Raw genomic sequence first — 70,850 nt, 5'->3', positions numbered from 1 at the left:
GCCCCCGACTCACCCTGCCTCCACTGCGGTGCGCCCTGGGCCTCCCTTTTGGCTAAATTTCCAGTATCCAGACCTTCCCCCTTTCCCGGCCGTAACTCACACCACTTCCAGATATTGCCTTAAGTCAGATTAATTCAGACAACCTTTACTGAGCACCTACTGTGTGCCAGGCGCTGGGCTAGATTGGGCTGGGAATTGGAGGTTCCACAGATGACAGGGATGCGTTAGACACAGGTCATTTCACCCATTTACTCAACATTTATTCAGCACCTTCTGTGTACCAGACCTCATGCTAGACTCTGGGGTCACAGGAAGGAAAAGCAGCATTTCAGGAAGCTCACAGGGTGTGGGGACACTCCTGAGTGAACTCAGAGATGGTAAATCCAGGACCAAGGCAAGTTCGGGGCCGGGGTGGGGGTGGGGGGCAAATGGGAGCAACCCAGGCCAGGGGCTGGCAGCCTCTCCTTGAGGCAACCCCTGAGCTGAGTCTCAAAGGAAAAGTAGGAGTTACTCAGGTGACTGTCAGTGTGGGGGAGGTGGGGGTGAGCATTCCAGGCTGGGAGAGAGTGAGAATTGAGGCTCAGAGCAGAGGTGAGGGGAGAGGGGGTTTGAACCAACTGTGGCCTTTTAAAAATACCATTTTGACAGCTCTGTGGAAAGTGGGTTAGAAGATGTCCAGACCCTGAGAGACCCAGAGGCCATGGTCAGAAGCTTGGGTTTTATCCTGAGGAAGAGGAAGCTATGGTATTGGGGAGGACCCTGGTCTCGCTCTGCTCTCAGGAGACCCCTCTGGGGCATTGTGTATGGTGATCTGGGGGCTAGGGCACTGGGAGGAGACCAGCTAGGAAGCTGTTACAAGAAGCTGAGAGAGGAGGGGCATGCGTGGCAGTAGGGATGGAGAAGAGGAGATGATTTAGGAGATCATTTAGGAGAACATGGGAGACTTGGAGATTTGTTGGACTTGGAGAGGGAGTGGATGTCCGGGATGTCTCTGCATATAGCTTGGGAGACTAGGTAGATAGTTGTGCCACACACTGAGTTAGAAGAACAGGTCTGAGATGAAGATGAGGAGTCTAATTTGGGACAGGTGGTGAGATCCTGAAGCCAGTAAGACAGTAGAGTATATGATCTATGCCTGGGCTTGAGAGGGTTTTTTTTTTTTTTTTTTTTTTTTGAATCATCACTAGGGGGATGAAATTAATCAGAAAGACTGTGTAGTACAGTTCAGGGGCATTACGTGCATTCACGTTGTTATACAACCATCACCACCATCCATCTCCAGAACTCTCTTCATCTTGCAAAACTGAAATTCTGTACCCATTAAACAATAACTCTCCATCCCCCTCTCCCTAGCCCCTGGCAACTAGTGCCATCCTACTTTTTGTCTCTATGAGTTTACTTTAGCTCCCTCATGTAAGTGGAACCATACTGTCCTACCAATCAATTTCCTGAAAACTGTGATGCCAAGGGATAGCCAAAATCAAAAGTGCACTGAGCCTGAGAAAATAAAATGGGTTTCTTATCTTAGGTCCGTGGAATCCTCTGCTACATCCAGGATGGGAGAGGTATATTTGAACTTAGGTGTGTTAGGAGGCAGTGAACTCACTTTGAAAGGCTGGAATAGGACTACTTAATATCTAATTGATCCTGGATCTCATTAATAGAAGTGTCGTGTTTGGAAAATGGGAGGTGACATGTCTTCTGTCATCTGTGTGGATCAAACTATGTCTAGGACCCCAGTTCACTGGTATCTTCACAGGAGGGCAGCCAGGATGGAGGAGGTGGGAGGGGGCGCAGTGGAGGACTGGTGTGTATGTCCTGTGAAGAAGAGTTAGGCTGGTCCAGGAAGGCTGGAGAAGAGGGATATCAGGAGAAGGGGTCTCTGATTAGAAATCTTCAAAGCGCAGCCACAGGGAGAGGTGCCGAGGCTCATCTTCTTTAGCATTTGGAGACTGACCTGTCCGCTCTGCTCCCCCAGCCTCCCTGGCCACCTGCCCAGATATCCCATCCTTTGTGTCTCTGCTTAGATCCACCCCCCACCTCCAGAGAGCCTTCCCTAGTTCTCCAATCAATAGGGAAAAACAGAAGTACTCTTTTGGCCCTTAACCAAATGTTTCTCAGGGTGTTCATTTAATGTGCTAGCTGTGTGACCTTGGGTAAGTCACTTAACCTCTCTGAACAGGAATAAGGAGCCCATAAACATTTTAATTTTTTTCCTGTCTTGGCTGTCTTGCCAAAAAGGAAGGAAAAAAAAAAAGGTTATTTTCTACAGTCTCTTTGACTCAGAAAAATAGAGATGATAATAGTACCTACTTTCCAGGGTCATTGCGAGCACATGGAAGTACTTGGCCCAATGCCTGGTAGGCGCTCCATAGATAGTAGCTGCTATCGGCTCTTATTTAATGGCTTTGTGTCTATAAGCCTTATTTCCTTGTGAAGCTATGAACTCTCAGGATGGTGTCTGCCCCTGTTTCTCACATGGACCAGTGGAGTGGAGTGGAGTATGACAGCTAGTGACTTTTACTTTGGCCTGTTTTCCATCATCCCACTTCAGGCATCTCTTTTCTCTGGGAAATTCCTCCCTGTACTCACATAGTCATGGTGGGTTTTCCATTAAAGTGCCCACTACTCTTACTCATCCCTACCCTATTGCTAGCATGTAGGCATGTAACCCAGTCTACACCAATCACAGAAGCCCATCCTTCAGCTCCAGTGATTGGCCCAAGGGGCAAACATGTTCCCAGGCAGGGCCAATCAGATTCTTTCCCTGGGATTGCTATGTGGATGCCGGGAGGAGGAAGCCTCCTTTCTACTGGAGCACAAAACTGGATGCTATAGGCCCCAGGCTATGGACAAGTCCTCTTTTCCACCAAATGTGATATCCAGGCAAGGAAACAGAGGGGAGGAGAACTTAAAGAGCTTGCTAGCAGCATTGCTGAAAATCCCAGTTTGGGCTTTCATGGTCTTGGTTCCTTCCTTTTAGTCCTGGGAGCTGCAATAACATCATGTCCATCTATAGGAAGCAATACATTCTTTATGGTTCCAGCTTGTTTGGTTGGGTTTCTGTCTCATGCAACTAGTAGCAACCTGACCCTATTATACACCCAGGGAATACTAAATAAGTGGAGTGTTGATTAAATAATTGGGTTCCCAGATGGGGTGGGATGTTTACATTTTCTGAAGCCAGAGGGTTGGGAGCTGCTGTCTTGTGGCCATGGAGGAGAGGAAGGATATTTGGGAGGTTATTGCATCAGGCAGACTTAGATTTGTGTCCCAGCTCTGCCATTCACCACCTGTATGATCTTGGGCAAGTTACTTGTCTTCTCTGAATCTGAGGCTCCTTATATGTAAAATGGGCAAAATCATAGTGACTGCACAGGATTTCCTTGAGGATGGAATCAGATAAGGAACAAGAAGCACCAAACTTAGTGCCTAAGGTGAGGGCAGGGGAAGACAGTACTAGAAAAATGGTGGTTGTTTTTGTTAGCCTACAATCCACTGTGGCTGATTGTGTGGGACTGAGATTGGCATGTAGACCAAGAGGGAAGAAAGATTCAATCTGCAAGCTGGATTCTCAGAAGGAGTGGGTCCTGGCATGAGGAAAGCTGTGCCAGAGCCAGAGTGAATGTCTTCAGGCTTCAGAGTTGACAGAGGCAATAGAGCAGCTAGCACTTAGGCAGAAGAGTTGGAAGGATCTGGTCCATAAGCTTGCTTTTCCACTAACTGTGTGCCTCACTAAATCTTCCAAGCCTCACTTTCCCATCTTTGTAAATACCTTCCTGAGAGTCATCCTGAAGACTAAATAAAGCAGTCAGCACAGGGCTTAGGAGGTATTCCATAAAAACGAGCTATTATTATGGATATTTAGGGCTTTGGGAAATTTTCTAAACAAAAAGGTGGGATGAGTGGAAAACTCATAGACAAACTTTTCATAAGAAAGTCCCAACATCAAGGAGAATCCATGGCTGGGTCTCCCAGGAAAGACCACTTCAGAACAGCTAGGTGACATGGGTCCTTCTGTGGCTGGACAGTGGTGGGGTTCACATTGGGGAACCCATGTGTGGGACATTTTTGTCATGGTCCTGTCCGCTGTAATCTCAGCTCAGGCAAGGTTCTCAAAAGAGCTTTCCACACTAGCTTCCTCTTCCTCACTCCTCATCACCCTCAAACCTCTAACCTGGTTTTGGGCCAACTGCAGTGCTGAAATCACCCACATGGAGCAAGACCCTGTTCTTGCTAAGACCAGCAAACGCTTCCTTCCCCTTGGAAGGCGATGGCTTTACTGTTCTCGACCCTGCTGAGGCTCGCCTCCTTCCTGGCACCCTCTCCTCTGGCACCGCATCTCATTTCTCTTGATTCTCCTCCCACCACTCAGAGGCTTCTTCTCAGTTAGCTCAGCTGCTTCTTCCTCTGGTCCCTTAAGTGCTGGTGATCTGTGGAATCCACAGGCTTTCTTCTCACTCCCTATACCTTCCCTGAGAGAGCTCTTTCACCTTCCCTAAAAGTCCTTGCCTTCCGATTTGCTATTTCCGGACAAGATCTTTCCAAACCTTTCCAAAACCACATTGCCAACTGCCTACTGGACATTTCCATGAAGGAGTCCTGCATGCACCTCAAACTCAATGTTCCCAAGTCAGAACCCATTACACTTCCCCCCAAAAGGGTCCCCTTTTACTTAATTATTTTTTTAGGGCCACACCTGTGGCATATGGAAGTCCTCAGACTAGGGGGCAGATCTGAGCCACATCTGTGACCTACACCACAGCTCACAGCAAAGTCCACTGAGCAGGGCCAGGGATTGAACCCGCATCCTCATGGATACTAGTTGGGTTCGTTACCACCGAGCCACAGTGGGAACTCCTGTGTCCCCTTTTATCTTCGCCTTCTCAGAGAATGACACCCCTTGCCATACCCACCTCCCCAGACAAGCCAGAAAGTGGAGATGAACCTAGACTATCATTGTCCCACAATCCAGTTATTCACTAAGTTCTGTGGGTTCTACCCTCTCAGCAGCGTGTAGACAGATTTCTTTGTCTCCCTACAGTTGATCAGGCTCTTTTTTGTACCCACTGGCCCCTGCATCAACTGATGGCCAACTGAGAGATCTGCCCAACCTTTAGACTTACCCTGCGAAGTCCATTGTTGCTGGTATTGGCTTTTCATCAACCTGTTTATGACTCTGCATGGCTCCCTGTCCCTCCAAGGCAAGTCCAGTCCCCTTTGTTTGGCATTCACATCTTTTTAGGCACTCACCCTTGTCTGACTCTGCAAGCTCCTCTCTATTGTCTCTTGCTTCCAATGCTTCTGCCAGGCTGAGCTACTTGCAGCCTCTGCCTCACTGCCGTCCTGTCACTTGCTCTCCTCTGCCTGGAATGTTCCTCTTCTCACCCTTCTCCTCTGGGCCAACCGCCAGACCCTCCTGAAATATTTTCCAGTGTGTGAGGTCCCCCTTCTGTCTGTGCCACCAAAGAGCCCCCATCCATAGCAAGTTCGGCGCTTGCCACTTCCATTGTCATCATGAGTCTGACTCTTTCCCACTAGACCAGGAGCTGCTGCAGAGCTGACGCCTCCGTGCCCTCAATCAGAGTCTGCTATAATCAGTTCTCAAGGTAACTTTGTAAAATTTAAATCTTTAAGATACTTACTTGTTTTACATTTTTATTTTTTTCCATTATAGCTGGTTTACAGTGTTCTGTCAGTTTTCTACTGCACAGCGAGGTGACCTAGTCACACATATATCCATTCTTTTTTCTCACATTATCATGCTCCATCACAAGGGACCAGACATAGTTCCCAGTGTGACACAGCAGGATGTTTTACATTTTTATTAAACAAAATATCTTAAGGTGACGGGAGACGGGAAAGGCTGGAGCGAAGGGGCATGGCGCATAGCTCAGGGGTCCCCCCAACACACATCCTGAGCCTTTAAACTCCTCCCCCGAACCTCTAACAGTCTTGCTCTCCTTGGGAAAGACCTGTATGCCAAACCTTGCTGTGTGACTTAGATCAATCACATACCCTCTCTGTGCCTCTGCCTCCTCTTCTAACAATGGGATGCAGGGGTATTCCAGGAAGCTGATATTTTGCAGAGTACTTTCCCACAAAGAATCACCAATTTGTCTGCCAACAGCATGGGAGAGCTGTGGTTTTAGCACTCCTCCTGCCTTCTGGGGGTTCTTATGCTGGCCATCACTCTTGACTCTCCACTTCCCTGTCAGGTCTCCTTCTCCCCCATTCCCTGCCTGTCCTCCTGCAGCTCTCATTCCCTTCTCCCCTCTTTGCAGTCTGGACTCTGCCTCCACTCTTCCTTAACATGACTTTAAATGCTGAGGTCACCAGTGACTTCCAAGATGCTCAGTCCACAACCCTGATCTGACTTGTCTTTCCACTGCCTTTGGGTCAGTCACAGCCTCTCCTGCAAACCACCCCTCTTCCCTGGGCTGCATGGACACTACGCCTTCCTGGATCTCCGTTGGCTGCACATTCACAGCTGACTCTCAGCTTCCTCTGCCCGCTTTCCAGCCTGTAGGTCTTTGAACACAGGAGTGGCTCAGGGTTCAGTTCTGTGTCTTTTCCTTTCTCACCCTTCTCTCTTCCCCCTTCATCGTATGCCCCCTCATGGTTGCAGTTACCACCTGGATGGCCCCCTTTGCAACTAAGCATCTCCAGCCTAATTCTCTCCAAGTTCCAGACTTGTAGATCCTGCTGACTCCTGGGCCATAAAATTCAAAATTAAGCTCAGGATATTTCCTAAACAATCCTTCCTCCTTGTGTCCACCGTTTCAGCGGCTCTTACAGAAACCGCGGGACTCTTCCTTTATACCTTCTCCTCGCCCTCCGCATCAGATCCACCTGTTTGCTCAATCTGCCTCCTGAGTAGTTTCTGATACCTCAATCCTCCCTGCTGCTACCCCCTTGTCTGGGGCACCATCATTCATCATCTCTCCGTCAGACAATGACATCCACCTTCCACCATATGCTCTCTGGTCCTCTCCAAGGCATTTGCCACACAACAGCCACAAGGATCTCAAAGCACTTTGAGTCCGACATATCATTCCACCGGCTTAAAATTCCTCATGTGTTCCACATTTTCCTAAAGTCCAAATTCTCACTTTATGGGCGAGTCCCTGGGTGGCCTGGCCCCTGAATTTCTCACCTCACCTCCCACTACTCTCCGTCCTTCAGTCATACCGACCTCTTTTCAATGTCTTGGATGCACGGTCCCTCCGGTCTTTCGTACATTCTGTTCCCTTTCCCTCGGGGGCCCTCTTACCCCTTCCTCATTCATCTAACTTCTGCTTACTCTCGAGGCCCTGGCTAAAATTTCACTCATCAGGAAACCTTCCAGAACCTTGCCCCAGACTTGCCCATGCTCCCTGTTATTTGTAATTTTGTTATACCTGCATTCCCTGCGAGAATGGACATCCCTGTTATTAACTACAGTGCAAGTGCTCAGAAAACACTGATAACAGGAAATTCAGGATGGTTAAGCAACTTGCTTGAGGTCACACAGCTTATTAGTAGCAGGTCTCAACTTAAACCTTGGTAGCTAGTTTTGGTGCCTCTGCCATGGGGCCCCCAAACACAAGTATTCCGTGTATCAAGGCAGTGATCATGGAGTTCCCTCTCTGGTGCAACAGAATTGGCAGCATCTCTGCAGCTCTAGGATACAGGTTCCATTCCTGGTCCAGCACAGTAGGTTAAAGGATCTGGTGTTGCTATAGCTGTGGCACAGGTTGCAGCTGTGGCTCAGATCTGATCCCTGGCCTGGAAACTCCATGTGCCATGGGTGCCAAAAAAAAAAAAAAAAAAAAAAAGAAGGAAAAAATAAAAGAAAAAAAACAGTGATCACTCCTGATTCTAGCTGCTTGTGTAACGGCCCCTCTCCCTGCTAAGCTTCTGAAGCAGAGGCCATGTTATCTTATGTGTTCCTGTGCCCCTGCCTTCTTGCTCAGCATCTGGAATGTGGTGGGGAGCGAGTACTGTGCATGAGTGTTGGTTTGACCCTCTGGGGCTGAGTCCTTCAAATTATTTTCCAGCTCTGTTTTCCTGCCAAGCACCAAATTCAGTCCTCAATCCAGCTATGGATTGAGTTTTTTTCTTTTTTTCTTTTTGTCGTTTGTCCTCTTAGGGCTGCACCTGCGGCATATGGAGATACCCAGGCTAGGGGTCCAATCGGAGCTACAGCTGTCAGCCTAACCACAGCCACAGCGATGCCAGATCTAGCTGAGCTTTGTCTGCAACCTATGCCACAGCTCACGGCAATGCTAGATCTTTAAACCACTGAGTGAGGCCAGGGATCAAACCCATAACCTCATGGTTCCTAGTCGGATTCATTTCTGCTGTGCTACGATGGAAACTCCTGGATTGAACTTTTTAAAAATTTTCATTCTAAGGTAAAGAACGCTAAAAGTTTAAAAGAAATTTTTTTTGAGTTCATGTCGTGGCTCAGCGGTTAACCCTACTAGCATCCACGAGGAGTGGGTTCCATCCCTGGCCTCGCACAGTGGTTAAGGATCCGGAGTTGCTGTGAGCCTCGGGGTAGGTTGCAGATGCAGCTTGGATCCCAAGTTGCTGTGGCTGTGGCATAGGCTGGCAGCTACAGCTCAGATTGGACCCCTAGCCTGGGAACCTCTATATGACATGAGTGTGGCCCTAAAAAGACAAAAAAGACACGAAATAATAATAAAAGAAAATTTTTTTCTGGCTGCCCCAAGGCAGATGGAGTTCCTGGGTCAGGGATCAGATCTGAGCCACAGTTGCAACCTAAGCCACATCTGCAGCAACAGGGGATCCTTAATCCACTGTTCTGGGCCGGGGATTGAACCCAGGTCCCAGTGCTCCCAAGATGCCACCTATCCTGTAGCACCACAGCAGGAACTCATAAAAGAAACTTTTACTGAATAAATCAGCCAATAACTGAGGGAAGCAGAAAAGGAAATAAGACAAAAAGTATAAAATACAAGAGCCTAGAAGCAGTTGAGGCAGAGGTTTGTCCACTTATAGTCTGCGGGCTGAGATCTCTCAGGTCACTGCCCTCTTCACAATCCTGCCCTATGAGTCCCCAGGTCACCTCCTCACTTACCCTCTTCTCCCCTCATCTGAGTCCTGGTTTGTGGGGTGCTTTCCTGAGAAGACTCAGACTGCCTATCCTTACTCTGGCTGGTAAATCTGGGGAAACACGTCTAAGGGGGTTGGGTCCCACCAACGATGGGGAGACCAAGGCCCAGAGAGTTTGGAAAGGCAGGCAGTGGGGTTCCACGTTCATTCCACAGACTCAGATGATGCTTGTGCCAGCTGAGCCGCTGTGCAATTTCCTCCACGAGTCATGCAACCTTGGCTTGGCCAGTGACCCGGTTCTGGATGTGGGAGGAGAGGAGCAAGGGGCTTGGTGCTGGACTGTGGGGAATGAGGGCTGTGGGGGCAAAGCTGAGACTAAAACCCCCCTGCCCTCAAGAGGGGCCAACCGGGTTGGGGCAGGACAGGACCTCATGTTCTTGTCAAACACACAATTTAATTCTAAGCCTGTGTTCCTTGTGCCTGGGAGATTTTCAGTTTGCAATAGTGTCATTTACAGATGGATTTGCAGTGGCGAATTACAAGTTTGTAAGCAACAGCTTCTCTGACGCCTCGAAGAAAAAAAAGCCTCATCCCTGTGCAAATTATAAATTCATAACGAACCGTGTTATCCAACTGAATGCAAAACACATTCATTACCAGCTACATCACTCCATTGAATACCAAGTGAATGAACTGTACAAGGTTTTGTGCGCATCGGGGATGTGTCAGGGGGTGGGGACAAAATGGCCCTCCCCCACCCCTTTCTCCTTAGTGTCCTTTCAGTCCCACCTCAAGCTCACCCCCTACATAGGTGGACCTGGATGACTGTGCAGGAATCGGATAACTGGGAGGCTGGAGTTTATGGTGGTGCTAGTGTACCAAACCAGACGCCTACCTAGCCATCATGTGTGTGCTTTGGTATGATTATCAGAGGAGCCGTGGTGTTATCTCAAGGTACTGTCTGTGAAAGCTCACACGTCTAAGTCCCTCTGAGTGGCAGGACGTCCCTTGAAAGGGGAGATCATTCCCGTTGGAGGAAGATGTGTATCCTCTGAGCAGGGATCAGAAGGAGACAATGACTCTAGGCTTGGGGTTTGGAGTGGGGATTCCCTGTGTCTCCCTGGAATGTTACTCTCTCGAGACCAGGCTTCGGTGCTGGGACATCTGAATAGATGTTTCCAAGTGGGGGGTGGGGGGGATGGGGTCACAGGATGAAAGCAGCATGGGGTGTGTGGTGGGAGGGCCTCGCCCATCTTTTTTAACCCAGATTATCTACTTCCATCTGACTCTGTGGTGTATTCCCAATGTGTGTGTTGTCTGCAACTTTTTTGCCTTTATGTTTATTGTAGAAAATCAGAAAATGGGAATAAACAAAACTAAAAAAAAAAAAATCTATACCACCATAATTTACTCCACCAGAAATAACCACTTTGGGGTAGATCAGACCTGAAAGTCAGGCTAGGAGTTGGATTGGAGCTGCAGCCGCCAGCCTACGTCACAGCCGCAGCAATGCGGGATCTGAGCTGCATCTGTGAGCTACACCACAGCTCATGGCAACGCAGGACCCTTAACCCACTGAGCGAGGCCAGGGATCGAACCCTGGTCCTCATGGATACTAGTTGGGTTCTTCTTCTTTTTTTTTTTTTTTTGTCTTTTTGTCTTTTTGCCATTTTCTTGGGCTGCTCTCGCGGCATATGGAAGTTCCCCGGCTAGGGGTCAAATTGGAGCTGTAGCCACCAGCCTACACCAGAGCCACAGCAATGCAGGATCTGAGCTGCGTCTGTGACCTACACCACAGCTCATGGCAACGCCGGATCCTTAACCCACTGAGCAAGGCAAGGGATCGAACCCGCAACCTCATGGTTCCTAGTCGGATTCATTAACCACTGCGCTACGACGGGAACTCCATTAGTCAGGTTCTTAATGTGCTGAGTCACAAGGGAACTCCCTAGAAGACCTGACTAAATATTTGGTGTGAGGGAGAAGAAGAAAAGGCCCATACAGTAGCCTACAAGCAGAGGGCCGGGACCCCAGCTCTTAAAGCTTTCCTCCACCACCCTCCCACCAGAGAGTTTTCTGGCACACGCCCCCCATCTCAACCTCGCTCCTCCACGCCTGCTCCCCCATCTCTCTCCATTCTGCCCAGATCATGCCATCCTGCTCTGCCATCTTCCTCAAGAGGAAGAGGAATTCCTTCCCTTTTCTCATGCTGAGTGCTTTGCAGTCATCCTTTGTGGAAACTGTTGCCCCAAGTATTTCCCCCCCCCCAAAAAAAGACAGTTTCCTGTCTAAGGAGAATTTTGGTGCCAGCTGTTAAGATGAAATATTTTCACCTTGTTTTATGGACACGTTTATATTTTTCAGAGTGGGGTTTATCCCACAAATGCTGCCATGAAACCTGCTCTTTTTCACTAACCATATAGAATCGGCAAATTTTATGTCAATAGGTAAATCTATATTTTTCTATTTTACCAGCTGCATATTAGTCCATATGGCTTCTTTAAACCGTCACTTTTTCCGCTATGTATTTTGGCTATTTCCAGTATTTGCTATTATAACACCCACACATCATCTTAGCACATTTATCTAATGATTTCCTGAGGACAGGTTCTTAGAAGTAAAGTTTCTGAAAATGCACTTTCCAAACGCTTTGTCATGTTGTTAAGCTACTTTTTAAAAAGTTCTTGCCAATTTACCCTCTCATCAGCAGCTTGTATTATTGTCCTGCTTACTATAAACCACCCAGTTTGTCTCAGTTATGCACTGAGGTATTAAACAAAGGGCCCCTGTGACCACTTTGGTGACAAAAATGGCAATGGGTGACAGATTTCTCAAAAGATGAAGAATCCCAGGGAGCAAGAATAGGGGCCATGTGATCCAGCTGCCCCTCCCTCTATGGACGGTTCCATGATCAATTTTGTTCAGGGAGACATCATGTCCCTTCAAATGGTGGTGACAGTGATGAGGGCAGCGGTGGTGATAATGAAGAGTGATCCTGTGGCGAGGACAGTGGTGGTGAGATTTAGCAGGGGTGGTATTGACAGTGGGATGGCAGTTATGGTGGTGGTGGTGGTGATTTAGGATGATGCTGAGAATGGCGATGGTGACGGTGGTGGTGATGGCGTTGATGATGGAGATGGCGGTGGTGGCACTGACACAGGGCAGTGGTGGTAGCCATGAGGTGTGATGATGGCGGTGAGAGGCAGTGTGACTGATGGAAGGGCCAGTGGTGGTGGTGAGAGTGGTGTTGGTGGTGACATGAGCACAGTGGTGATGGTGGTGCTGAGGGCAGTGATGATGGAATATTGGAGAAGTTCCGGACAGTGGTACTGGGCACAGTGGAAATATAAAGCTGAACATGGAGTAAGGGATGATGAGGAGGCATGTAATATAGAATCAAATGGATGCAAAAGAGGAGAAAGGTTGTCTTGGGGATGGGAAATGATGAGATAAAGGAAGCAGCATGAGTCCAGCGCCTAGAACAGGGAAGAGACCCACTGGCCCGAGGGATGGTCGGAGGGAAGATCAGTGGCGGGTGCTGAGAAGGGCCTTGAAAGTGGCAGGAGGGGAGTTCCTGTTGTGGCTCAGTGGTAATGAAGCGGATTAGAATCCCTGAGGATACAGGTTCGATCCCTGGCCCCACTCAGGGGGTAAGGATGTTGTGGCTGTGGTGTAGGCCAGTAGCTACAGCTCTGATTTGACCCTTAGCCTGGGAACTTCCATATGCTGCGGGTGTGGCCCTAAAAAGGAAACAAAAAACAAAGTGGTGGGAGGAATTTGGACTCTGGGAGGGCAGCACAGAGAGATTTTTTGAATCTGGAGAGGAAGATGGTCCAGAGCTGAGAAGCCGGCCAGACAGAGAAGGCCTGCAGAGAGGAGTGTGAGGAGCTGAGCTGTTGACCCCACTGCTGGCCTCAGAGAGGAGCAGCAGGGCACCGGGGCCCTCTTCAGTGCAAGTAAGTGTCTGAGGTCCACTGGCAATGTGGAGGAAGGCAGGGTGAAGGGTGTGTGGCATCTGATCCAACTTTAGAACCCACGGACCCCTGATCCCCTCCAGTCATATGTCAGCCCCAACCAGCAACCCCGTGGTCACCTTCCCTTGAGAGAAGAGGGTCTAGAACAGTGATCCAGAACTCTGGCTCCCTCTCTCTTCCCCAGCAGCAGGTCCCCAAGTCTGCTAGACGAGGATTTACTCAGCAGCTTTGCCTGGGAAGAGCTCTTTCCCACTCCTTGGCCATGTCCATAAAGTTGCAGGACTTGCTCTGCATTGGCAGGACGATTAAGAACCTCAGGGAGGCTGAAGACTTGTGCCTGAGCAGCCATTGCCCTGGGCATCGGCAGTTAATCCAGCCCTGAAGATGGGGCCAGGCCTCCCACTGCACCCTGCACCCCGCCCCCACCATTTCTGGCTGTCCTCACTCCTGCACAAAAGCCACTGGAACCAAGCGGGCACTCACTTTGGGAGAGGGAGAGAGTCCCCTCTGATACTGGTGGACTGATACCGATCTGGTGAAATCTGCAACCACAGGGCACAGGCCTTACTGACACCCGGATTCAAACCCAGGTCACTAGGATTCCACAGCCCATGTGTGCAAGTCCTGGCCCCTGGCTGATCCTTAGAAAACCAATTCCAGTGATACTGGTGACCTCCCAAGGTTTCCATGGTGACAAGACCAAGGAGCCAGGGGGACTTGGTAAATTAGGCCAAACCAACCCACCCCCCATCCCACCCCCAGAATCGTCTCCCAGACCCTGGGCTTGGGGAGAAGACTCCAGATAACCAATGAGTTTGCAGAAGTAGGAAGGGTGGGGCTAAAAGACAGAGCCTGCAAAAGAAATCTGTGCTCCCGTTCCTTTCCCAGGCCCCGCCCCTTGTCCTGCCTGAGAAGCTCCCTTCCTTGGAAGGCACTGTGCTGAGTGTAGCCCCTCGTGGGGGAGACCTGGATGGTCACAGGGGACCCATAGGAGGGCAGCTCTGATCTGAAGGGTGAGAAACACCCGTGGGTAACTAGGCACCAAGGCAGGTGAGGAGACCAAGGTAGGTGGGCGAGAGAGTGGGGGAGTGGCTTTGCAAGGAGAAGGAGGGCAGCACCTGGTGAGGAGGAATCCGGGGCTTGCTTGCTGTGTAGAGCTTGGTTTTCTAAGGATCAGCAGGGGCCAGCACTTGAGAACTTGGGCGGTGGAATCCTAGTGGCCAGGGTTTGAATCCGGGTGTCAGTAAGGCCCGTGCCCTGTGGTTGTGGATTTCATGGGATATATAGGCAAAGCATGGAGTAGGTGTGTTTCCTCCTCCTGCCTTCCCCTCCTCCCTGCCTCTGGGCCACCACAGCTTCCTGAAGAGACTGGAAGCCCTACATTTCCCCTCATTAGTTTCCTGAGTTTAGGCACTGAATAGTTTGATCCTCACATAATCAGTGACTAAAATGCTACCAGACATTGTCCTGGTGCCTAAGATTCCACCACGGAAGCACCACTGCTTGGCGCCAAACCTCCTTTTAAGTAGCAACCTCTCACCTGGGAGATAATCATCCCACTTCTGAGCGGGGACAGTTGTGCTGGGAGATGGGGGCAGTGATTATCTTTTAGTGCAAGTGGTGCCTGTGAGTGAGGACAAGAGGAAGAAGGCTGGAAAAGGGGCCCTGAAATGCGGGCCGGCTCTCTTGCCTTTGGCTGAGGGGTTTCCCTGATGGTGAGTGATGGAAAACCCAGAGATTATTCAGCATCTGAGAGAAGCCATGCATGCACATTATGCCATACTCACACCAGAGAAAATGTAAGAGAAAATGGAAGGCTTACCTTCTCAAGATGGGCCTGGAGCCAAGGAGCCAGTGCTTGTGTACCTGCAGGTCTGCTGGGCACCTCCAGGGGAATCATGCCATCCCAAGCACGACATTGCTAAGAGTCTGGAGGCAGAGAGCTGGGGAGGGAGCCCCCCGCATTGGAGTGGAGCTTCGATATCGCCTGGATATGTCTCTTTGCCACGGACAGCTTCTCCTGGGAAATCTGCTTTAATGGATCCAGAGAAGCAATTTGTAATCAGCCCATCAAATATTCAGATACTCTTTCAGCTGGACTCTCCTTTGCTGGGAGTCCCTGCCCTGTGGTGGATGAAGACTCGCCCTCAGGATCTGCACTCCCTGCACCACATATACAGCACAGCCCGGAGCCACTGACTGGGTCGGTCTTACCCCGAGTGAGTCCAGGCTCACTGACCCATTGGGAATGGCCAGGTCTCATCGTCCCAGGGCTTCTGGGAACCAGGTCCCAAGGCTGGGCAACTCCCGGCTCAAGCTGACTCTTGCTGATCCGGTAGAGGCTCCAGGACCCACTCCTCCTCCTTCCTCTGACCCCTCCAGCTCCACCTGTGTCCCATCTTCCTCTCCTCCCCCACCCCCTGGGCCCTGGTGCTTGAAGCTTATTCCTGAACTTAGGGTCCCTTGATCGGCTTCCTCACCCCATTTTCTCAGGCTTGGGAGTCACTGAAGAACCCAGGATGGAGAATTTTTAAAAAATGTTTTCTAACTGGATTTTTCCTAGTATATTTATTTTGATACTGGCCATCTTACTGACCTCCCTCATGGTCTCTTATTAGTTTTTCAGTTGATTCTCTTGAGTTTTCTGGGTAAACAATCATATCATGAACAAATAATGATAGCAATTTCCCCTCCTTCCCGAACGTTTTGCTTTTTATTTTTAAGGTACTATTTCCAATGACTGGAACTTCCCAGACAATGTAAACTAATTGTGATAATAACAGGCATCTTTGTCCTGCTCTGACTTAAATATGAATACCTCTTGCGGGTGTTTTATTGCTAAGAATGATGTTACCTGTTGGTCGCGGATGGGTATTTTTTATGATGCCAAGGAAATGTTCTTTTATTTGTATTTTACTAAGACTTTTCATCAGGACGGATGTTCAGTTTTCTCAAATGCGTTTTTGTTGTCTGTGAAGACTGTCACATAACTTTTCCCATTCTGGTAATTGACATGATTAATTACAGGGACTGATTTTTCTGATATGTAATCATCTTTACTCTGTTGCATTTCTAACGGAGCCATCTGCACCATGGGGAGGAGATCTATTGCCCGAGAGAAATCTGGTTGAATAGCAGATCTGTATTGTGCCCTGAATCCCAGGGCTGTGAGCATGCTCATACTTTGGCCCCCCACACTCCCTAAACCAGGAGGCCAATTAATCTAGGCAGGTGCACTGTGATGCTTAGGGGCTTGGGCTCGGGGCTCTGGAGAGCTGGATAGGGTGGCTGGGCCCAGGGTAATCTTTTTTTTTTTTTTTTTTGTCTTTTTAGGGCTGAACCCGCAGCATATAGAAGTTCCCAGGCTAGGGGTTGAATCAGAGCTGCAGCTGCCAGCCTACACTACAGCCACAGCAACGCAGGATCCGATCTGCCTCTGTGACCAACGCCACAGCTCACGGCAACGCCAGATCCTTAACCTGCTGAACAAGGCCAGGGATCAAACCCCCATCCTCATGGATACTAGTCAGGTTCATTACCACTGAACCAGGATGGCAACTCCCCAGAGTGGTCTTATTTAAAAGGTCAGTCAGATCAGATGACTCCCTCCAGCAGTTCCTCATTGGCTTCAGCTGAAGACCCAAGTATCTCAGGCCTTTTAGAACTGGCCTCTGTCGAACACCCCAGACCCTCAACCCTGAGGAAATAGATTCTGGCAGTGACAAACCCGCCTCTCATTCTGTGCCTCTGGGCCTTTTCCCGTGCTGCTCCCCTGCCCGAGCTGCCCTTCCCACCTTCCCTCCCCAGGTAGGACTCATCAGTTCCATGGAACCTCTCTGCCTCCATAGGCTCGGTCAGGAGCCCTCCCCTGGGGAGACGGCACCACAGTCCCCAAGCTCATTGCCTCTTTGGAACTTACTAGGCAAAGATTGTGTCTCTGCACATCGACCTCCAGGAGCTCAGGAAGCCAAGGAGCAGCCCGCTCCACCCGTGGTCCCATCCATTGCCCAGCCCAGGGCCAGCCCCGCAACATGTGTTGCTCCATCAGCCCTGGAGTGAATGCACCTGCAACCACACTCGTGTGTTCACACTCAGCAATGCTCCTGAATGTGCCCCGCTGGGGTCCCCCACCCCACCGGTGATCCCCGTGCCCCCCGGGGTATGCTGTATTGCTCTGACAGCAGTGAGCATTGAGGGGTCCCCGTTACTGGCCTCACAGGCAGCGGCAGCTCCCTGGAGCCTCTTTAGAAAATGCAGTCAGCCTTGTTTCCTCCTCATAAACAACAACTTAGCGCAGCGTCCGGGCCCCAGGGGAGAGTGCTCCCCCCGCAGCTGCTGCCATTGGAGATGCAGCGGGGGAAGCCAAATGGACCCAGGAGGGACCAGATGACTGGGAATAGATGGGAGGCGGGTGGGAGGGCCTCTGATGGGCCCTGCTCCCTTGGGTTTCCTTGCAGCCCAGATGCTGGCACCTGATTTCGGCCTCGGCAAAAGTGCTGACTATGCCTCTCACTGGGCCTCAGGCTCATCCTCTGGTCTTCCCAGGGTCTCCTCAGTCCATCCTCCAGAGGATCCTTTATTTTAGGGCTGCAAATGAAGCACATGGAACTTCCCAGGTTAGGAATCGAATTAGAGCTGTAGCCATAGGCTTACGCCACAGCCACAGCAATGCCAGATCTGAGCTGTATCTGTGACCTATGCTGCAGCTTGCTGCAACGCCAGATCCTTGAATCCACTGAGTGATCCCAGGGATTGAACCCACATCCTCATGGATACTAGGCAGGTTCTTAACCCACTGATCCACAACAGCAACTTCTCTAGCGGATCCACTTATCACACTCTGCCTTGTCCTAGCCATGAGGCGGCCAGCAGGAGTTCTCATCTCTTGGGACAAGCTGATATCAAATGAATCAAATGGCTGCTAAAAGCCCCCTCTCTTCCACCCAACTATCCCTAACCCTCCCCCCCGCCTCCAGCAATCCTGAGTTACGCGACATATTCCTGGCCAAGAATCTGATGAGCAGTTGGATGACATGGCTTAAAGGACGTCAAGTTCGGGTTGTGAGGTCAGACAGAACGGAGTTCCAATTCCAGCTCCACACTTTGTTAGCTGTGTGATCTTGGGCACAGTGCTTAACCTCTCTGAGCCTCCGTTTCTTCATCTGAGGAGATGAAAGCCCACCTGGAGGGCTGTGGTGTGGATTAAATGGAATGACTGACAGACCCTGCAGGACCCAGCACAGTGTCTGACACAGAGTAAGAGCTCAGTTAACGTTAGCTCATGTTAAACATTACAGATGAGGGCAGGCTGGGCCAGAGCTGTGGCCTCACAATCTGTGACCTCAAGTACTGGTGGGCAGAGGAGGCGAGGAGTCAGGTATCAAGTTACTGCTGAATCTCCTTCTCAGCCCTGGGCTTGTGTCTACAGCAGCACTTTCTGCAAGGACTATTACTTCCAATCAAAGACCCAGGTGCCTGCAGCCTTGGGTCCCTGCCTCTGCCCTATAGTCTCGTATTTATTTACAAGCCTTGACATGGTGCTTCCCGAGTGCCCAGCAGAGTTAGGAGCCTTTTATGCCTATTCACCTTATATGTATAATAACAATCTTATGATCAACTCCTTTAATTCTTCTAATAATAGCATGAGGTAGATACTATTATTATTTCCATTTTACAGATGAGGGGGCTGACGGTTCCTGATTTGCCCAAGGTCACCAGCTAACAAGCGGGAGTGCCACTTTCAGCCAGCAGGGACATCATGGATAAGGTGACTCAGGCTCCAAGGTGGGATCATGGAGGGTACCTGAAATGTCTTCCCCCAAATGAGGAGCTAGGGTGACAGAGACATTCTCGGGGGGACTTGGCAGCCCGTGACGGGGCACAGCGGGAGCATCAGTATCGTCCTGCAAATGTCCATCATGGATGCCACATCTCAGGCCACGGCAGGTATTTCCCTGGAGAGAAGACAGTGGAAACTTGGAACAGGAGAGCTTTTTATTATTCAGAATAACCACACTATTTAATTTACTATTAATAATAGCTCTTGAGTCAACCTTCTCTTGAAGAGAAGAGAGAACTCAAACGCTGGCCCTCTCTCCCCTCCCTCCCTCCCTCCTCAGAATACTGCGGTGCAGTCATGAATGATTGAGCTGTTTAGGGGGCTGGAGGGAGTGAAATTGGGGCCCAACTCACACAGTGGACCCAGTAACCCCTCTTCCCAGCACGGCCTTGTGCTGCTGTTCCTCTCTGGGTCCCCGGAGTTCCCCACCAACCCCCAGCTGTCAGACCCCAGGAGGGAAAGGAGGCTGAGCTAGAGGGCAGAGGCCAGGGGGCTGCGTTCCAGCTGGAGCAAAAGCAAGGCTGGGCTCAGCAATCCTTGCCCTCCTTGTCCTGGGGGCAGGAGTGAGTGTATGGGGATTGTAGGCAGAGACCCCTTTGGGGGCCCATCCTCTGCCCTCTTTGTCCAATGGGGGGCACAGTGTAAGGAGCACATGAAGAGGGGAATGGAGCCAGGGAGAAGACCTGGACTCTTGCCAGGGGTGTATTTGGCTTGGAGTTTGGAAGACTCCAGGGACCTGCAACCTGCCTTCAAAGAACTGGAGGGATTTGGTGTCTCAGCCACTAGTCTTCACCAAGGGCCCTCTCTGCCAGGTGCTGAGAATGTGTGGCCCAGCCTCGGTGGAGCTGCCAGAGGGGGAGAAGTAATGGACAGGAACATAACTAACACCACCCAAAGGCAGGGCTTCTGGGGCAGAACCACCAGGACTGGACGGAAGTCATAGGAGGCAAGGACTTGATTTGCCTGAATCAAAGCTAGATGGGTTTCCTGGTTCTCAAAGGTGATGGTGCAAAGACTTTCCTCCAGAGTCAAGTTTGGCCCTCAGGTGTTTATTCAAGATGGCACCGGGCTCATGGGCACCCATTGTCCTTGACTCTCTTCCTGTATTTGGGCCCTTGAATGATCTCACCTGTGTCAGGTGGCCTCACGGGGCTGACATCCCAGAAGGCACAGGTCTCTTTCTCCTGTTCTTCCAACTGCCCGACTGTGCAGCGCTGGAGGACCATGGCTGTCCCCACAGGCTGTGGGATGAAGGTCTGGGGGCTGCACACCAGCATCCTGGCCCCACTCCCATCCTGGGAGAGAGCCGCCAGCCTCCTTTCCTCTCCTGTCCAGCACTCCTCTTGAGCTGAATCCTAGGCATCCTTAGGTGATGGAAGAGTGCTTTATAACCAACACCGCTGTAGGTGGTTGGAGATCAGCTGGTGATACTTGAGCTTTCTTAATCTGCTAGAGCTGGGTTACACGTACCTGCACACACACGCACTTTTACACACGCACACTCACATGCATGCCGGCTCTCATTACGAGGGCCCCACTCTTTATTCAAGGAGCAGTCCCGGGTGTCTGAATGGATGCTTGAAGACTCTGTCTTTGCAATTAACACACTGCTGCAGTATTATTAGCCTCTGATAGGCAGGTCTGCTTTTGCCAGAGACTATAAATATGTGGGGCCAATGACTCAGCAAATCTGTTGCTATTTTTCTTGCAGGTCTGTGTGGATCTATGTCTGTGTACACCATGGCCCCATCTCCAAGCAGCTCCCATGGCTTGTATCCATGGAAACACAGTTCTCCCCAACTACAGTACTCTGGCTGACAAACACTGGGAGTCTCCCCAGCCCCTTACCCACCTTGGAGGGGGGAGCATGGACCATGAGGGCTCTGGCCAAGCAGGAGGGTGGCACTGGTGGAGGAGGTGCCACTTTCTCAAGTGCTTTGAAATCAGGGCAAGACCAAGCCTCCAAGCCCTTCTCCCACTGGTCTGTGATCAAGGCCTTGTCACCTGCTCAAGGCAAGGAGCCTGGTGAGGGGAGCCCTTACTGAGGCCTGGGCCCTCATTGGAGGGAGGTTGGCATGGCAGTCCCTGAGAGCTGCCGGTGGTGTGGTGGGGGAGGTAGGGTGGAACTGCTGCCCTGGGCAGTGGGGATGGAAGAGGGAGCCTAGGGAATGGGGGAAGGGGCAGTGGTGATGAGATCGAGGAAAGAGATCAAATTGGGTGTAAAACCTGAGGCCCTTGACTCCTGACCTTGATTCTGTCAACAGAAGCTGTGGGACAGAGAATAGAGCATGGGCTTTGGAATTCCTCCCTTCCCCATCCCTCCCTCCCTTCCTTCCAGAAAGATTCACATTTGCTTACTTTGTGCCAGGCCCTGTGCTGGGTGTCAGGGCACAGAGATGGATCTGAACCTGGCCCTTCTCCTTGAGGGCTCACAGTCTCAGGGGAGAGGACAGATTCAACATGAAGTCAGCGAGCTCTGGGGTCCTGAATGTCAGGATGGAGCAGCGGGGCAAGGAGGGTGGGAAGAGCCGCCCCTGGGGTGGGAGAGCCAGCCTTCCTCACCGAGCTGCCAGATGGATGGGGCAGGTGGGGCCGGTGCTGGCAGGAGGCAGAGAGGATGTTCCACGCAGATGGGCAGCCCCGGCCGGTGGGTTGGCGAGAGACTCACACACAGAGTTGTGACTCTGGCTCCTACGAGTGATGTTCCCTTGAGAAAGCGACCTAAGCTTTCTGGACAATAAAATGGGAAACCACAACACCTACCTCACTGTGCTGGATGAGAATTAAATAAAGCAGTCTGGCCCCAATCTAGTGAACATTTATTGTACTAGCTAAAAACCAGAATGCTGTACAGACCCGTTACTTTCCCCTTGGGGTCTGTTCTTCATGTCACATGAGGAGGCTGGGCTGGTGATGCCCGGAGGCCCAGCACCTCTAACTTTTCCTGTCCTGCATTTCCTCCTTTTCCAAATGGGAGAAGGCTCCACCAGGTCTCAGAAGTGAAGGAGGAGTTCTTGTCATGGCTCAGTGGTTAACAAATCTGACTAGGAACCATGAGGTTGCGGGTTCGATCCCTGGCCTTGCTCAGTGGGTTAAGGATCCGGCATTGCCGTGAGCTGTGGTGTCGGTTACAGATGCGGCTCAGATCCTGAGTTGCTGTGGCTGTGGTGTAGGCCGGCGGCTACAGCTCTGATTAGCTCCCTAGCCTGGGAACCTCCATATGCTGCGGGAGCGGCCCTAGAAATGGCAAAAAGACAAAAAAAAAAAAAAAGTGAAGGAACGGGTCATGGACTCATTCAAAGGACATTAACAGATGTTTAGCAAGGGCTGCTTGGTTCCCCCAGTGCTTAGGGAAAGCAGGGCCAGGCTGATGTCACAGCTGCCCCTTCCATGGGACTCAGCCCTCCCCTCAGAACACCCACGGTGGCTGGAGGAACCCCCATGACCCATAGCCTTGGAGCAGCAAGGCCAGGCCTCAGCATGCCCCGATGCTCTCCCTGATTCTCTGTCTTTTCTCTTCGGGAAAAGCGGAGGATCCTAGGCCTGGACTCTGAGTTCTAAGGACTGTCTGGCCCACCTCTGGCCTCCAGACCCCTGAGGTCCTCGTTCTTCAAGCCCCAGGGAGGCTGGGGACCGAAATGCTTGAACACCCTCTTTGTCATCCCTATTGTGAAGCCATACTGACCCTGGGTAACCCCTGTCACTATCCCCCCATTTCACGGAGGAGGAAACCACAGCTCAGAGGGTTTAAGGACTGGCCCAAAGTCCTCCAGATGAGGCTGGCAGAGCTAGAGATCAGTCCAGGTCAGCGTCACTCCAGCACCCAAGCTCTCTCTGCCCTTCTGCACCTCACCCCCGGGCACCCTGGGTAAACCTCCTCAAATCCTTCGGGAAGCAGAAGAGATAAAAATAGCACATGGACTTGGGAAGTGGGAGCAGCAAGTTGCAGAACAATCCACACAGGCCGATTGCTGGCGGTGTGTGCAAAACCACCTCAGGATGGCACGGGGACATGTGTGTGAACATACGCAAGAGTAAGCGCGCAGAGGTAGGTCTGGAAGGAGGTCTTTGCTGCTGTTTGAACGGTGTCCGTCTCTGGGCGGGGGAGGGGAGGGCGAGGGGCCTGTCCCCTTATTATTCAACATACTTCTGAATGGGTTCAGTTTTTATGACAATGAGAATGTATCCATGTATCACTTGCACAATAAAAACACTGTACACAGGAGGGACGCTTCTGCCCTGGGGGACCCACCTCCCCACACCGGGAGCAGAGCCGTGCTGTGTGAGGGCAGGGATTGGTCTGCGCGGAAGGCTGTGGTTGGCAGGGGTGAGCCTGACAGCCCAGGTGGGCTGGTTCCCGGGAACTTTTCAAATAGACAAGAGAGCCCAGGAGACTCCGCCTACTTCATCTCGCTTTCGATGACTCAGACAGCAGCCCCTCCATCCATTTTATGGACAAGGTCCTTGAAGATCAGTGTCAGCTTAGCCCAAGGTCAGAGAGCCACCCCTCCATCCATTTTATAGACAGAGTCCCTGAAGGTCAGCATCAGCTTAGCCCAAGGTCAGAGGGCTCCGTGGCTTGCTTGGTTAGTACTCCTACCTAATTAGCAAGGCTGAGTGAGACCTTTATCTTCAGATTGGTCTGGCTTTGCTTTAGACAGTCTGTCATAGACTCTCAGAGCCTCAGCTTTCCTCCCTGCAAACTGGGATTGATACACCTACCTTGCAGAGTGTTTTGTGAGAGTTGAACAAGACCAAGTTTGCTAAATGGCTGTCACCAGACGGGCTCTCTTCATGGTGCTTCCCCAGCCCTCTTCTCTCTTTCTGTGTGGAAGGCATGCTGTTCTGCCCTCAGCATGGTGCAGACAAGGCACAGGCCTTGGCCTGAATCCTGGCTCGGCTGCACAGAAACAATCCCCATCCACTGAGCACGTGGTGGGTGCCAGGATCATGCCAAGGGCTGTGCACACAACTCCCTAATCCTAACCCTCCCTACATCTGAGACAGCCCCTGCTTTACAGATGTGGGAATCGAGGTAGGAGATTACGCTGGCCTCATACAATGACTTTGAAAGAATTCCCTCTTTTTCTATCATTTGGAAGATTTTGTGTCATTAGGTAGCATTCACCATGAAAATCATCTGGGCTTAGAGTTTTCTCTGTGAGAAGAGTTTTTGATTACAAACTCAATGTCCTTAGGACTTTTAGAAGCATTCCTCTTTTCTATTTCTTCTCATGTTCGTTTTGGTAAATTTCCCCATCCTTAAAAAGATAATCGCAATTCCTACCTGGCAGGGTTATGAGCCAGGGTGACGGAGTCATCTACTCCCTGAATATAGTGACTGAGCAGCACGCTCACTTAGGCCTGGAACACATTAGGTCTCCTGATGTTGCACCTGGGCATCCTGATGTCCAGCCCTCTGTCCATCAGAGCCTAAGGGGCCCAGGATGGGAGCCAGTGCCTCCTCTTTGGGTCCAGGGCCTACACTCTTCTAAAATGCCAGAGAAACTTGGAATATGGCAGGAAAGCCCTGAAAGATTGGCACATGAGGCTGGAAGGGCTGGCTGAGCCCTCCAAGCACCCAGGGAGCCAGGGGAAGTGGAACCCTCTGAACCCCCACATCAATGGACTCAGCAGCTCTGGTTTTGCAATGCTGAGTGCCCGATGATGACATGCAGGTACTGGATAATGCTTATGGAGAGGGAGAAAGGGATCTCAGGAATGGCGGGGATGGGGAGGAATTTCAGAGGAACAATTTCTTGGTCCAGAGGAGGGAGGGGGTGAACGTTTTATCCAGGAAGCTTTCAGGGCCAGATGGTTACAACCATAGGGGATGCCCCCTGCCTCTCCCTCCTCTCTGATTCCCAGTTCCCAAGTCCTGGAGGAGATGATTATAATTGCAGGCCCTGCAAGGTCCCCTACGACCACCCCTCCAGCTCCGGAGCTGAGGCAATACGGGGCCTGCACCATACTGCCCGCAATGCTTTGCCCTTGACTCTCTTTCCTCATTAAACAGCAGGGCTGAGTGGGGGTGGGGCAGAATGCCCAGAATGAGAATCTACTCTGCTGTCTTGGCTCCAGGCTTACATTCCCTCCCTGCTCTGGGACACTGTTAGCAGCTGAGCTTGTGATTGGATGTACTCATTCCTGTGTCCAGCCTTCTGAGGACTGCTCCCAGGGATCCCCTATGCAAGGATGCTCTAGGCCCTGTGATAGCTTGGCAGCTCAGAGCTGCTCCACGTGGCCTCAAGAGCATAAGGAGAGCTCAGTAAAATCTGAACAAAGGCATGAGCAAAAGAACGATGGCTCCCTGGAAGACTGGAATACCGACTATATGTACCCAGCTTATAAAGGTAAAAAGACTCGGTCTGATGAGAGAGGCCAGCATACACACAAAGCTTCCCATCTTTGGGTGCTAAACGTAGTGCTGAAAGTGGCCCAGATTATTGTGTGGACACTCATATCGAAACCATCTTGGGGGTTAAGGAAATGTGCGGGGGCATTGGAAGAGGTCGCATGGGCTGAGTTTGAGAGTTGGTAGAGTTGAGAGTGCAGGGACTAGGAAATTACACAGGGGAGGAAGAGGCCACGTGGTCCCTGATCTCAGTCTAGCAGTGGAGTTACTGACACTCAACACTCAGCCTTATTTCCAGGTCAGTTCCTGCTTTAAGAGGGTCCTGGACGCACAGTGCATTGGAAGCTTGGGGTCCTGACCTCCTACAGTAAATACTGAGGTCAGAGGAAAGAGATCCCTTTCTACCAGGCTCAGCATTTCTTTCTTTCTTTCTTTTTTCTTTTTTTGGTCTTTTTGCCATTTCTTGGGCCGCTCCCAAGGCATATGGAGGTTCCCAGGCTAGGGGTCGAATTGGAGCTGTAGCCACCGGCTTACACCAGAGCCACAGCAACACCAGATCTGAGCCGTGTCTGTAACCTACACCACAGCTCACTGCAACGCCAGATCCTTAACCCACTGTGTAAGGCCAGGGATTGAACCTGTGTCCTCATGGATACTAGTCAGATTCATTTCTGCTGAACCACAACGGGAACTCCTCTGATGTTTTTAAAAAGAGCACCTGGGAGCCCACCTAGGGCTTCCCTTACATTGCACTGGCCAGAAGTAGGTCACTTGGCCACCTCTAGACCAATCACTGGAAGGTGGCTGGGGAGAGAGGGCTGGTGGAGGGGTTTGGATCAACTGGCCAACAGTGTCTGCTGCAGGTGGGCATTCACAGTAGCACACGGCCATCAGCCCCGGGATGTGGGAGCAAGCCTGTCCAAAAATGGCCTTCTTGGAGTGGTCATTCAACTAACATTAATACTTGCCCTGGGTTGACTAGTGACAGGGCCCTGGAGCTCAGTGAGGACATGAGCTTCAGCTCAAGCCAGGTAGCATAGAGAGCAGGAGACCAAAGCGAGCCCAGCCCTGAGGAAAAGGGATCCTGGATGGAGGTCCTGTCCCCTGGATGTCAGAGGGTGCTGAGCCTGCAAACGTCTTTTCTTGACTTTGGAGAAAAGGAGTTTAAATAAGGCTAGCCTCAAAGCCCCACTTCACTGACCACTTATGAACTGGCTTCCCTTGGAGGTTGGAGGAGGTATGCAGACAAGCATGGGTAGTAGCATCACCTATGAATTGGATGTGGCGTGAGAGGGTCACTGCTCTCCCAGAAACATCAGCCCCCCAAAGTGCCAGAGATCCCAGGCTACCCCCCACCGACCCTGCTCTAAGAGCTCCTCTTTCCATCCCTGATATGTGACACATCCTTACCCCTCAGAGCCCTGAGCACAGGAGGCTCCCGATGTTACAACACAGAAAGGTCCTCCGGGTCCTCTCCGGTTTCCCATCTAACCTCAGAGGGAGTGCAGGGATCCACTCTGGGCCTGGCAAGAAACGCCCAAAAGCTGGGTATCAGAAGACCTGTGTGACCTTGGGCAAGTCAGTCAACCTCTCTGGGCCTTTAGTGACACCTTGTGGCAGCATCTGCTTGAAACCACACTGCTCCGGTGAAAGAAAAACTCCTATCTCCTTCCCACCACTCCCTTCCACCATGCCCAGGCCTGTCTCATCTCTCCTGGCACATCTGATCCAGCCCTTCCAGCCGCACGAAAGTGAACCAACTTCCCCAGGGAAGCAATCATGGCTCACTCCTGCCATCTGGAGTCATAGGTCTCAGGGCTCATCGGCTCTGGGACAAGGACTTGGGGACATGTGCTGATCACATGATGGCAGGAAATCTCCCCGTTTTCCAGAAAGAAAGTGAGTCCATAGCCAAGTGAGGCCTTGTCTGAGTTACCAGCCTCCGGCTCCTATTCTCATTCTCTCCTCTGACAGATGTAGCCAGAAAGTGGCCAGAAAGAGTTCCCTGCTTGTGTGTGTGTGTATGTCTCTGTGTATGTGTGTGTGTACAAGGGTGTCTGTGTGGTGTGTATGTGTGGGTATGACTGTGTGTGTGTGTGAGTGACAGTTTAAAGTGTGAGAGTGTGTATGTCTCTGTGTGTCTGTGTGTGACTGTGTGTGAGAGTATGTGTGTGCAACTGTTTATGTGTGAGAGTGTCTGTGTGTGTATGTGTGTATGACTGTGTGTGTGTGTGTCTGCATATGTGTGTATGTGTCTGTGTGCACCTGTTGCTTCACAACTGGGGACCCTGGGACCTTCCTCCAGGGGCTCCTGTAATAAGACAGGTTCAGCCCAAACTCCAGGCTGACGTGGGAGCCCTGGTGCTTGGCCTCTGAGATGAGGCCCCGCCCCAGCGGGTTATCGGCCTCAGTGTGCTTGGCTTCCTTTCTCGCCTCATGAGGACAACACCCTCTGCTCTGCTCTCCCACTATCCAAACCTGCTCCTGCCCAGAGACGTGCTGGTTGGAAGGGATCTAATAAAATCCCTCCTCGAGGCAGCTGTTCATGACCAGTAAGGGGGCCCAGAGGAGATTGGTAGGTTGCCTTCTAGGCCCAGAGCCAAGCGCTAATGGTGGAATTTCAAACCAGGTCTCTGTGGCCCAAAACATTTTCTCTTCTGGCCTGGCAGTCTGACCTGCTGGCACGAGGAGGGAGTTTGGGGCAGGAGAGAAAAGGTGTCCTGGGCTCCCCACATCCCCTGTCAGTCACCTGGGGACTGCAAGGAGGGGGAGGGGTTTGGGTCACTGGTGGACAGGGCTCGGGGCTTGTTTGGGCCTGCAGTGGCCCAGCTCCAGACATGAAGGTTAAGGGTAATGGAGTAGCTGCTCTGGCAAGGCATTTACTACCTGAATGTTGGAGGATGGCCTGAACCCCTTCCACCACACATGCCCATCCCTGAGATTTGAAAGCCCCTGAGAAGGCAGGGAGCATATCCAAGCCCCCCTTTGGCTGGAAGACACCTGTGGCAACCCAATGCAGGTCTGTTCTGATGCAGACATTATGTCATTTCATTCTCTCCAGCCCCGTGAGATGGACATCATCCTTATCCCATTTCACAGATGAGTAAACTGAGGCTCAAAGATGTGCGGCAGATTCCTGCCATACCATATCAAGGCTCAGGGCTGTGTGCTGCCTGAGGCTATGGCACAGGCCTCCACCTTATCCCTGGGCAGAGTGCCCCAGGCTGGGCTCTAGGAACCACCCTGCTGTTGGAGCAGAACCAGGAATGTGGGCGGGCTTTTGAGGTCAGGCTCCTGGCACTGCTACGCACCGGCCACTTCTCTCCACGTAACAGCTCTGCCCCTAAGGCCTGTTCCTATGCCTTTTCTGCTCTGAAACATGCAATGGTTCCCCATCAGCCACAGCACCCACTGTCACCCTCCCCACATCACTAGGCTTAGCCTGATCCATGCATCCACCCTCTCAGCACCACCTGCGCTGCTGCCCTCCCTCCATGTTCACCTTGGCCTCTCATCCTTCAAAGGCCACTCTTCCAGGAAAGATTCCTTTGTAACTGGGGCAAGTTATTTAACCTCTCCAAGCTTCAGATGATCGTGCCTCTGGAGGAGGAAGAAGTGGGGCAGAAAGCAGGAACAATAAGAATCTGCTTCATGGAGTTCCCGTGGCTCAGCAGTTAACGATACTGATTAGCATCCACGAGGCCACAGGTTCAATCCCTGGCCTCACTCAATGGGTTAAGGATCTGGCTTTGCTATGAGCTGTGGTGTGGGTCTCAGACGTGGCTCAGATCCTGTGTTGCTGTGGCTGTGGTATAGGCCAGCAGCTGCAGCTCTGACCCCTAGCCTAGGAACCTCCATATGCCTCGTGTACAGCCCAGAGGGGAAAAAAAAAAAAAAAAAAGAAAGAAATCTGCTTCAAAAAGGGTGCAGTGCAGCTTTCACTAAATGAGACAATGCTTCCTTGGGGCCCAGCAGGTGCCCTGCCCACACCAAGGGCTCAGGTTTCATTCATCATTCTGCTGTGGGAATCTATGGGTCCCCTTTCTGAGCTGCCGGAGCACCCATGGTCCCTGTCCTCTGCTCTGTTGACTTTGAAGAGTGACTTGGGGATACCTTCCCCTGCTCCTGGGCTCCTCCACGGCCACATCCTGAACCCTGGGGCCCAGGACCACACAGCTCATCTTCTTGGCCCTCAGAACACCCTGGGAGTTGGGCTTTCCTCCTCAGCCCTGGCAGCACCAATGGAGAATTTCAAGCCAGCTTTTCGGATGTGTAATGTGAAGGGGGCCGGGGTGGGGGCAGGGCCTGGGCTGGCTCCTCCACCCTCCCCAGCCCTGGTGAGAGCGCTCATTATCTCCCTTCCATGGGAGCTAGGCCTTGGGGTGAAGCCAGCCCTCAGCCTTTGATGGGAGGAAAACTTAATTACCTTCTCAGGCAGAGGATAATGAGGAGCAGATGAAAAGCCTGGCAAGGCTGTTCCTCCCCAGTCCTCCCCAGTCCCCCCCCACCCCCGCCCCTGGCTCAGCCCTGATTCAGCCCCCAGCTGGCCCCTACCCCCAACCTCAGCTTCTCCAGATGCAAGTAAAGACCTTGTACCCTGGCCTACGATAGGATCTGGGCGGCCATGGCCCTTGTGGGATGCACAGATCATGGGGACTCCCCGGTGCCTGGAATCCCCCGTTAGCACTTCCTGTGGGGGTCACCACGAGTGCTCTTGCCCAGTTGGAGTGGTCAGGATCTCTAGATCCTGGGATGCTTTGGATTAGGAAGTGACAAAGCTGGACACGAGGGTTTCTGGTTCATATGATGGACTCCTGATGGAAAACGAAGATAGGGACAGGTTTCACAGAGAATCTGGGTGGTTCATGGGCCTGCCTCCTGTGGGGTCTGGTGGCCCCAGCACTCACTGTGCTCTTAGCCTGCAGTGTGCAGGGAGGGGGCGGAGGGGAGGGGAAAGAGAAGGTGTCAAGATTGTTTGGGCAAGAGTGATGGGGAGAGGGAGTTGGCAGGGGAGTAAAAACCATCCTTGCAAGGCAGACGCAGCATCCCGGGTTCTTTCCTGTGGGTAGCAATGAATGCTCTACCTCAAGCCGGGGGCACTCCCCTGCCCTGCCCTTGGACATGTCACCAAGTTCAGCCCAAAGGAGCGACCCTAACCCTGGGCTCGGGGCTCTAGTGCTGCATTCAAGACTCAGAGAGCGTTGATGAGCCTGAGGCCAGCTGGTCCTCCTGGCAGCGGGCACCTCCAGAACAGGATGGGTGGAGAGGGGCCTGAGGGAGAATTCCTGCCTACAACAGCAGCCACCCCCATCCCAGTGCCTGAGCCCCTGCCCCCCTTAGTGCCACTCCCTCCCAGAGGAGTGAGGGGCTCCTTGGGGATAGCAGTTCATTCTGCCACTGACTGACTGGTTTTTATGATCCTGGGCAAGTCACTCTACTCTTTTTTTGTCTTTTCTAGGGCTGCCCCTGAGGTATATGGAGGTTCCCAGGATAGGAGTCTAATCGGAGCTGTAGCCGCCGGCCAACGCCAGAGCCACAGCAACACAGGATCTGAGCCACATCTGCAACCTACACTGCAGCTCACAGCAACGCTGGATCCTTAACCCACTGAGCAAGGCCAGGGATTGAATCAGCAACCTCACGGTTCCTAGTTGGATTTGTTAACCACTGAGCCACGACAGGAACTCCTCTCTCTCTCTTTCTTTTTTTTTTTAGGGCTGCACGTGTGGCTTGTGGAAGTTTCCAGGGTAGGGGTCAAATCAGAGCTACAGCTATCGGCCTACACCACAACAAAAGCCACATCCATGCAGGATCTGAGCTGCATCTGCACCCTACAAGACAGTTCTCGGTAACGCTGGATTCTTAACCCACTGAGCAAGGCCAGGAATCAAATCCACATCTTCATGGATACTAGTCAGATTCTTAATCTGCAGAGCCACAATGGGAATTCCCAAGTCACTCTGCTCTTTAAGCCTCAGTGGCCTCATCTATAAAATGGGGATTATAATAGTATCACATAGGGTTGATATGAGGATTTAAAAAGATTATGGAAACTGCTTAGTGTAGTACCTGGCAAGGGACAAGTGCTCACAATGTTAGATATTATCATGGTTGTTATTATTAATCCCGTTGGGCAGTGCTTCTCAACTTTAAAAAATTCCAGCCTCTCTTATGATAAGCATACGAAGCTCAAACTCCTCTTGTTAGTGGTACAGGTGTGAAAATGTCAAAGAAATAAAAGGTTGAGGCCAAAAGCAAATCAAAGCACTTATTATGTGGAATATGCTTTTTCAAAAGGAAAATCACCCCCCACACACACACACAGCACAGGCTCTCTCAGAGGATGGGGTATGGGGGAGGTGAGAACTGCTTGGGCTGGATTTTCGGGTCCTTGGGCCAACCAGGGAGAGGCCAGGCGGGGGCCTTGGAAGGAAGTGTGGCCAGGGGACGGGGTGCGGAGGGTCTGGAGCTCAGGGCGGCTCCTCTTTGGCGGGCACCTCTCTCCCTTCGCCCGCCCTGCAGTGGCCTCTGGATCCCAGCCCAGGCTCCCAGCTCAGATAGTGATGATGACTTTGAGGGAACAGAGGGAACCGTTTGGAATACAAATAAATACCTTTGAACCCACTGATCCCAGTAGGCACCCCATTCTCATGCTAATGTGAGAGAGAGGCTGGAAGCAGCTTTTGAAGTGGAAATTGCCAACTATAGGAAACCCACCCAAAGCCTGGGCCCTGGGCCCTGGACAGGGTCTCTGGTCCTTTCCAGCATAGCCCCCTAGTGCCCAGGTTCAAGTCCCCTGGCAGCTGGATTGGTCCTATAGCTCAGGGTCCGTGAGTGGGACACTGCCCCTTCCCTATCTCCCCGTGCAGATAAATAACTATCCACGTAAGGATAACACCTGCCTTTACCCTCCCTCCTGTGCCTCGGTTCTTCCTGCCTCTGGTTATCGCCTGTAACCCTCACCCAGGGACATGAGCTCACAGAAAGTGTCACATAGCCACAGACTTCGGAATGGTGGTGCCAGGATCCAAATCCAGGTGTGTGCACCCCAGGGTTCCAGCCTCAAGATCTTTTGGCTTCTCATTGGGTTCATGGGGCTGGTGGCCTTGGAGACCTGGTGAGCCACAAGGTGACATCAGGGAAGCCTGGTATGGGGATGAGGTGGGGGTGGGGTGCTGGCCAGGATCCTGGCCTTGAGTGGTGCAGTCATAGGCAGAGGCCAGGTTCTGACATGGACCCAGAGATGGTGGCTCAGGTCCAGGAGGGAACCTCCTCTAGTGCTGCATCTGAGTTCCAGCCCTGGCCACACTGGGGTGGGGGAGCAGACAGAGCTGGGCAGGAATTCTTTTTTTTTTTTAGGGCCACACCTGGGGCATCTGGAAGTTCCCAGGTGAGGGGTCGAATGGGAGCTGCAGCTGCTGGCCTACACCACAGCCACAGCAACACCAGATCTGAGCCACCTCTGCAGCCTACACCACAGCTCACAGCAATGCCAGATCCTTAATCCACTGAGCGAGGCCAGGGATTGAACCTGAGTTCTCATGGATAATATTCGGGTTCTTAACCCACTGAGCCACAAGGGGAGCCACAAGGGGAACTCCAAGGATGCTCCTTGTGTTGGCGGTTCCTCTTTCCCTGCTTGCTCTACTGCTCTCAAACTTTCTGCCTCTAATTCCTGGTCTTAGATTCTATTTTGGAGAAAAGCCTTCTCAAGACAGTGAGCTACACAGTAGAACTGTCTTAACTATGGATTCCCTCTCTCACTGGGCTCCACCCCTGACTCCTGGGGCTGCCTGTCCAACAAAATCCCATCTTGGCTTCCAAGGGTTCTCTGGGGTGTGCGCAGGGCCCCACAGAGGAGTGTTACTCGGGGAAGTACTTCCTGAAATGAAACTCCATGGTCCCTGAGGGAGGGAGTGAATGGGGCCTGGTGACGCTGAGGTGGGATGGGGAGAAGAAAGTTGCTGGGGGTTTGATGGGAAAGCCATTTTGCCTAATTGGATCATGCACATTAAACCAGCAACTACAAGAGCAAAGGCGGGGGGGTGGGGGAAACAGTGCAAAAATGGCTGGAATGGGCAGCCAGGGAGATGGGGGCTCTGAGGATTCAGTGGGAATAAAGGATTAGGGTTTAGGGCCAGGCAAGGACACTCCATCCCACCTCTTGCTAACTAGGGCATAGCGAAGGTGCTAGGCAGAGGGCGGGAACTGGGACTCTGCTGAATGCACCGTCTACTAAAGCCAGGCTCGCACCAGGAGTTTTTGCTGGCTCCCACTCACTCCTAAGCTGCTTTACATGCACTACCAGATGTAAATCTTGCAGCAAATCTGTGAAGTGGGTGCAATTGCTCTCCCAACTTCCCAGGATGGATCTGTACGGAGAGGCAAGTGACCTGCCTAAGGTCACATGGGAGTTTAACAGCCCCATTCACCAACAGCTGGGCATGAAATGATCTCTGTAGGGAAGAAGGAGAGAGGAGAAGAGAGGCCAGACCTCCTGGTGATGGATGGAGAAGGCTTTTGGAGGATCTGTGGTGTTGACCCAGACCCTAAGCCCTCATGCGAGCCAGCCACCCAGTAATGAATGTGTTAATTTGTTCATTCCATCACTTACTCCAACATCTGAGCCTGTGTGGTTGTAAAGACAGAACATGGCCTTGTGAAAGGAGAAGCCCTGGGCCCTGGTGCTTGGGGGAGGAGGGTGGAGCACTCTGGGAGGGTCAGAGCTATCAGAAAGGCTTCCTGGAGAAGTGGGACTGGAACGGGTTACTTCCCCTCTCTGGACCCAAGATGCCTCATCCGGAAAACAGGAAGCGGCATTTCTGCCTTGCTCCCTCTTTCTAGGAGCAAGTGGAAGGATCCAGGAGCATCTGAAGTTGTGCTAGAGACTGATCAAGATGCTGTTGGGAAGGCTCAGGTGAGCACAAAGCCTGGAAAATGCACCTGGCTGAGCCTGGAGAGGCGGGGAATAGAGGAAGGTTCCTCTCTCTCTTATAGATCTGCCCCATATCTCTGGGGAGGGGCTCTCTTGAGACTCTTTTGTCCTTGATCAAGCAAGTTATGCTCCTAGCTGGCAGCACCCAGTTGGACAGACACAAGCCCCTCTCCATCCACGCCCCTGCTGTGCCAGCTACTGCCATCCCAGAAGCCTCAGACTCCAGGCAGCTCTGCCCCAACTTGGCCATCCTTACAGCCAGCCACCTGTCCAGTGAGCCCCCAGGGCCTGTCTTCCCAGATCTGGAGCTTTATGGCTGGAAGAGCCCCATCTGGATCCTGAGCCCCCAAACTCCCAACATCCCAGCAGCATCTCACATGGCACAAACGTCCCCAATAATTCCTGAGAAGGTTGTGATCAGAATGCAGCTCTCAAGACCTCATCAGCGATGATCTGCTCAACAAATGGTGGCGTTGGCCATTATTCTGAAGGTAGACATCCATCAGGGCTCAGAGGGTGACCGGGTGACCAGTTGTGGGGTGCAGTCTGTGACCATGGCTCATTGTGTGATCATGTTCAGAGTTCAGCCTAGAGATGCTGTCAGAAACTACTGTTTCCAGGACTTGACTTTCCTAAGAGCCAGGTGCCAGGGGCTCTGGGACTGCCCATGGGGAGCAGTGTAAGGTAATCCATAAGAGAAGGGGCTGTGGAGTCAGGTGGGCTGGGTCTGAATCCTGGCTTTACCACTTGCTGACTCTCACTTGGCCAATGTTCTGGCCACTAACCCTTGGGTTACTCAACAGTCAAGGAGGCTAAGGAGACATAGACTGGGAAGGCCAAATGAGATGAGAAGCCACAGTGAGCCTGGCACACCGTGAGTGTCAGGAAACATCAGTCTCTGTCATATGCATGTCTCCATGCACAGGTTCACACGCACACGTCCACACCATTATCCTGGAGGCTCTGGGGCTCACAGCTCCACAGCTGGCCCCAAGGCTGCCCTCCTGATGCGGTGTAGAGTCAGAGTCAAAGGACCAGCTTGTCTGCTCATCCCTGGCCAAAAGAGCCACTGGGTCCTGGGGGACTTAGCTGGAGGCAGGAAGGCTCGGGGTAGGGAAGGTTTGGGGGCAAGACTCTCACTCCTTTGATAACCCTTGACTTTTACTCAGAGGCCTTGGGACCTCTGCTTGGCTGTGGCCTGGGCTCTCTAAGGGCAGATCAGCCCTGCAGCCCTGGCTCCCGCAGTCACCAGATCTGAGCTGAGGACCCCAGGCTTCTGGGGGAGCTTCCTGGGTTCCCTCCCACGTGCCCTTTCCCACCTGCTGCCTAGTCTCCAACAAGCCACCTTCTCTCTCTTCCAGCTGCCCCCTGGCCCACGTCTCTGTCCCTCCATCATGAGATTCCAGGATTCTTTCATTCTTTTTGGCTTCCTCTTTTCTCCCCTCTCCTTCATCTGGACGTTTTCTAAGAGGTCAGAATTCCAGCTACCAGCCAGCCTTCCCTGCCCCATCCAGCAAGACTGATATCTGCTCTCCATTTTCCCAGAGGAGAAAAGGGCTGAAACCCAATGAGGGTGATGAGGATGGTGCCGGCAGGTTGGTGAGGGAGAGCTATGAGGGCCAGGAATGGGCTGGGCCTGGGGGCCCCCTTTGGGACCTAAGCCATCGATCATGGGTAGCTAAGGAGCTGTCTCGTCAGAAACAAAGATGATACTCAATAATCCCAGATCCCTACTTCCTGTCCTAGGACCCTGGTCTTAGAAAAGTCTCATAGATTCCAAGCAAGACCACTAGGGACAGCCTCAGCCCTGTATCTTCCAGGCTGAGTAGCTTGGAGCAAGTTACTTAACCTCTCTGTGCTCTGGTTTCCTCATCTGTGAAAATGGACTGCTGTGAGGAGTACATGAGCACCGGGCACAGGACCTAGAACATGGCAGGTTCCCCATAATTGTTAGCTATTGTCATCTGCACCAGTAGACGCCAAACATTTCTGACAACTCATTCCGATCAGTAAAAAACATGTTCAGTATATACAGATATTAATTCATTTTTCAATTACAGGCATGTATTTCTATATTAACATATTCTGTGTGTTATAAAACAGATACAAAATAGTCATTTTAAAAGGCTAAGATATTAAAAATCAAATATAAATAGAAGTTCTGTGACATTCTTCCCACACCCCAGTGGATCCTTTTGTGTCCTCACTGGGGGCAGGAACAGTACTTGGGAGACCACTTCATGTGCTAGCAGCCTGCGTAAATCGTGGTGATTTGGGCAGCAGCCCCTTCCAAAAAGCTCCTGCCAGGGCTGATGTGAGAGGAGACGCTCTGTGGCCCCCATGTGGGAGCCAGGGAGAGCTAATGTGGGTGATTAAATCATTTGCAATAATCCATTTGGAACAGCAGCCGTGTCTAACATGAGCGTGATGACTGCTCCACAAATAGAAAGGTGGCCAGGGAGGCCGTTTGTGGGACATAGTCCAAGGGCATGGGGTAAGCCCAGGCTGGTTCTTCCCTGATACTCAGTGTCTTCTTGCTGACGTCAGCCCACCAGGCTCTGCACCTGCCCATGCAAGGTATCAATCTGGCCCTTCCCCACCTAAACACAAGGTTCTCTCCTGCCTCTGAATCAATCCCTCCTCTTCCAGGAAGCCCTCACTGATGGCCCTTTCTCCTTAACTGTCCCCTAGAATAAGTCCTCCAAATCTGAATATTCCTCCCTGCCTCTCTTCCATGTTCCTTTCCTTTCTTTTAATAACAGCCATGCACCCAGCCTGGTTCTGTCCTGTGTATGCCATGTATACAAAACCGGTAGCTTCTGCTCTCTCATCATCATTTCCCCCCTTCTTCTGGAAACTGTAACTACCTTTTCCTTTTGTGAAATTTCCCTTCTCTCATTTCAGTCTATGAGATCAGGGTGGGGTTGACCCCCCCCCATGCTTCTAAGAATGAGCATATCACCAAGACCTAGCCAATGACAGGGTGGTGGTCACATGATCCATCCTGGGCCAATGAGATTCTTCTTTGGGACTTTGGCTGGAATCCCTGGGGAAAATATGCCCTCTACTGCAATGGCTAAGTTGATAAAATGTGAACTAGGAATGGCTGGGGACTTTTTGCCACCACAAAGAGAGGGGGCGCAGAAAAAATTTATGGATTCTTAATGACCTCAGTTGAACTGCTGATTCACCTAGGCCTGAAATGTATTCCTTTATATGAGCCAGTAAATTCCTTTTTTTCATGCTTAGACTATTTTGAGGGTGTTTTGTTTTGTTTTTGTTTTTGAATGAAGGCTACCTTATAGTTACTACCTCCTGTGATTATTGTAATATTTTCTGCCAATCTTCCTTTCTTCCCCTTGCCCACCTCCGCACAGCAGCAGGCTCAGCACGCTATGTCCTCATATGGTCCATCAGGCCCTCAGTGACCTCCCTTCCCTTACCAATGTGACCTCCCCTCCTCTTCCTTTCCTCTTCCCTCATTCTCTTCCAGCCACACTGGCCTCCTTGCTGCTTCTCAACAAATGCCCAGCACCCTCCCCCCTACCTCTGGGCCTTTTCACTTGCTGTTCCTTCAGCTCATTATACCCTTAGGCCTAGATGATCCTGAAGGCTTACTCCATGACTGTTTTTCCATCTCATCTCAAATGGCACAGTTCCTGACCAGCCCGTAGCAAAGAGCAACCTCCCTGCCACCCATAGTCCTCCATATTTCCTTAGCCTGCTTTATTTATCTGCAGCACTTGTATTGAATTCAATTGTCTTCCTCATCACCTAGCCTCTGCCTGACATGTCTTAAGTGCTCAAAACAAGTCTGTCTCTGCCACCTAGATTGTAAGCTTCACAAGAAGAAGCCTTTGCTTTATTCACTGAGGCATCCCCAGGGCTAGAACTGAGCCTGACACACAGCAGGTGCTCAGTAAACATTGAACAAATGTGCTTCTATTACTGTCACACGAGGCTGAGCCTTGTCTCTCCCTGGCCTCAGTATCCAGGAAAGGAGCTAAGGGCTTCTGCTCCTCCATCTCTCCAACTTGTTGACCCATCACATATGGCTGGTTCCCTTCCATCCTGCATTCTCCTTCAAAACCCCTATCATACTTGTGTCCTGGGGGGGTGGGGGGTGGGGGGTAGTCCATCTTCCTCATCACCTAGCCTCTGCCTGATATGTCTTAAGTGCTCCAAACAGGTTTACTAATGAGACTCTAAACAGCACTGGTCAAGGCAGTCCCTTCCTAGGTATCCAAATCAGTTTTGAAAGAGTAGCTGTTTGCTCCCTGATTACCAGCCTTGCCATGGACACACTCAGAAGACACCTCTTTTCTAAATAAGGCAGCACGATGACTGCAGGCTCTGGGCAGCATCCTGTACCTCTCCTGGTAGGAGCTAGAGGCAGGCAAAAGTGTTTCATTAGAAAAACGTTGAGAAAGGGGGGTAATTGAGGTGCCTACCACCTCTTAGGGTAATTTGGAGGCCTGCAATTTAGATGCAAAATAAAAGAGCAAAAACAAGAATGAACAATTTGGTCACTGATCTGTTTCCCCATCTCAGGGCCCAGGTGTCACCTGGCCAGTCCTCTTCCCACTCTCTCCAGCATGGCCAGAAACTCTAGCAAAGAGGTAGCTCTGCTAAGCATTTGCTTAGGAAAGCTTTGGCCTCCTACTCTCTGTGGACAGGGAAGTGGTGGCTCAGGGGTGCTCCTGGGACTATGTGGAGTCCCTCTCCTTCCTGAAAGAGATAACATCTTGGTCCAGCCCAGCCAAGCCTGAGGTCTTTTTAGGGCTTATTTGACTTGTTGGGGTTGCTGATGTGATTTGGCCCAATTACCACACTTCCAATACCCATTCTCTCCAATTTTTCTTAGTAATAGAACTTCAGTTTTATTCCAGGTAGCAAGATACCCAGCTGAAAAACTATTATTTCTCAGGCTTCCTTTCACCTAGAGGTCATCAATGATATATAAGCAGAAGTTGTCATGTGGTCATTTGGGAATATTTCTTAAGGGGAAGATAGATTGATAAATAGATGACACTTGCCATTTTACACTATCCCCCACATTTCTGCTTCTTGCCTGGAATGTGGATGTAATGGCTGGAGCTCAAGTAGCCATTTTGGACCCTCAAGGATGAATGCCATATGCTAAGGATAGTGGGTCAGTAGTGCTGGTAGATAACATTTTTTGTATCATGGAGTAGAAGAGAACCCAGGACCTCCCCTCTCCAAGTTCTAGAGGAAAACACACTCATACAGCTTATTACCAATACAAATGGGAAAAAAAAATCTGGGTTCACGGAGGGTCATAGCCAGGAGGTGCTGTGGATCTCAGGGGAGGCAGCAGCCTGTAGGAATTAGAGAGGTTTTCGTGGAGGAGGAGGGAACCTTGGACCTGGAAGGGCCATCTGGGGGCAGGAGGCTTTGAGAAGGAGAGGTGCAGAGGAGACAGAGGCCACCTGACTCCAGAGGCTAAGATAACACTTAATGCTAAGGGGACCTCGACCTCTGTGTCCACAGGGAATTAAGCAGGAAGAAATGTCCTCATCTGAAAATACAGCGTTCACAGTCAGACCAGGTCCTGGTGGGAGACCAAGGAATGAGAACTGAGAACCTCTTTGCTTGAGAACATAAGGGAGAACCTCACCCAGGGGTCTGGGCAGCAGGGCCTGGGACCAGCGCATATGGGCCATTTCAGAGGTTAGACAAAAACCCTGCACCTGGTGCCTCTCTAGGGCTATGAGGAAGTTGACCTACCTGCTTCCAATTCCTTGCCTTCCAGCGGGACTTGAAGAAGCCATCCTGAACTTGGGACACTCCGACCTTTGCCTCTGGGCCTGGCTCTGCCACCTCTTCCCCCTGCATTGCTTCTACTCTTCCTCTTCTCAGGTCCACAGACCCCCATGCTCTAGGTGCTCAACAAACTCAGGGACAGTAGCACTCAAGGCCCACAGGTTGATGTAGTTCAGCCTAGAGGAGAAAATCTGCCCCAGGGCAACTAGGCTGACTCAGAGGACCCTTCTCCCATGGCCAACTGCTCTGAAAAGCCCTCCTCCTCTCACCTGTCCTTCCCTCCTCCACACCCCGCCCCTAGCCAGGTGATAGAGGGCAGAGAGACATAAACAACCCATGGTTTCCCATTAATATTTAATTGCAACTTGAAATCCTTAATTGCAGCTGAAATGCTATTGCTGGTGAAGGCGGGATGGTGGGGATGGGGGTGGGGGTGACCCAGTTAGAGATGCTCAGCCCCTGCTGGACCGGGAGCACTGAGCCAGCAGAGGGGGGGCCAGAGGGCAGGCTGAGCCTGGCTGGGTGCTCTGGCCAATTACCCGAGGATGCCGTGGCAGAGCAGTTGTGCCGCCGGCCCTGGGCTGCCCTCTCAGTGGCCAGAGGCCGGCACTTTGGCCTGTCCCCTGGGAAGGGCCATCTGAGAAGTCCCATTTGTCACTATCTCATTATGGCTATAGAGGGTCCTGACAGGACAGGCAGCAGGCTCCACCTGGCCAATTAGAGCCCTCCCCTGGAGCAGGGCCCAGAAGCAGGAGCTTTCTGGAGTAGGAGGCCTTTGAGGGCCCTCACAGGAGACCAGGGCTGCTCTCAGGGAGGCTCAGGCCCTGCAGAGGTGGGGTAGGTGACTGATTAGCAATTACAGCCCAAACTGTACTCAGCTGGGAGAGTGGATGCAGGGCCACTTGGATGTAGGCTGACCAACTGTCCTGGTTCATCTGCAACCAAGGGCTTTCCTGGGCTGTGGGACTGTCAGTGCTAAAAGCAGGACCGCCTTAGGTAACTGTGATGAGTTGGTCACACTAGTTGGAAGCAATTAGCACCTATGACACCAGTAGTTTTGGGGAGCAGTAGTTGCCCTGAGTCTCCTTGGTGGTGAGATGCCTAACTACAGGGAGAGGGGCCACCCCTTCTCCCACCTTGACACCGTGACCTCTAGGGGCCAACATTGTGACCCACAGGGGGTGTCACTTGTATCCTTGGCTACACTCACTTGTGCATTCTGTCCAGCCATCTATACGGCATCCACTTGGAGGGGGAGACAGACATGATCTCAGGCCCCCCTGCCCCATAGGCAGCCCCAGATTTATGTGGAGTGAGGCATGTACCTGGTCTGAGCCTCAGTTTCCCCATCTGATTTCCTGGGGAGTGGCCTGGACCAGGTAGGGGTGTGGCCAGGTGAGGAGCTCCAGGCCAGGAGGGGGCGGTAGATGGACACTGTGGGACCCAGAAGGCTGTCATGCGGGAGAGACCCCTCCCCCCAGCCCGTGATGGGGGGCCAGAGTGTCCAGCGAAGGAACTGGCTCCGAGGTCACCTGCCCCTCTGCTTGCCGCCCCCTCCAGGGCTGCATTTGCAAACTCTTCAGCGAAAGCAGCTGGTTCTCCATAGGAGCTATTACCTGAGACCTGACAGCTAAAGACAACAGAAAGCCTGCAAGTTGGCTTCCCTCCTTGGGCTTGCCTGGAAGCTGGCTTGAGGCTGCCAGGCAGGAGTGGGGGCTGGGCGGAGTGGAGGCAGAGCCTGGCTGCAGTGGGGGCCGGGGAGGGGCTGGGCTCAGGATAGCAGCTGGGGTAGCAGCAAGGACTAGAGGGGTGGGAGGATGGGTTTTTTTTTGGAGAATTGGGGGAGGGTCCCGCAGGCAAGCGTCGCCTGGTAACCCAACTCCAGCTCACTTTCTTTCACTCATTCATTCATTGGCTCATTCATTTTACAGAGTCTTACTGAGCAGCTGCTACTTGCAGGCTCAATCCCTGGTGCTGGGGGATTTCAGGAGGGAAGAGAGCAAAGCCAGAATACCTGCCTTGAAGCACCCTTTCTCCAGACAAAAATCTCCCCAGACTGCACGCCCCCCACCACAGCCAGGCTCCTTCCCCAGCAGCACCCCTAACTTCTCCCTCTCCAGTCCAGGTCTGCAGTAATACAGATGCAGTGGCCCAGGGTTTGGACCCAGCCAAGGGACGAAGGGCTTTGGAGCCTGAGGAGGAAGACAGGGCCCGCCCATCCCTGGATGTCATTCTCTGGATCTTCCTGGCTCTGAATGAGTCCCAGTGTGACTAAAGCTGCTTCACCTTCAGCAGGAACCCCCATCCCAGGGCTTACCAGGTAACCCAACTATCCAGGAACCCCTCTGGGGTGCCTCAAACGCCACAGTCTGTGATGTTAAAACTGACCTGTTCTGGTCCCATCCCTTCAGGCTGTCCCTGGGAGTCCATGGGGCTCAAGGGACCGGTGAAGCAATCAAATACACATTCACGATGCCTCCAACGCCCTGCCCTTGAGGAGCCTTGAGAAAGTGGGGAGAGGGGCTGGGGTCCTCACAGCAGTGCCATTTGAACACTACCTGAGTAACACTGGACACCTGTGATACGCCAGATGCGATCCTTTGTGCTTTACGTGGATTACCGATTTACCGCTCGTGAGAACTCTGCAGAGTAGATACTGTCCTACCCCCATTTTATGGATGAGGATGCTGAGATGCAGTGAGGTTCCCTAGCGTGCTTACAATCATCAGGTTAGGGGTGGGGAGGTTGCATGCAAGCCCAGGGGTCTTCCTTCTGAGCCCACACTCCTAAGGCCTATCCTGCGCTCTTCCGAAAGGCAGAGAAGGAGCAGCTGGGCAAGGAAGGGTATGACAGGTGAGGAAGAAAGCCTGTCGGTTCCTCAGTGCTCGGAGCGCGGGGCTGCCATGGGTGGGGTCCTCAGCAAAGGCCCCTGCCAGAGGACGCTCTCCAGGGCACACCTTGAGCAGACCCGCCTGCCACCGGCTCCATGTTCAGGGCCCAGCACAGCTTCTGCTCTCGGAAGGCTGCACGTGGCTCTGCCCCTGGCCCCTTCCAGGATGTGCAGTTTGCTCAGAGGTGAAGAGCAAGGGGATTCTCAGGAAGAGGAGTGTGAGCTAAGGCCTGGTGGTGAGGGTGCCCAGCGGGCGTTCCGGAAGGAAGGGAACGCCTGACCTTGTGCTGAGGGGGAGGGGTGCTGAGGACCCACAGGCCAGGGTCAAACTGAACTGGTCTGGCTGAGGCCAAGGGAGATTCTGGCAGTCGTACCACCAAGTCAGCTGAGAGGTGACCTCTGCTCTGGCCTCACTCTGGCCCATAGACCTGACAGTCAGGGGAGAGTTGGGATAGAAGGGCTTTCACAGATCGGGGGCCCAACACAGTTTGTGCTGGGGGAAACAGGGGGTCTGGGGAGGAAAGGGCAGCTCACTGGCCTCCCCACCACTCCCTGCTGGTGTGTGGCCCTCCCAGGGGCACAGCAGCAGGAAATACTGTCTGAGGTTTCAACCATTCAGGAGAAGCCCTGAAAAGATAGATCCTCAAGGGAGGCATAAACTAAGGCCTAGAAAGGACAGAGGCGGCCTTCCTGGCCCCTGACCACCAGCTTCGGCCCCTCACAGGCCAGCCTCCTTCCCAGTCCACACGTTTGCCCAGCAGTGCCCATGCCAGGAATGACTGCCCTTCCTATCTCTCCAGATCTCCCTTAGGTTGGCTGGACCTTTATCTGTGGTTGGACTCAGCTCCAGGCTCTACTTCCTCCAAGAATTCTCCCTAGATCACCCCCACCTGCTGGCCTCTCACTTCCTTGCGTGGCTCTCAGCCCGAGTCCGCTCCGTGAAATGAATGGGATTGTGTAAAATCGAGATTTCTTCCTCTGTCCTTCCACAGGCCTGTGTTCCTTGCCTTCCACGTCCTGAGCTCCCCAAGGTGATGAGCCCATGACAGGCGGCTCTGCAGCCCTCCCCCTCCTGTCTCCCACAGAGCAATCCTGCAGGAGAGGAGAAGGCCTCCAAGTCCTGGTGTCCAGGGGAAGCCATACCAGGGCCCCATCACACCATCCTGCCTGCGCTTGTCACCTGCGTGGGAGGGAGATGACTCCTGCACCTGGAATGGGATGACCAAGCTTTAGGCATGAGATTAGTTGTGCCGTAACTGCCACCAGGTCATTCACCCGAAGACCAGCCCCCTCCCCCGCACTCCAAGGATCCTCTCAGCATCAGACAAGCACATGAGGTATGAGGCCAGAGTCTTTAACACACCCCTACACCCCAGGGCTCATCTGGCTTCTCTTGCATGCCTCCAGTGACAGGCTGCTTACTACCTGTAGCATCATTCCTTATCCAGCCTGGGTTAGTCAGAATCAGTGTCTCTTTAAGTCAACAGTGTCTGGTGCCAGAGGTTCTGACACCTGGCCTGAAGCTGAGTGAGGGAAACAAAGGCTGGACAACTCATGGTCGGCCACCTAGCTTGGACCAGCCTTTGCTCTCCACCCTGGCTGCCAATTCTGTTGTCTGGGGCTGCATCACATCTCCTGCTTCCCTCCCTCCCTCCCTCCGTGGCATCTTTTCCTCCTCCTCCTCCCCCTCTTCTCCCCTCCACTTCCTTGTATCTAAGGATTGCATGAGTCACTTCACTTTGAGCTGCCAGATGTCGAATGCAGTTGGGCTCAGAGGAGAAGCCAGTTTTTTCCCTTTACTCAAAGAGAGTTCAGGGCTAAAGGAAGCCCCCAACACTCTTATCCTGTTTTTGTTTTTGTTTTGTTTTGTTTTTTTAACCAGGGTGGGGATGGCTATGTCAGCAAGCACTACATCTCTGGGTTCTGGCTACTGTCGCCTCTGTTTCCAGCTTAGGAAGCCACTTGTCCTCCCACTGGCCCCAAGCAGGCTCCAGGCCAGCTCTGGGCCATCCAAGGCATGCTCAGAGCCAGCCCTGTCCCCTAGTCCCTCAGCATTGCGAGTCTGAGAAGAGCCAGGGCCCAGGGCCCAGGGCCCATGCCCGCTCCACCCAGGGAGTTTCCAGCGAGAGCCTCCTATGCACCAGCTCCATGGTGGTGCTGAGGGGGAGACAGGAAAAAATAAAGAAAGCCCTCCTCGCCTTCAAGGAATTGGCAGTCTGTTCAGAGAGACAAAATTCGAACAAACAGTGGTTCATGTTTTTCAGCCTGATCGTGCTTCTCATTTCCACAGGCTCTCATTTCGTTCTCGCAGCTCTTCAACACACTGTCATTATACTCACTTGACAGACAGGAAAACTGGGGCTGAGGAGGTTAAGTGACGTGTGCAAGGTCACCAGGGTGGCGATGGTGGCGCTAAGCCCCACCCCACGTCCTTTGGGCCCCAAGCCTCACTGTCTGTGGTCAGGGTGGACAGGCGGCAGGGGTGGCTGCGGGAGGAGGGCCCCCTGTCCTCGCTCCCCCAGCTGAGGCTGGGCTCTGCTCCTCTGCCCAGAGGACCTGTCTGTCTCGAGCAATTCTAGAGGGGCTAGGTGGCCAGAGAGCCTGTGTGCTAGGGAGGGTGGAGGTGGGAGTGGAGGAGGCTTCCAAGGTGTGACTTCTCTTTTTAAAAGTTTCTTTTATTTTTTATTTTTTGGGCCATGCCCACGGCATGTGGAAGTTCCCAGACTGGGGCTCAAACCCAAGCCATAGCAGTGACAACATCAAATCCTTAACCACGAGGCTACCAGGGAACTCCTTCAGTTTGAGTTCCCTTGAAAGCAAAACTTGAGACCAGAACTTGGGGGCCTGGGATGTATATGGGAGGGAGGCTCAGGAAGCGGGAGGGAGGAAATGCAGAGAGAGGGAGGGAAAGCATGCAAAGCTGATATAAAGGAGCATTAGGAGTTCCTGTCATGGCTCAGCAGGTTCGATCCCTGGCCTCGCTCGGTGGGTTAAGGATCCAGCATTGCTGAGAGCTGTGGTGTAGGTCGCAAACATGGCTCAGTTCTGGCATTGCTGTGGCTGTGGCATAGGCTGGTGGCTGTGGCTCTGAATTGACCCCTAGCCTGGGGTCAATAAATAAAGGAGCATGAGCTGAGAAGCTAGGGCACAGGTGGGGCTCTACCCCCTGGGACCTCTTGAACTGTTTGCCAAAAGGCTGGAAGGCTGGAAGAGTTATCCACTGGTTCCCAACCCCTACTGGCCCAGGGCTTGCCCCAGAGGGCTGTTCACTCCTCTGCTCTTCTGGATGGCACTTGATCATGAGCCAAATCAGCTCTTGTGGCATCAGAAAGAAAGGGGAGAGACGGGCCGCAGGTGTTTGAGGTGGGCGCTGTGCTGGCATAGAACTGTCCTTTCCTAAATGCAGCTGAACCAGAATTGGCTTCTGCTACAGGGGGATTAGGTGCATTTGGTTCGAAGCCACCAAATTCTGGGCATCTCTGCTGCCACAGAAGGCCCTGCCTCAGTGATCTAGAGGGCAAGCTTTATGGAGCAGTTCCTGGCAGGTGCCTAGCTCGGTGCCCTGGCGTGTGGTGGAGAGAGAAGAAAAGACTTAGGAGGAGAGGAAGAACAAAACACTTACGTACTCTGAATTCATTTTGCTCATGGTCAGCCTCAGCATCCTCATTTCTCTGCTGGCTGGCTTCTCAAGGATGAGGAGCAGGTCTGATCTGTCTGTCCTCAGCTCCCAGCACAGGCTCTGGCCCAGAAGAGCTGCCCAGGGAACCTGCACTGAAAGAATTAGTGTAGTGATGACCCAGACTAGGCGCTTGGCTGCCAAAGGTTGACTCTCGGCCCCTGGGGCTCAGCTCAGACTGCACTGGGCCTCCAGCGGAGCAAGACATGGAAGGAGAGCCACCCCTTCCTAACTGCCTCAGGCCTCTGGCTCATCAAAGCCCAGGTCCTCTCCTCCTGCCCCGCTGATTCTCTTCCCCTTGGTTACTTATCTCTGGAATGAAGTGGTTTCAGGCTGCCAAGTGTTTGGGGGAAAATACCCTGTGAAAGAAAGACACATTCCCTCCATAAACTCAGACTGTGTTTTTGATTGTCTCCCATAAACGAAGAGATGTATCTTCCAGTTTATGTTTACGACGGTGTAGCTGGAAAAAAAAAAATCTATTCTCTCCATCTCTGTTTTTTTTTTTTCTTCAGCCAAACTTCCCCCAGCAGCCTTTCTGCCAGGCCAAGAGGCTGCTGCCTGGAGATCAGGGCTGGAGGAGCCAGCCTCGGGCTGGCCGTGGGCCTGCTGTCGACAGGCACAGGAAGGGATTCTCATTGCTGCCTGCCTCCCAAGGCAGGCAGGGGTTGGCTAGAGAACAGGGCAGCTTGTTTAAGGCTGGCCGGCCAGAAAACAGAGGCTGCCCCCTCCTGCACCAGCCCCCTCCCCCAGGCTCAATGCAGCCTCTGATAGTGGACAGTGGGGGACTTCACCCTTCCAGCCCCAAGGGCTTCCACCGCCCATGAGAAGCCCTTCTGATTGCACAGAATAAACAGAACATCTCCATCTGTGAGCTTCCTTGCTGGAGCCTCATCCAGGTTGCTTTCTGTCTCTGTGGCGTCATTTGGAGTCACGGTGGCCTGGTAGTTTAGAGCAGAGCTCCTCCATCAGTTGGTTCAAATCCCACTCCTCCCTTCCTCACGGTCTGACCTTGGGCAAGTTACACTTTCAGAGTCTCAGTTTCGTCCAATAAGGGCTATTTTAAGGGTGAAATTAGACCACCGGATTGAAAACCCTGACCCCGCCCCCCTTTATTTCTCTCCATTGACCCCACCACCATCCCATACTTCATGTTGTTCAATGCTTGACAGGACTCACCCGCACGTAAGCGCCAGGGGGACAGGGGTTCCTGTTTCTTTCTCTTTTAAAAAAATTATTTTTTTAAATTAAAGTTTAGTTGATTTACAACAAGCGGTTCCTGTTTCTTCACTGCCATGTGTCTGGTCCAGAGAAGAGGGTCCGTGGAGCTGGGTGGGGGGACAGGCCTGAGAGCAGGAGGAGCAAGTGGCCCTGAGTCTGTGCACAGTCAAGGTTGGCTCTGTCTGCTGGCATTTCTGGAGTCTCTGGTGAGATAATCTGGGCAGGGAAGTGCCATCCAATGCTGGCCGTGAAGGTTGTCCATGAGTCTGTCATCAACACCAGTCTGAGAGCCCTGTGGGGACAAGGACTGTGTCTTGCCATCCCAGGGTCTCCAATGTCCTTGCTCATACTGGATGCTTCTAGGGTCTGAATGGCCAGAATCTTACTGCAAGAGGCCAGAGAACTGATGGCTTTGGTCTCTGATGGGGGAAGTTTTAGACCAAACCAACCTTCCAGGTGCTGAGCTGTGTGGGCTGCTCAGTCTCTTGTGGAGATCAGCCCGGGTGAGCCAGGCCCAAGCTGCCCATACACGCACTATAACAGCTCACCCCACAGCCTCGCCCTCTGGCTCTGCTTTGCCAAACAGTGCTCTGACTATGAGAGGGAACAAGGAGACCCCTCTGTTCCTTCCATGTCTGGTAGACGTGGCTTGATTTCCAGAAAGTGACCTTGGGCCAGACCCAACCTCCTTGGGCCTCACTTTTGAGGTCTATAGAATGGGTGTGGGTGGAGTCTGGGAACCGGGGGGTCTGGGGTGGGACACGCCCTCCCCGGAGGCCCCTGGTTATCAGCCATCACCCCTCACATACATCGATCTTTCCTCAAACCTTTTCTCACCCTCTATTTTGTCTGTTCCTCATAGCATATCTGCGAGAAAGTCACGAGGCGTTATGATGCTCCTTTGGAAGATGAAGAAACTGAGTCCAGGGGCAAAAACCACAGCTGCAGAGTCCTCAGAGCCTGCGACCTGAGAGACCAGGTCTCCTGCCTACAAGGCCAGCCTGGCACCAGCTCCAAGGGTCTCAGCAGCAGGCCTGGGGTCTGCCCCCTGCCTCCTGCCTCCCTCCTGCCCCCTTCCTGCCCCGCTGAGAGGCTGCCCGCTCCTCTCCCTCTGCCTTGAATTGCTTGGAAACAGAGCTGACGGCAGTGGGAACAGCTCAGCCGCTGCTGGTCTCATGACTGGAGGCTTTTGTTTGTTCACAGAGTCATATTTTTACACTCCGGCTTCTGCTAATTTATGCTGCAGACGGAGCTCTCCCTCACTGAAGATGGAGTTTGGGGGAGAAGGGAGTCAGTTCCTGGGTTTATTTAGTCATCTTGGAGCCTATCAGAAGCCAAGCAGGGAATAAATTAACAATAAAAAAAAGTAATAATAGCCCAGCTCAGTGTTTATTTCCTGGCGGTTCCCTCCTTCAATGGGCCAGCCCTGCTCCCCTAGCGCATCCTCAGTGCGGCCACTGAGGGAAGCTTTGCTGGGAAAATTAAACGGCTTCTCATTTAAGATGGAGCAATCGGACTGTGCTGGTTGCTGCTCAGAACCTTCAGGGCCTCATCCCAGCTTAGCTCCAAGGGGAGAGCTCCCCAACACACATACACACACACACACACACACAGCCTACTACAGCTCTCTGTATGACTTGAAGTTCAGGCACAGAGTTGCAACATCCTGTAGGAGATGGGTCTCAACTGGGAGCAATCAGGGAGGGCTTCCTAGAAGGAAGGACCTGTGGATCTGAGAATGGGAGCGAGGAACCTGAGTCTGATTGATTATGGGCCAAAGGCAGGGATGGATACAGCACAACTTTGAAGGAGAGAAGTGGGGAAGGCCAGTAAGCGGGCCGAGGATCTACTTTGGAAGCCTGTGTTATTGCAAACGTTTCTTGAGATGGACTCTGTTCCTGCAAGTGAGGTTTGGGCCAAAACCATTTTGCACCCATTATGGATAAACCAAGGGCTGGAGCTGAGAGAGGGTGAGAGGAGATTCCCCAACTCCCAAACGCCCCGGTAACATAAGAGAATCCTCTCTTAATTAGTAACTGAGTCCAAAAGGGCCCACATACAGCCTATTAAAATGAAGCTCAAGAAGCAAGCTCCCCGGTGGCTCAGCAGATTAAGGATACAGCATTGTTACTGCTGTGGTGTGGGTTTGAACCCTGGCCCAGGAACTTTTGCTTGCTGTGGGCACAGCCAAAAAAAAAAAAAAAAAAAAAAAGACGAAACTCAGGAATACAGGGTCATAGAACATGGAGGACAGGTAAACCGGTCCTGTACTCAGTGCTGGCACATGGCAGATCTTAACACATGTTAGTTACAGGCTCTCTCTCCCTTTACCTCTTGGGGCATATGTGACTGCCTTGTCACCCTCCATGCCCACCAGGGCCATTCTTTCTGGGTACCTGAATCCAGAAATATGTGGATTTCATCCACCCATCTCCCCAGCCACCAGTCTCCCGTGCATCATCTACCCCTTCACTCATTCTACCGACCCAGCTACCCGTCAAACACCATCCATTTCCCCAGCCAGATACCTACACAAGGGGGAGGCAGATAGCGGAGCACAGCAAAGACTCCTCACTAGCAATCAGTGGCAGCCTGGAGGCTTCTCAGGGTGGCATTACCAAGGGCCTGGCTGCCAGCCTTGGAGCCATGGGACTCTGCTTTGGTGAGCAGAGTGCTAAGGAGATTCATCTCTCTCTGACAGACTTATATTTACCCAGCTCACGGGGACTGATATTTATATACACACCCGGATGCCAATTTATTAATTTATAATAAGAAATGCTACTCAAGTGGAGCGGATGTTTGCCTTGGCAGAAGAGAGTCTCTCCCAGTAGGCAAGTAACAGGAGAAGTGAAATTATCATAAATACTGCTGGGGAGTTCCCATTGTGGCCCAACGGGTTAAGGACCCAACATTGTCTCTGTGAGGACGCAGGTTTGACCCCTGGCCTTGCTCAGTGGGTTAAGAATCTGGCATTCTACAAGCCGCAGGATAGGTCACAGATGCAGCTCGGATCCGGTGTTGCCTGTGGCTGTGGTGTAGGCTGGCAGCTGGAGCTCTGATTCGACTTCCAGCCTGAGAACTTCCATATGCCTCAGGTGCAGCCCTAAAAAGACAAAAAAAAAAAAAAAAAAAGCTGGGTTGGTAACTTATAACGAGAAATGGAACTTCAGAGGGGTCTGGGCACTCATTAAACTCCCAGGTCCAAATCTCTCTCTGAAAGCAAGTTGCAAAAGAAGATGATCAGAAGTCCCCTTGGGGAACCTGAATTAGAGGCAGTGGGGTGGCTGTGGGATTTGCTGAAGGCCTGATGCTGCTGCCCTACCCTGGCCCCAATCTGTCTCAAGCACCCTCTACCCCAGGGCTCAGCAAACTACTGCCCGTAGCCCAAGTACTGCTTGTCTATGTGGCCAGCGAGCTAAGAACGAATCTGACATTTCTACATGATTGAAAATCAAAAGATGAATTATGTTTCGTGACACGTGAAAATTATATAAAATTCAAATTCCAGCACCTTCAATACAAAGTTTTAATGAAACACAGCCTGTGTATTCATGACCTATGCTCTACAGCAGCTTACGAGTTACAACCACAGAGTTGAGTAGTTGCAACAGAGACTGTGTAGTCGGCAAAGCCTGCTGATCCTTTACAGAACTTTGTGACCTGGGCTCTAGGCCAATCCTTCACTTTTCTGTGGCCACCCTCCAGGCCTGTTGACCTGAGATGGTTCAGAGAGCCCTTGGATCATGGAAGCTGTCCAAGTGACCAGTCAGGAACTTTTAGGTCATCTCCTGGTTCCCACGTACACAATGGTGTGTCATAACCACCTTGAAAGGCTAACGGCCCAGACCTCGTGGGCTCATCAGCGCCTCCATGCACAGACAATGAGGAACAATTGTCATCCTTCCATTCGCCAACTTTCTACTCACCTGCTCACCCCCAGCCTCCCACTCTTCATGCCTTCATTTACCTGGCCAGCGTCATTGGTCCACCCATGGTGGCACCTGCGCTTCCATGCCTTGGGCCTCTACCCATCCATCCACTTAGCCTCTGGCCTAATCAGGTGGGGTGTAAGGTGCACATGTGAGCGTGCATGCGTGTGTGTGTGTGTATAATGGTAATGGGTGGCTTTACAACTCAACAAACCCCCAGCTCTGTTTGAGATTTTAACCAGAGGTTAAAGCTAGTGATAACGTCATGGTCCCTGCAGACGGGGGCTCAGAGACCCTGAGTTGGGACTGTCTCCAGTGAGAATTTTCTCTTATTGAGAACAGACAGCACAACTTCGACCCCGTGGTCTTCCCTCTGCTTCAAGGCTGTGAAGTATGGTCTGGAGGTCGCACAAGGCAGTGGTGTGGGAGAGAGAGGGCAAAAAAGAAAAGAGGCAGAGAGGGAGGGGACAGCGAGCAGAGACAGAACCAGAAAGAGGAGGAGGAGGAGGGCGGGCGGGGAGGAGAGGATGCGCGCCTTGGGGGAAGCTTCAGAGGCAGTGGCTCGGGCCCATTGATTCATTCTTCAGGGTTCCTTTGTCCTGCGTCTGGTTGGTGTGGGCGAGCTTGTCTGGGAGCACCCAGGGGCGGTGTGGGCACAGCTGGGCACTCAGGCAGCCAGCACCCTGGGCACTGCCGCCCACATCCTGCCTGCCCAGCTGGGGACTTGGGTTCCTGCCTCTCCCAGAGGGGCTGGGGAGGATCTGTGCAGGATTCAGCCTGAGTTTTAGGGTCACTCAAGATGACAGGTCCCTCAGAGATGGGGGGAAGGGGGAGCTGCCTGCAGTCGGCCAGGCCTGTCCCGCAGAAGCCAGCTCCGATCTGACTCCGCTGGCTCACCAGACCCGGGGCTGGGTAGCGCAGGCCACACAGAGTGGGAGCTGAGTGCCAGTGTCTGAGACCCCAGCTTAGGGCTCTGTTCTCTGCCCCAAAGTGCTGGGAAGAAACACGTGGTCTCACTCCCAGACATCCAGAGGCCATGGGCAGGAGGCCGCAATTGAACAAATACAGCAGAAGGGATAATCTGTATAACAAAATGTCAACTCAAAGGTACAATTATTGCCTTTCCTGCTACTGGCCCAGATCTCTAAAGCTGGAGGCATCTGCCTTTGCATTTTATGGTTAAAGAAGCCAAGGCCCCAGGTGACAAAGAGCTAAGTGGCGTGTCCGGCGTGGACCTCAGGCCTCTGGACCTTGAGTCCAGAACTTCGGTCTGGAGGGAGGCAGCATCATATACCGGTGATGACCTTGGGCTCTGATGTCAAGGCCCACCTCCTCCCCCAGACAGTGGGAGACTCAATGTCCTTTACATGATGGTATGCTGGATGAGAACGGAGCTCACAGGCTGTTTTGAGGAATAAAAGAGGCACTCTTTGCAAAGGAGCCCTTAGTAGGTGGCCAATGAGTGCTCAGTTTTAAAGAGTACCTACATGTGCCAGGGTTAGAGAACTGAAAAAAAAAAAAATCCTCAAGGAAACTCCAGTTTGGTGGGGAAGACATGCAGACGCGCCATTCAGAGGACCCAGCCCTGCCCCCCCACCCCCACCCCCACAGTGCAGGGTGTGGATGCTGTGGGTGAGGAGGGCAGGGGACCTGCCGGCTTCCCAGAGGGGGCAGGCCACGGATCCCTGAAGGCAGAGCTGTTTATCAGCTGGGCAAGGGGAAGGGTTGAACATTCCATGCAGAGGGCATAGCACGGGCAAAGGCAGAGATGCGTGAGGCCCTCCGGGGAGTGAGGCTGCTCACAGAGAGGCCGCCCTGCCAACTAAGCATCCCCCGTGGGTCTCCCATGGCCCCAGGCTCCTCATCACCCTCCCTCCGGCGTGAGCTCTGGGAAAGCAAACCAGCTTCATATTTGCTGAAGCCAAACATCGTGTTGCTTCAGCCAATTTTCTGATGGGAAAAAGAATTCTGTAACGAGGCCCCAAGTTAAAGAGACTTGGCGTTTGGAATTATACGGCCACACTCTTTGTCAGGAGGGATAGACATGGATATAAGGATAAAGGGGATTCGCCCAGATATGGGTGCCAGGAGCCTCCTCCACTGTCTCCCCCTCCAGGAAGCCTCCCCAGCTTTTACCCTCACAGGCACACACATACTGTCACAGGCTATTCACATTCGCCTCTGAGCACTCCTCTCCGGGCCCAGTCACACACACCCAACTCACAGCGCATGAGACTCGAAGACTTTTGCCACAAGCCATTGTTGCTACACACACACACACACACACACACACACACATACACGCACATGCACACGCACACACACACGTGCCGGGCTGTTCAGGGTGTTTCTCTAAGCCATTGCTGCTTCTCATAACCTCCCAGATGCTGGGGAACAGAAAGACAGGGGAGTCCTGGACACAAGACTGACCTCAGCCTGTTAGTTGCCATTGTCTGCACCCCCCAGGGCAGGCTGGGAAGCACTGGTAGGCACCTATTTTGGTCCTGATTCACTCAGAGTCAGGTGGGGAGCCCTGGTCCCCTCTGAGGCCAGAGCCCAGGGGAGGCCCTGTGGGAGGCAGTAGAGTCCAGTGCAACCGGTTTAGAAGGGTCCAAAGACAAAATAATATCGCTGTCAGGCTCCTCAGAGACGTAATTGGGTCCGATGGTCCTTGACTGATCTGTATTTGTCTTCCTTAAACCTCTGTCGTGCTACCCTCTGCCTGCCCAGCCCTGGGCACCCCAGCTCTGAGACAGACTCGGGAGCGGGAGGGGGGGACAAAGGCGGGGGCAAGGGCGGAGACCCAGTTCCAGAGCCAGGGCAAGACCTCGCATCAGATACAGGGACCTAGACTGCTCCAGTTTCCAGCATTCAGTTTGCAAAGTCTGGACTCTGCCTCTGTGCATCTTGCTGCCTCTCCATCTCTCCCAGTCTCAGAGACCTCTGCTGGTGGTGCAGGTGTCCCTGCTCTGGGGCCAGAACAGAGTGGCATCATCCACCCAGCAGTGCTGACTCGTACTCAGAACCTGTCACCTCCCAGAGCAGGCAGTGCCCAGGCTGCTAAGATGTGCCGGCTATTTTTATGGGTGAAGGTGTGATGTCACAGGTACAGGGACTTCCTGCCTCCCCCCACCGGTGGGGCAGGTGGCAGCCGTGCTTGCTTAGCTCCAGTGGCCTCCATCCGTGCTGCTCTCCGGGGTCGCTAATAGCTTCTTCTCCCTTTTGCTGGCCTGTCCTGCAGGGGAGGGGGGTCCAAGCATTTCCTGACACCCTCAAGTACCTAGATCAGCTAGGGTGCCCTGGGGATGGAGTGCACCACAAGAAGGGCACCTGGACCAGCTGGGAAGATGAGTCTTTCCCACAGATGCCCAGCCCTGAGAGCCACAGGGAGAGAAGTGTCCATAGCCGTTCAGTGGCCTGGGGAGCCTTAGGATGGGGAGGATTTGGAGAAGAGGAGGGGCACCCTAGGTGGTGGGTGGTGCAAACCTAGGTGCCAGGATGATAGCTAACACCTCCTGACAGCTTATAGGTGCTGGGCTTTGCTCCAAGGGCTTTTACATGGCTGCGTTTACTTAGCGCTCACAACAACTAAGACACAGAGAAGTTAAGTAACTTGCCCAAGGTCACATAGCTAGCAAGTGGCAAGGCTGGGATTTGAAGTCAGACAGTCTAGTTCCAGAGACCACACTCGTAACTGCTCTGCTCTGCAGTGTGTGAAGTTCCTTGAGTGGGGGGAGGATTTGGGCAGAAGGAGTTTGGGCAGGAGGAGCAGGAGCGTTGGGGAGGAGTTGTTAAGGAATTTAGATGCCAAAGAGAGGGTGGAGAGCCGATCTGAGAGGTAACAAGGAAGGAAGAGAAGGGACAGCCTCTGATGTCACCTGTACCCCTTTCTCATCTATGCCCCCCCCTCACTCAGAGGAGGCGGGGGTGTTGCAGGTGATCTAAGATGCTTGCTTGGTTTGCCCCATCCACCTACCTGCTTCTCAGGGAGCTGCCAATCACAGAACCCCACCCCCAGAACTCCCACCTTCTATCCATCCTCCCACCCAAAGGGCCAGGTGCATGACCAAAGCCTGGCCACGCTGCATCCTTCCCTGGGATTTGAAAATTTAGAACCCAAGGAAGAGAGCTCCTTCTTTTCTGAAGAGAGCTCTCTGCACAGGGAACCCTGGAGCAGCCCATGGGCAAGCTTCCAGCGGTAGAGAAGCCTAGCAGGAGAAACAGAGGCCGGCAGCCTTGACCAGCAGAGAGGAGAGGCCAAGAGGGGGAGCCTGCGGTGGAGGAGTCTCACTTGCAGGTGCTGCAAGGCTTCCAGCTCCCCCGTCTTCCTCAACACTTGGTTTTATGATCCAGGAACAACCCCTTTGCGCCTAACTGGCTCCTATTTGGTTTCCATCATGGGTCACGAAAAAGGTAGTGCCTCCCAGACTCTAGAGAAGAGGGGACAATTGAAGTCTCCATTGGGGGCCCCTGATGGGCATCTCCAAACCTCCCCCAAGATGGGGGCTCACTGGGCATGCTCTGGTACATGTCTCGCCCAGGCAGTGTGAAGTCAGGGAGGAACTGTCTCAGCCTGGCAGGGAGACAGACCAGTGGGCAGTGGGCACCTAACACAGCAGAATGGAGACTGGGCTGAGTGAATGCACCACCACAACCATGGGCGCTGGGGGCAAGCCTCCATGCCCTGAGCCAAGCTGTCTCCACCTAAGCTTTGAAGGAAGGCAGGCAAAACTAGACCTGAGGTCCAGAGTCCCCCTGGCCTGGTCTGCTGGCCAGGAGCCTATACCTGTCGCAGTCCCAGGAAAAGGCCTGGTCCATCTCTGCGTGGATGCATCAGCCAAGGCCGGGCACAGCAAACACTGTTTCCTGGTCTTCCGCTGGTGCTGGGCCTGCCTCCAGACTATTTAGGGAGGTTCTTGAAAAACAGCAACAGCACAACCAAGCCTCAGTGCAAAATCATGGAAACCACCATTCCTTTCCCTGGTGCCAATCCTTTTGCCCTGGATCCTGACGTGTTGCCCTCTGGGCCCTGTACCCCAGGTGGCTATGATGCATTGGCAGCTGCCCGCTCCAAGCCAAGGGACCAGTTATCCATGTGTGCCCTCGCCTTCTGCTGTGGGCCTTGTACTCTCTGTTCTGACCCAGGTTGCTGGGCTGGTTTCCTTGGGTCTGTGGCTCCTGCTCCCCATGACAATGGTCTCTCTGAGATGGATGCTGGAGAAGTAAGACCCAGGCTCAGGCCTGAGAGGCTCTGTCTCCTGGGTCAGCTGCTGCATGGAGCCCTCTCTTCCCCCTTTAAGCTGAAAACTTTTCTCTCCCCTTAAAAATAGTTAGAAAAAAAAAAAAAAAGGTGTTTTCAAAATCCTAGAGCATGTGAGTCTGGTGATTGTTCATGGGGATTTGGATCTGCCACTTTCTGTGCCGAGGATCAAGCAGCCTGATGTAAGGGAGGGGAGAGGGAGGAAGGCCCAGGGAGGGGGGCCCTGGGTAGACTGGGCAGTGGCAGACCCCCGAGAGAGGAAGCTGTGTGACGCCCGGCCACGCTGCAGCTCATGCTGGGGATGGAGCTAGATCTGCGATGCCATGAGAACGAATTGTGGCAACACACTCCACTTGGCTTGCGGACCTCGTGTAACCCAAAGGGCAACTAACAAATTATGGATAGCTCTCTCTGGCTAGCCAGGCTTGGCTCCAGCCGGAGTGTGTGTGTGTGTGTGTACATGCACGTGTGCACGGAGTATATACATGCTAGGGCTTGGCTACATCTGCCCACATCTCCTATTCCTGGCAGGGGTGGGGCTTCAGCAAAGCTGAGAAGTTTGAGGATTCTGAGGCTGGCACTCCCCACCTCGCTGGCCCTGGCTCTCGTTCTCGTCCCCTTGGTCCTTCCCTTCTCAGTTTCCCCACAAGATGCCTCTCTTGATGGACAGGTGTCCAGTTTTGATCTCTGTCACGGGGTATATAAAGGCAGTCTTTTCCCAAAGGCCTTATAAATCACACTTGATACTTCTCACAAGCTCTGGAAGCTGCTCTTGAGTGAGAAAAATATTGGAACATCTGTACCTTTTATCAATCAGATAAGCTTTCAACTCCAGGATGTGCTATTCCAGGTTTTTCCCAGCCTGGCCCCAATCTCACTTTTCTGATTCATCAGACTTTCCTAGACCTTCCCTTCTCCTCCCCCAGAGAGAGGAATAGAGGTTGGGAGGAGGTAGCCTAGGGCCATGGGAGGGCTGAGAGTTGAGTTTCTTGGGTTCTAGTCCTGTCTCTATCACTATTTTTGTGACCTTGGGCAATCCATGCCTTTCTCTGGACCTCAGTTTTCTCCTCTGCAAATTGGGTACATTAAATAACATCAGAACCTCCAAGGTGACTTTTCAGGTTTGCAAACAACTTACTTAGTCCACTGTGACTCTGATTTGTTTAAAATCATTATATTCACTTTTTGTGACCGTCATAACAAATGATCGCAATCTGGGTGGCTTAAAACAACAGAAATGCATTCTCTCACGGAGGCCAGAAGTCTGAAATCAGTAACACTGGGCTGAAATCCAGGGTTCGGCAGAGACTCACTCTCCCCAGAGGCTCTAGGGGAGACTCCATTCCTTGCTCTTCCAAATTTTGGTGGCTGTGGCATTCCTTAGCCTGTGGCCACATCATTCCAAATCTCCCTCTGCCTCGCTCTTTTAAGGATGCAAGGGACAGCACGTAGGGTCCACCAGATACTCCAGGACACACTCCCATCTCAAGAGCCTTACCTTAATCACATCTACAAAGACCCTTTTCCAAATAAGCTAACATTTACTGGTCCCAGGGATTAGGACCTGACGCCATGGGGGCTATTACTCAACCTGCTATAACCATTGCGTTGACTCTGTTTAGAAATGTCGCCTATCACTAAAAGCAAGTGTAAAGCTTTTATATTTATCAGAGGGAGGCTGGAGTTGAGAAGGTTTGAGAAAAGTGGACCAAACGACCTTCAAGAGTCCTCCCAGTCCTGTCGCTGTGCTATGCCAATTCCCACATGTTGAGGGAAACACGAGTTAACGTCAACCAAAGCCAGAACAATCAGAGAGTGAAATCCATCACCATTTGAAAAAACTGACCTCGGGCACATGGTGTCGAGGTGACCCGTGGATCGAATATTGTCTAGATCCTTGGGGGTCTCTGGTTCAGCTGGGGGACCCCCATTGCAGGATCTTAGATGCCACTGTCTGGGTCCTGGTTCCACAGTGGAGCCCAGGCCAGGTGGGCAGACGAGCTGCAGAGGCCATGGTCTCAGGCCTCCTGAACACCCCTGGGCTCCATGCCCCTGCCTCAGTGCTCCCAGGTGGTCCAGGCTCTGCCTACTGCCCACCCCAATCATGGGAAGATGGTCACCTCTCAGACCTTCCAGACCAGTCTGTAGATGCCCTGGGCCTGTCGGCTCCCATTAGAGCCCCTCAGCTCCCATGAGAGTCCGTTGTAATGGATGCCCTATGCCCATGCATCCCTGCCTGCAGCCTCTGGGCATCAGGAGCAACAACAGGGGTGAGGCCGGGTGTTTGGTGTCAGTCTCAGATCCTGGCTCTGCTATTTGCCAGCTGAGTGTCTTGGGCAAGCGATGTCTTCTCTCTAATATTGGTTTCGTCCTCTACGCCATGGAGACCATGCTCTCAGGGGCATCATGGGCAGCAGTGAGGCTGTGCCCAGGAGGTGGTGGCCCTGATGCTGCCAGGAAAGGGATTCTTACTGCACTGATTTCTTAGTGGTGAAAGGTGGTATGGAAAAGCCGGGAGACAGAGGCATCCAGAGAGGCTGTGCTGGGTCTGTGCAGCTGAAGTTGCAGAGGAGCAGAAAGCCATAAGGGAACAGCGACAGCTAGTTGGAGGCAGGACAGAAGGAAGCAGGCAGGGTCAAGTCCAGATGCTTATCGGTTCTACCAGACTCTCCACGCCTACCTCCGCTCCCTTCTCCCCACTCCTCCGAATCTGCAGCGTCCAGCATCACTGGCTCTTTTTCTCATTTCAGGGTTGCAAGCTCCTTCCCACCCCTGGGTCTTTGCACATGCTGTGCTCCTTCTCCACCTGGCCAACCCTACTTACCATCTGAATCTTGGCTTAAATGCTACTGTTTCAAGGAAGCTCTCACAGAGACACTTCCCCAGTTACATGCCCATGGACACAGGTCACTGGTTCCTTAGCACTTCCCTACAGTAGCCACCAGGTAAGGGGATGGGGCTGGAATAAAACATGGTGGCCTCTGCCTCGGGGGCTGTGCTAGGAAGACCTTCCTTAGAGGAAGTTCTCAGTAGGTGCCGTGAGGCATGTCCAGATGCACAGAGGGGACAAAGAAAGAAAACAGGGTCCAGTAATAACCCAAGATTCCCTAGTAACAAATACATCGACATTTCCACCCCCATCCCTGCCCCCACTGCCAGAATTGCTGCCCAAGATTAGGAGGGGAGTGATTTGCTTATAGCCACTCAGCGGATCTCAGCTGGGCTGCTCCTCTGACCCCAGCTGAGGGCTCCTTCCATGACCCCGAGCTATGAAAAAAGGAGCTGGGCTAATGAGAGCAGGGGCCAAATGGGAGCTCAGGATGGGTGGCCTGGAGGTCAGGGAAGGGTAAACTGGGCCTGAGTGAGTGCTGGTGGCCGGGGTCCCTCGGGCCTGCTCGCACCCTGGCCTGCACACTCAGCACGCTGCCTCCTCCCTGGCTGAGCCAGCCACCTGGGGGCGGCTCTTAGCAGGCCCTGTGTGTGCCCAGACTTTTAACATCTGGCAGTAAAGGATGGCTGGGGTTCTTAGCTGAGGGCATCTTAAACACTCTCTCTTCCCACGTTCTTTTTCTTTTGTTTTGTTTTGTTTCCTTGTTAAATGAAAAGGAAATGTCTTGGAGCTAGATCCATCTCTGAGTCACTGCAGGTCCTGGAGGTGGAAGCCAGGCTGCTGGGGGTGGGAGTGGGGGTATCTAGAGCAGGAGAGGGTGTGAGGGCTGCCCTGAGGACAGATGCACGTCACCTGTCTCTGCTCGGGATGCTGCTGGCAGGACATGAAGGGTCTTCCAAGTGCCCTCCCCACCTTAGCTCTGAGCTTCCTGCAGGGCTCCCCCCAACTCTGCAGGCCCCCGACGTGGATAAGAGCTTCAGTCCTTTTCTGATTTTTAAGAAGGTAGTTAAGAGGGGCATCCCAGGCAGGGAGAAGCACCTGGGGACAGAAGAGGATGTGAGGATGCCGTGGGGGTATACGGAGCCCTGCTGGGCCCTCCCTCTAGGAGAGGGAGCGGGAGAGACCCCCACCCCCACCCCAGCCCAAGGCAGCCCAGTGGGAAGGCAGCCTATCTCTGCAGGACCTTGGGTGATGGGCCAGGAATCCAGGCTTCATCTTCAGGGAAGGAGAGGGATCACCCTGGGGTGCCTCCTGGAGCTGGTGTGTGCTCCCAGCTCCCCACACCCTCGCTCCCGGCTTCTCTCTCCAAGGCTGACAGCCTGGCTCCCTTCCTGGGCCTGCAGTCTCTCCTCTCTCCAGGGAAGGCTCAGGCTCCAGCTCCTTTACACGAGGTCCCTGAATTCAAGTGGGTGCTGCATGGAAAGGGTATCAGAGGCAGGCCAGGGCAGGGCGAGGTGGAGAGGTGGGTTCCAGGGGGGTTCTGGACTCAAAGTTACCCTCTGCAATTTGCTGTTTCTTCTATGAGTAAATCGGGTCCCACCTGCAGGGCCCAGGCCCCTACTCTGACCCCAGCAGGATGCATACTACCAATGTGGGCTCTGGAAGGGAGGGACAGGTGACAGGGCTGGCCTGCCCTGCAGCTGCTCCAGAGCACAGGTTCCCATCCTGTGGCAGGTCCTGAGGTCCCAGTCATGATTTCCCCCTGTTTCTCTGCCTCAGGTTCTCCGTCCATTTGCTTCTATCTCTCCTAACATCTGCTTCTTTTTTCTTCTATCACCCTCCTGGACCCTTGCAATTCCTACTACTTTGCAGCAATCTCTCCTTCCTGTTTTTCTTCTTTAAGGGCTGCACCTGTGGCATACGGAGGTTCCCAGGCTGGTGGTCGAATCAGAGCTGTAGCCTCAGGCCTACCCCACAGCCACAGCAACACAGGATCCAAGCCTCATCTGAGACCTACGCCACAGCTCTCAGCAATGCCAAGTCCTTAACCCACTGAGCAAGCCCAGGGATCGAACCTGAATCCTCATGGCTACTAGTCAGGTGTGTTACCGCTGAGCCACAATGGGAACTCCTTTTTCTTTTTTTCTCTTTTTAAATTTTTCTACTCTCTCCTGCAACTCCAACTGTTCATACCCAGTTGGTTCCAAGCCTGCTCCCTGGAAACTGCTCTCCTAGCTGTTCCCTTTGGTCTCTCTCAAGATTGTCACCCTGGTTTAAGACACCCATGGCCCTAGTCCTAAACTAGTATAGAAATCTCCAAGTAGGCCCTCTTTCTCCCTGACATCGTTGCCAAAATATTTTCTCCAAATGCCATTCCAGCCCATCTTTTTCAACAGTGCAGTTCCCTGGTGCTTCAAGTGTAAACCATGCCTCCTGTTCCTCAGCCCCTCTATCCTCTGTCTAGTTCCCCGGCAAGATCAGGAGCAAGGAATGGGGAGGCATGTAACCTGCCAGAGGCACAGGGCTGTGTACAGATGCGGGGTCCTGGGGCCTGAGCCTCACTGGTTGGGAGGGGCTTTGCCCCAGTCTGTTGGAGGAGGCACTCCTGGGACCAGAGACAGAGTTCTAGGAAGAGCTAGAAAATCATCCAGAGGAAGTGCTAAGGCAGCATGGCGTGTGGAGGTGCCAGGACACTGTGGTCACAACTAGGAGAACCAGGCAGAACAAAAAAATTTCTGCAGCTACAGCCATCCCCCAGGGAAGGCCTTCTGTCTGCTGGGCGCTTGGCTGGGCTTGTCTATGCAGGTGTGGGCACGGGAGCCCAGAGGGCCAAAGATGCCATTGGGAGTGGGGGTAGTTAGATCCTGGAGGAGAGAGGAGACACAGAGGCTGGGGCTGGAGTGAGGAGGGCTCAAAAGAGAATACCTTGATGGAGGTAGTCAGGTAGGGGTTCCAGAGACAGGTCCTGATGCTTCTGACGTGTGTGATCCAGACGCCCCTTTACACACCCTACAAACTTTTCAGTAAACTATTTACCTCTCTCTAATGCTCAAGTATAAGTGCATTCCTTAGAGGAGCCTGAAGAGGGTTGGTTTTCTTGCCTGGACCATCCTGATGGGAACAGAGATAGGCACTGAGACTACAAAGTCAGTCAGGTAGGGATTCTGGACATAGGTCCTGATCCCCTAAGGATGCTGAGACTAACGGTGCTGAGAGAGCAAGCCCTTGGAATTCCCAGGATCCTTCCAAATTGGATTCCTTTTGTGATTGAGATGCATGAGAACAAATTAGTATATAGTTTATCAATCCTGGAAGAAAAACTGGCTTGGCCTTGGAGAAGGGTGCAGGTGTGTATAGATGTATGTGCGGGGGGGGGGGGGGGGGGGGGGGGCGGGGGTAAGTGTGTCTGAGCTGAGAAAAGTGCATGGGGACCCTGGAGCCCACAGAGATGCGATGTGACCACAGGTCAATGTAAGGTCCATCCCACCTCCCACATACCTGGACAAAATGCTTGGCAGCATCAGTGCTGCTGATGAGACTCTGCCAAAGCACCCACAGCACTGCAAGGGCACAGATGTTCAGCTGAAGATCACAGGACACCTTGGCAGGCCCATGGGCTGTCCTCCTCCCTTGAGGCAACAGTACCAGGATCAACCCATAGACTGGCTTTCACATATACCCCTGGGGTTCTTGGTTTTATCAGAGGCAGAAGGTCCTGGAAAAGGAAAGTAGAGAGGATCATTTAATACATTAGTAGGAGGATGCCCTCTCATTTCACATTCCTAACTGGGGAAGCAGACATGTAAATTATTGATGCCTTAACTCGGGAGTGGCAGGAAGAACCTATGCGGTTCAATGTGAGATGCCAATGAGGAGACTCCGAATATCGAATCTAATCTTTCTGATGTCTTCTACCGGTTTCTAGAATTTTCCTGGGGCTGTGCAATGCAAGATTTTCAGTCTATAAGGCCAGCCTTGCTTTGCAGAGGTGTACTAAGCATGCTGAACTCTGGCTAAAGAAACACTAGAATGTTCTCATTGGATAATGATCATCTGTGGCCATGGTGATATCATCAGCCTAGGTTTGGTCGGTGGCCCCCAGATTCAGAATATGCCCTAGGCCCTGCTGGAATACACCTCAGGCTGGGGACAGCTCTAGACAAAGTCAGCCCAGGAAACCCCCCAAAGCTTCTCACATGTGCATCAGTGCTGAGAGGAGGCAGGGGGCCGAATCAAATGACCCCAGGAGACCCCCTCCTTATGCTCTTTGGTTCTATCACCAAAGAGATTTTGGCTAAATCTCTGTTGGCCATCAGGCACAAAAATTTTAATTGAAGTCACACCAAAAAACACCGGTCTACATTTACTGAGGACTCATTGTGTTTTGGACTTTGTGCTGGACACTGGGATCCAACAGGTAACGAGACATTCCTGTCCATTGTGTTGGTGGAAGCATAAAAAGTTGCCCATTTTGTAAGTCAAAACGGTCAAATATTGGACATTTCATGTTTCAATTTAATACTTGAGACCCTGAGAGGTTGGTGGGGGGAGAGATAGGTAAAGAGGCAAATGCTGCATATAGTGACATGTTTTGATGGGAATAAGCACGGGGAACTAGGAAAACCCCAAGGAGGGGAGCGAGGCTGAGCCAGGATATCAAGATGGCTTCCTAGCAGAAGTGACCTTAGGGAGAGCTGCAGCATGGGTAGGGATAGCCAGGCAAGGATAGCGGTGGGAGAAGAGACAAGGGAAATTTGTAGGGCATAAAATAGTCTGTGCAGGAGTTCCTGTCATGGCACAGTGGAAACAAATCCGAATAGGAAGCATGAGGTTGCGGGTTCGATCCCTGGCTTCGCTCAGTGGGTTAAGGATCTGGCATTGCCATGAGCTGGGGTGTAGGTCACAGACGCGGCTCGGATCTGGCATTGCTGTGGCTGTGGTGAAGGCCGGTGGCTACAGCTCCAATTAGACCCCTAGCCTGGGAACCTCCATATGCCACGGGTGCGGCCCTAAAAACCAAAAAAAAAAAGGGGGGTGGTTTGTGCAGAGAGGCTCAAAGATGAAAGAGAACATGGCCTATTTGAGGACATGATGTGGAAAATATACTGAATTCAAGAAGGCATCTGGTTTGAGATGAAGCTTGAGAGGTAAGCAGGGCAGGATAATAAAAAGTCTCTTAAGCCATGTTGAGGATGTTGGATTGGACTTCATATCGAGTGTAATGAGGAGGCATTGGAAGTTCTAAACCAGAGAGTGATGTGTTTATATTTATGCTTTAGAAAGATCCTTCTAGTTTCCAGAGTGGAGGCAACAGATAAAAGAGGAAGACCTTGGAGGTGAGGGAACAGTTAGGAAGCTCTCGGGGTGAGAGATGGTGGTTGGTTGGATGTCGGCAATGATGGTCCACATGGAAAGAAAGAGCAAGAATGGCTGAGTAGGGGGATGCCTGGATGCCTGCTATTATTTGGTGGCTGGAGGGATAAGCCAACCCAGAGTAAAGGTCATGCTTCCTCTTCCAGCAGAGCTCCTTGGTGCACTTTAATCCCCACGCACTTTAGTCTGTTGTCAGAGAGGAAGACAACTAAGAGAATGGACTGCATTGGGCTGGAGCTGGGAAGAAAAGCCCATGCCATTAGGATGGGCCTGGGGCCAACAGAATTTATCCCTCTAGCAAACAGAATGTCGCCTCATTCTCCTTGGCCTTGAACTGTGACCTCACGCCTTGCCTTTTTTCATCTTAGCCTTCTTCTCACCTACCACTCTCTAAAGCTAGGGTTCCCTCCCTTTCTCATCTGAATAAGCCTAACTGTGACTTATGCTTCTGCTAACTTGGTCCGGGCTTCTGATCACCTGATCTAGTTCATCCTGTAAACAAGTTCTAAGCCTCTCCCTCTGCCCTCCTCATGTCACACCCCTACCCCTAACTCAGCCATGTCCTCTATGCTTCTGACATCCATTGGCTCTTAATGTCTTCCGTTCAAGGAGAGCTGATGACTGGTGGAGCCAAGAGGGGCTGAGTCCTAATTAGTGGCTTCTTTACTTTGGGAGTGAGTTGAGATGTCCACCTTAGACAAACCCATCCAGACCAGAACTCCAAGACAGACTCTAAGGGCCCAAGCCTAGTTCTGTGCTCCCAAGGGAATGGGCCTTAGCTCCTGGCTCTTCTCAAGTGCATACCCCAGGAGTCACAACATTCCTTCTTCCATTCTTGGTCCAAGTCACAGTAAGAAGTTCCCTAAAAATGTCCTTTCCCCAAGCACTGAGTGGGAGAGGCATCTGAGTGGAGGGGGAAATTCTCTAAGTCTGAGGGTTGGGGAGGAGGGGGAGATAAGGGCCATGCCTCTGGCAGCCAGCCCTCTTCCCTACCGTTCCAGCACTCTGCCTCTGAGGATTAATCAAAGATGAGTGCAGGCTTGGGGAGCATATGGCCTGTCAGTTTTGCTTCCAGATGAAGCCCTGAAAGAAGGTGAAGGGAACTGTGAGTAGAGGAGAAGTCCTGGGTGGATGCAGGAGCCAGCGAGTATCCAGGGCTCCCCAGTCATCTCCTCAGGAGTGGTGACTGCCAGCGAGGATGCCCTTAGCTGCAGGTAAGAGAAAGCTCTGGCCCAACTGGCTCAAACAATAAGGAGTTTTATTATCTCACAAAACAAGAGGCCGAAAGGTGGATGGATTCCAGGGGCTCCAGGACTAGTGCTGGCTCTGCTTTTTCTACTATTAACGTCACTCCATTATTCTGAGAGAAATCTGCTCTTCCTATGTGTTCCCTTTAAGTTTAAAAAAAAATCAGTGTGGGCTCATTGTCCATACTTTCCAGCAGTCTTTCTTCCACATCTCATTGGCCAGATTTGTTCATATATCCATTCCTAAAACCACAACTGGCAAGGGAGATGGGACCACTTTGAGTGCCTTCGTGAAACCCACCACCTTCTAGGGAAGGAGGTTGACTCTGATCACAGCCTCAGTTCTGTTAGTGGGAGAAATGATTGGTAGGTGGAATGGATTATGGGTAAGTAACCAGCAATGCCTGCCACAGGTAGTAAGGTTGAAACTAATTTTGACTCTTTCTTTGCATCACTTGGAAGAAAAAGACAATTTTTATAATGATGAGAAAGAAAAGGGCACGAGTCATGGCAGGTCAGAGGCTAAGCTGGACATTTGGACTGAGTTTTCCCACCTGTACTTTCTGCTGCTCATAGCACTTTTCTGCCCACTGTCTCATTCGATAATCATAATGACCCCGTGAGCAAGGCAGGGAAGTGATGATTATCTCCATTTGACAGGTGAAGAAGAAGAGACACCATGAGCTAAAGTGACTTCCCAAGATCCCTTCCAGGCACCCTTTTCATTCACACTACCTAGATATACTAGCATGGAATTGTAGCTTATTTTTAGATCATTTAGAAAAAAGGTTTGCTCTAACTGGTTACATGATCCCAGGGGTCAGCTTGTGGACACAAGCACCCAGATTCTCAGGACACTTCTTGAAATATCCAGGATTTTTTGGATCCTTGTGGTAGGAGATGCAAAGATGTCCTTCTTGGCCCCTGATCACAGGACTTTTCTATCTGCATGGAAACAAGGGGCTTCCCAAACCAATCTTGCCCTCCAAGGAGTGGCACTGTCCTTGGTACTGGCCATTACTTTACACAATCTGCTATCCTTGATGCTTTCCTCTTTTCGGTGTCAAGACTGAATTTTTACACCAGGACCTATAGGACTTATGGGAATTATAGTCCACCCTAGCATCATCCTTGCCACCCCACTGAGAAATTGCTCTATGGTAGGCAAAGTAGGGATAAATCGAAAATGACTGGGGAGTTCCAGATTCATGCTCTCACATGGCTCTGTTTATAGCCAGTCTTTAGTTCAAGGGTTGAACAAACTATGAGTCACAGCCAAATCTGGTGTGCCACCTGTTTTTGTAAAGTTTTATTGTGACATAACTATGTTCATTTGTTGAATTGTTGTCTACGGCTGCTTTTACTCTGCAACAGCAGAGTTGAGCAGCTGCAACAAAGATTGCATGACCCACAAAGCCTAAATATTTACTAATTGACTCTTTACAGGAAATAAGTTGCCAACCACTGCTCTAGTTTATTTCCTTGGGGCAAGAAGATTTTTGTTCTGAGCACAATCTTGCATTATTGATAGCTCCACTTATCCCTACTCCCTACCCCCCATCTTAGGATAGGGTCTTTCCCTAGTTCCCTCTATTCCTGGATAAATAGGCTTCCCTACATGCATGAGTTCTAGATCCATCTCATCTCTTTACATTCAAACTACTGTCCTCAAATAATAACTCAGTGGTGTTCTCTGGCCTCTTCCCAAACTTATCCATCTTAGGCACACAGTATTCTGCTTCTCTTTCCTAAGCCAAGCCTCTAGTCTAGACAATGCTAGCAGTTAACCCAGTATCCACGCCTAGGAACTTCATACTTCTCTTTAACCTTTCACAGAGTATTAGGACTTTTTTAGTTGCAAATAACATAAGCCTGATCCAAATTAGCCAAATTTTAAAAATGTCTCTGAAAGGTCCAGAAGTATGAGTTATAGCTCCCAGCTATCATGTAATGCCACCAGAACTCAGCTGCATGGCATCTCTTGGCTCTGCATCCCTCAAAAGTGGCTTCATGCTGGCTGGCCTTTACTATGTGGTCGGCAGAGGGCTGCAAATAACTTCATCCTCTCAACATACTTAGCAGAAGAGACATCCCCTTCATTCTAGCAAAAGAGCCCAGAGCTGAGTCTCAGTGGCTTGTATGGGATCATATGATCATCTCTGAGCCAATCACTGGCCAGGAGAGTAGAATATTGTGATTGGTCAGAGTTGGGCTATGCGGTGGGGTGGACGTTGGTTAGGTAAGCCCATTTTATAGACAGACTTAGATAGACAGACTTGGGCAGAGGGCTGTTCCACAGAGGAAAATGGTCCTATCCAATGATGAGTGAATGAATGCCGGCCAGGCAAGGACTATAGATAAACCACACTGCCCAGCACAGCTGGGTTCATATTATTTCTCCCACATAGATTTTCATTTTCTGAAGCCCATGTTTTAGTCTCTCTCAGCTAATGTGATAAAGCCTGTGCTTCTTAGTCTCTAGGCTCTAATATAGACTCACTCTTGCCTGTCCCTGCACCCTCTCTTCTGTCTCATAAGCTCAGCAATGTTGAGCTTCCACCAGAAATTCTCCATATATCCTAGGTCTTTATGGTGGGATGCTTCAAGGCACACTTCTGAGTCACTGCCCAGATCAAGAATCCACTTTTCTCTGAAACCCTCTCCCTACCTTTAAGACAGAGGAAATCATCCTCTCATCTGTGCTAGTGCTGCTCCTGTGCCAATGTCCTGCTGTCTCTCTGTTTCTGCACTTACCCCACAAGGCTTATTTCTCTTTGTTTACCTTTGTCTTCTCCTTTAGATTCTGGGCTCCTTGAGGGCAGGGACCTTTTCAGGAAAAGGTTATCAAATGAAAGCATCTTCCTAGTGAGTTGACCTTAATGTGGCTTCTTCAACTTCAGCCTTATAGCAGTTCCAATCTCTTTAAAATCTAATAGGATTAAAGCGAGACCACAGGCTTAAAAGGGGGGATGAAGCCAATTAGGTGTATTACTGATTAATTCAGTAGACACTTAATGAACACTTTGTGTGCCAAGCCCTATGCTAAGTACTGGAGCCATGGAGTGGATTCAGGCATGCTCTCACCTCAGGAAACTCACTATATGAGAGAGAAATGAAGATGTCTAAACTGCCTGTCTTTTCATCACTCTGCCTCCAACACCTAGCTTCATATTGGACACATAGTCGATGTTTAATAAACAGTTGCTGAAGAAATAAAGGAATAAATGAGTAAGAGATGAAAGGAATACAATGGAAGGTATAGATAAGGCTCCCTCCATGTGTGGGATAAGAAAATAGAGCCAGGGAGGCATCGTTTTAATCATCTCTTGTTTACTGAGGGTGTCCGGCACTCTTGCTGGGAATTCAGGGAGAAAAGGCATTCATCCCCTATTCTCTAAGATCCCACAGCACAGGGGATGAGGCCAGTTGAGAAAAATCAATGTTTACAAGACAGTGTGAGAATTACGGAGCAGAGATATGCCAAGAGATGTGATAAGAGAACATGGCGGGGGAGTACAAGGAGAAGCCGATGAATTCATTGATTGAATAGCCAGCATCCTTCATAATGAGATCTCTATGTTCTCAGTCCTTTCCTGCATTTTCTGTGGGAACCCCAAGAATATATTAATCCATTTGCTCAAGGAGATTATAATCAACATCGGAGAGACAAAAACCACATGGACAGGGTACTAAATAAAGAGACAAAATATTGGAAAGCATCTGGTTATGTGCTAAATTCAGCACAAAGAAGGTCACAGAAGAGAGAACTCAGGTTCACAGTGGGCTCAGGAAGCTGGGAGTGGCTTCTCACAGGAGGCACATTCTGGGAGGGAAGCTCTTGGAACCATATACCTCTGAGAGTTTCCAGTGCCAGGTTGCAGACCTTTTATACCGTTATAGTTTACTCCATAGGCAGCAAAGAGTCATTGAAGAATATTGGACTGGGGAGGGGCATAATTAGATAGTGATTTTAGAAAAATTACTCTGAGACACAATACAGAGACTGGGGGAGGGAGATGGGAATGCAAGATAAGATAGAGGGGGACAAGCTTTGCTGTAGCATCAGTGAAATATCATGATTGGCCTCAACCACATCCTTCAGTTGCAATACCCTGACTCCCAGCCATTGGATGGCCTTTGCAAATGGTTCCTTTCCTTCTGCAAATGACCAAGGGAAGATTTCTCGGGAGTTCCAATTCGCTCATTCATTCAACAAAGAGTTATTGTTCTAGGGATAGACCTAGGCCCTAGGGATGGAACTGTAAACAAAATAACAAAAGCCCCTGCCTTCGTGGAGCTTTCATCCTATAATCATCTCTATTGCTGTGGATTCCTCCCAGAAAGGGAAGGAAGCTGGCCCAGAGTTGCCTTTCAGGGCAGTACATCTGGGAGGTTTTCTTGTAAGCAGTTCGCTTCCCCTCCACAACTCTCTCCCACAGCCCCCCGGGCTAATAAGCCATGTGCTTCTTCCACT

Source organism: Phacochoerus africanus, chromosome 9, assembly GCF_016906955.1.
Source record: "Phacochoerus africanus isolate WHEZ1 chromosome 9, ROS_Pafr_v1, whole genome shotgun sequence".
NCBI classification, from domain to species: domain Eukaryota; kingdom Metazoa; phylum Chordata; class Mammalia; order Artiodactyla; family Suidae; genus Phacochoerus; species Phacochoerus africanus.
Note: the sequence above shows the minus strand (reverse complement) of the source record.